The sequence below is a fragment of the Manis pentadactyla genome, chromosome 2, assembly GCF_030020395.1.
Source record: "Manis pentadactyla isolate mManPen7 chromosome 2, mManPen7.hap1, whole genome shotgun sequence".
Lineage (NCBI taxonomy): Eukaryota > Metazoa > Chordata > Mammalia > Pholidota > Manidae > Manis > Manis pentadactyla.
This window is the reverse complement of record NC_080020.1, coordinates 49,326,356-49,398,444: the sequence shown is the minus strand read 5'-3', so window position 1 is coordinate 49,398,444 and position 72,089 is coordinate 49,326,356. Positions and strand designations below refer to the sequence as shown.

Below are 72,089 nucleotides of genomic sequence, written 5' to 3'. Positions count from 1 at the left end.
AAAAAAAAAAAAAGAGTATGGCATTAAATACTAGGAAAAAGTAAGAATGACAAGTATTCTTTAAGGAGGGAGATAAAATGGAAATAGGGGCTAGAAGACTCCTTTATTTCTGATTTAGCTTTCTAGTATTAACTTGTTTGAATATGTACATGATTTACTCAAATAAAATAATTGATTTAAAAAAAAAAATAGTGAACCTATAATTATACCCTCAAGGTGGGGTACAGGGGGAGGAGATTAAACGTGACCACTTGATAAGAGGAATATAAAAAGGTATGTGGACTTTAGAACCACCACAAGACCAAATCATCTTATTTATTTGTCATCTGAATCTTTTTTTAGGTTTGGGGAATACCTAGGAAATGGGGGCATACCCCCATTTTATGTGACAGAGTTCAACTCTCATGAAGGAAGCTGAAAATACTAGGTCCCTTAGTTTCTCTTTCAGCTAAAGCCCAGCTTCTGCCAATTCATGGTGAAGGGCCCCCACCCATAAGATGGCAAACCTCCTGCTTCTCTTCCGAGTCCTCGGTTCCCGCCGGCGCCACCTGAAGCCCAATCACCTCTCTCCCCCTCCCAATCCCAGCACCTGGCCAATAGCCACCAGCCCCGTAGAAGTGACACCACAATCACCCCATGCCCCTTCCTATATAACCCAGCACCTTTCCCTAATAAAGCGGAATTCTCCGGTGAATTGCTGCTGTGTGTCGCTCCTTTCCTTTCATTGGTGCTGAAACCCGGGAGACGGGACACCCCAACTGGGCCCCGTCTTCCCCCCAACACCAGCAGCAGCTTGCCCTCGTCCTCTTTTTCCGGCGCTGGCTCCTCACACTCACCACTCCTCTCTGGCCTTTGGGTAAGTTTTCCCCCAGAGTGGGCCACTCTTCCCTGACGAGGAGGGAACTCTCCCCGCCTTAGGCCTTCACGGCTGCGGCGGACCCTCAGGCCCCTCCTCCGACAGCCATAAACGAGGTGACTCCTTTGCGGATGAGAACGCTCCCTTTTTTCCCCCCACCTCCTCCTTCCGTTCCTTCTGCCGAAAATTCCTAGTACTAGGTTCCTCGTGACTCCGGCACTCTGCCTTCTTAGAGAAGTCTGGGTGACCACCCACACTTCCTAAGAAATTCCGACTCGTATACGAGTTCCCGCAGACCCCCAAGGATCATCGGGGACGCCCTTTGTCTCCTTGCCGTCTGCTCCCAGTCCGAGGATCTCCGTTCGTCTTCCCCTGTTTGTCTCCTTCTCTGTCCTTTAGCCATGGGAGCCTCCTCATCCCTCCCTGGAAGCTCACCTCTTGAATGCCTGCTCAGGTATCTAGCCACCCTCTCCCTGACGCCTGATATAAAACCAAAACTTCTCCGCAAATACTGCTCCCAAGATTGGCCGACATACCCCCTAGACAATCACAACCAATGGCCCGCAGGGGGAACTCTTGATCCTGACATCACTCGCGATCTCTTTAACTTCTGCCAGCGCCTGAAAAAATGGAAGGAGATTTCCTATATCGAAGCTTTTCGCCTCCTAGCCCAAAATCCCAGCCTCTGTACAACCTGTTCCCAACCCCAAGTTCTCCTAGCTTGCAAGCCGTCTCCCTCCCCTCCACACACTCCCAGTCCCTCCTCGATTACCTTTGACCCGGCCGACGAACCTCCGCCATACAGGCTTCCCCCTTCAGCCCCTCCCCCTCCTACAATCCCTCCGCCCTCTTCCGCCGTCGACGCTGCCTCCACCTCCTCTCCTACAACAGCCCCTCCCCCTTCCTCCCCCACCATCTCCTCCCCCACCTCACCCCCCTTGCAGTTCAAGCCTGAGCCTTTCAGCCCCCCTCTAACTAAGTTCCAGGAGCCTCTTCTGTCTTTGCCCCCATTACCTGTTTCTCCCCCACAGACTGAGCCAGAACCCTTCAGTCCTCCTCAGACTCGGTCCCGAGGGCCTCCCAAAATTATCGCCCCCCTCCGGGAGGTAGCAGGATCCGAAGGCATCGTGTGCGTTCACGTCCCTTTCTCCTTAGGAGATTTAGCCCAACTGGAGAAACGCCTAGGTTCCTTTTCCACTGATCCCATGACATATATCAAGGAGTTTCAATGGACCCTCCAGTCATACAGCCTCACACATCATGACATTTTCATGCTCCTGGCCAATACCCCTCCTTCCTGAAGAGCATAGATGAGTTTGGGACTTCGCCCAAACGCACGCCACCGAAACCCACAGGACTGACCCCACCTATCCCCCTGGCCCCACCGCTGTCCCCAAACAAGACCCACACTGGGATTATAACACCGCCATGGGTCTCCGCTCTCGAGATATTTCGCCTCCTGCTTAATAGCAGGTCTGAAAAAGGCAGCTCGTAAAGTAGTCAATTTTCAAAAGCTCCAAGACATAATTCAAAGGAGGGATGAGACTCCCTCTGAGTTCTTAGACTCACTCAAGCCCTATTACAGTTACCAGCCTGGACCCAGAAACGCCTGACGGGAGACATGTCCTTATGACATACTTCCTAGCTCAAAGCTACCCCGACATTAAAGCTAAACTCAAAAAGTTAGAACAGGGACCTGCTACCCCACAGACTGAGATCCTAACAGTGGCCTTTAAAGTCTTCCATGACCAGGAGGAGGAGAAAGAACGCCGTAAACAAAAGGCTGATCAGGCCAATTTCCAAATGTTGGCCCAGCTGATAAAACCACAACCTGGGCGCCCTTCTACAAACAAGCCCCCACCCAGGAGCTTGTTTCAAGTGCGGACAAGAAGGACATTGGTCAAGGGCGTGCCCCTCCCCTAGATCTCCTAACACCCCATGCCCCAGATGCCACAAAAAGGGCCACTGGGGGTCTGACTGCCCAGCCACCCGAAGGGGAGGCTGGACTAACAACCCCCATCCTAAGCCCGCCGTAGTGGGGCTGGCAGAAGAAGATTGACGGGGCCCGGGGGCTTCTCGCCCGACCATTTCCATCACCAAACAGGAGCCCAGGGTTACTTTAATAGTAGACGGTCTCCCCATCTCCTTCCTCCTAGATACAGGAGCCACCTTCTCAGTCTTGCGAGAATACCGGGGCCCTACCACGCCTGCCATTACTCCTAAAGTCGGGGTAGGAGGTAAACAGATTTTCCCATTAAACCCCCCACCCTTTTATGCACAATCCAGGACAATCCCATACCTTTCTCCCACTCCTTCCTGGTTATGCCCCAGTGTCCCATCCCTTTACTAGGACGGGACATCCTTTCTCTCCTCCATGTTTCCATAACTATATCCACTCCCACAGCCCCCAGTACTCCCTTTCTGATGGCCCTCATAGCCAACGACCCCCCTCTACCCAATGAAAGCTCCAGTTCCGCCCTCATACACCCTGTAAATCCCAAAGTTTGGGACATTACAAGCCCCTCTGTGGCTCTATGTCCTCCTGCCTCTATCAAATTACGTGACCCCTCTCAGTATATCTGTCAGGCCCAATACCCCCTAACCACTTCGGCCCTCATAGGCCTCCAACCCATCATTCAAGATCTTTTAAACAAAAATTACCTCAGACCCACTCACTCCCATATTAGCTGTTAAATACCCCCATATTAGCTGTTAAAAAAACCAACGGATCTTTCCGCCTCGTCCAAGACCTTCGCCTCATTAACATGGCCATCGTCCCTATCCATCCCTTAGTCCCAAATCCATACACCCTTTTATCACAGATCCCTGCCTCGGCCTCCCACTTCTCAGTCCTAGATCTCAAGGACGCATTTTTTTCTATCCCTCTGGACCCCTACTCCCAAGATTTTTTCGCCTTTACCTGGACGGACCCGTACACAAGACATTCTGAACAACTCACTTGGACAGTTTTGCCACAAGACTTCCGAGATAGTCCCCATATTTTTGGACAGGTCCTAGCTCAGGACCTCAAACAGTTTCATCATGATCACTCTGAGTCCACCTTATTACAATACGTGGACGATCTTCTACTCTGCAGTCCCTCGTGGGAACAGTCTCAACTTGACACTGCCTCTCTACTTAACCTTCTAGCTTCCAGAGGTTACCAGGTATCCCCTATCAAAGCTCAAATCTCTTCCCCTTCTGTCACTTACCTCGGATTTCTTCTATCTCAACAAAGAAAGTCCATTACCTTAGACAAAAAACGGCTCCTCTCTGACCTGCCCGTTCCCAAAACCAAGACAGAAATCCTTTCCTTTCTAGGCCTGGCTGGGTATTTTAGAGCGTGGATCCCTAACTTCTCCCTGTTGGCAAGACCCCTATACGACCTCAGCAAGGGTCCCCCTGAAGAACCATTATCCTCCTCACCCCGACACTCCTTCATTAAGCTCCGTCGAGCCCTTGTGGAAGCCCCAGCTCTCCATCTTCCTGATTTGTCGAAGCCCTTCTCATTATACATTCATGAGAGGTCCAGTCAAGCTCTAGGAGTCCTAGGCCAATATTATGGCCCATCCTTTGCCCCAGTAGCTTATCTTTCCAAGCAATTAGACCCTACAGTTTGGGGATGGGCCCCCTGCCTACGGACATTAGCCACTGGACAGCTCTTGCAGAAGGAAGCTCATAAACTGACATTCGGGGTGCCCCTTACAATTCTGCCCCCACATCACCTAAAGGATCTCTTAACCTACAAAAGTTTACAGACTCTCCCTCCCTCCAGACTCCTGACCTTACTGTCCTCTTTCCTCCAAAATCCCATTCACCCCCTTTGCCATCCATACCCGAATCATGACTTTTTCCTCCTTTACTGCTCCCTCGCTCTTTCTTGCTTTTTTTCCTCATTCCTATTGTCTTCCCCGCCACCCCAGCCTCCTTTGTATGGCGATTCAAAGTCAGACAGACTTACACACAGCATCAAACAAAAATTACTGCCCTCATTGCCACATCAGACTGCCCTCTGAAAGGCTGCTCCGAGCCTTTATACCTCCACTTTCCTCCCTCCACCGAAGTGTTCACTAGCAGCTACCTTTATTCTCCCTACCTCTGCTTCCTCTATGACCAAAAACAAGCCTGTTGCAGGCGATGGCCAGACACCTACGGGGGATGTCCCTACTGGTCTTGCGCCATTCACTACATGGGTAACTCCCGGTACCCACAGTATTACTCCTCCAACCCATTCTCTTCAATACTAACAAACCCCTTCCTTACCTGGCTTTGACCCATTGTAGGCCCTATAATAATCATTCTCCTCGCCTGTCTCTTCTTGCCTTGTAAAGTTTATCAAATCCCAAGTTAGTAAAATCTCTAATCAAACTTTCAACCAGCTTTTACTCAGGAAACACCAGCTTTTAGCCACAGAAGATCCCTCACCCTCACGTGACCTCACCATATGCTGAGATGGACCCCTCTCTCCGCTGGAAACTGTTCCTGGAAACAATGGCCGCAGACGCCTGGCTTCTGGCACCCGTATCCTCTTGGCACCATTGGAATCATCAAGTCCTCGACCTATGGTTACAGGGAACCTTCATTGATTTCCAACCTGAAGAAGTCCACATCTACTCGTCCTTACTGTGGGGAGTCCTATCAACCCTTTCCTCCCAGTCCTCAAGCCCTCACTCCCTTCTCCGCCCCCGTTCAGCAGGAAGCAGTCAGAGAGAAAGCAACGTCCACAACCCCATAGAGGAGAAGGGGGGAATGAAGGGCCCCCACCCATAAGATGGCGAAACTCCTGCTTCTCTTCCGAGTCCTCAGTTCCCGCTGGCACCACCTGAAGCCCAATCACCTCTCTCCCCACTCCCAATCCCAGCACCTAGCCAATAGCCACCAGCCCCGTAGAAGTAACACCACAATCACCCCATGCCCCTTCCTATATAACCCAGCACCTTTCCCTAATAGAGCGGAATTCTCCGGTGAATTGCTGCTGTGTGTCCCTCCTTTCCTTTCACATGGTGTCTCCTCCAGAGAACCAGTGATGCCCAGGAGTGGGGCCTGGGAGGCCCAGGAAGAGTGTTCCCTGGTGGGGGCTGTGGAAAGAGGACTGAGTTCCTGGGCCGGCAGCAGTGCAATCATGTCCAGGGTCCAGGCTGGCTGGCAAGTGACAAAGTCAGCAGTGTTTAGTGCTTAATGTTGGTGGAGCAGTGGTGACCTTCCTGCCCTTCATGTGATACAGGCAGAATGCTTGTCATGTAATATCTTTCGTGTGCTTGGTAGTTCCATGACCTTAAACTAGGTGAACTTTATTTCTGTTGCTTTCTGATTAAAATTTTGATATGCCCTGAGGGACCTGGCTCCTGGGAGTTACTCTCCTCATATGGTGACACACTCTTCTCCTTCAAGGTGACAAACAGCATCTTGCCCCAGGGCCTGGGCACTGGTGCTGTTCACCTCGCCTTGAACATTCCTGTCACCCACAGGCTAATTCCTATTTAGCCTTCAAGTCTCAGCTTGAACGTCACTTCCTCCAGAGACCTTCTTGTCCTACCCCGGCCTAGGCTCAGTCCTATTTCATGTTCTGGCTGCACTGGCATTTTCCTTTGCAGCATTTCATTGCAATTGTTATGAGTCATTTGCACCCATGAGATCCTCTAGGACAGAGACTGTATCTCATCCCATGGTCCTGACATACAGTAGGGGTGGAGGAAAATAAATTCATTTTCTCACACTAGGGGCCTCTATTCTATTCTATCAGCTTTCTGCCAGAACTGCTCAGCCCCTGTCAAACTTCCTGATTCTCAGGGAACATTTTCATTTAGGTGCAAGTAACAGATATTCCAACTTGAATGGGCTTAAGCAAAATATTGAATTTATTAGTTTATGTAAATTTAAAGTCCAGGGGTAGATCAGGCTTTAAGAATAGCTGGATCTACCAAAGAAGACATACAGATGGCCAAGAGATACATGAAAAGATGCTTCACGTCACGAATCATCAGGGAAATGCAAACCAAAACCACAATGAGATATCACCTCATATCAGTCAGAGTGGCTAATATGGACAAGATAAGAAATGACAAATGTTGGAGAGGATGTAGAGGAAAGGGAACCCTCCTACACTGCTGGTGGGATTGTAAATGGTGCAGCCACTATGGAAAGCAGTATGGAGGTTTCTCAAAGAAATAAAAATAGAAATACCATGACCTAGCAATTCCACTTCTGGTAATTTACCTGAAGAAATAAAATCACCAGTTCAAAAAGATATACTCATTTCTATGTTTATCACAGCATTATTTACAATAGCCAAGATATAGAAGCAAATTAAGTATCCATCAATAGGTGAATGGATAAGGAAGATGTGGTACATATACACAATGGAATGTTACTCAGCCATAAAAAAAGAATGAGATCCTGCCATTTGTGACAACATGGATGGACCTAAGAGGGTATTATGCTAAGTGAAATTAAGTCAAACAGAAAGACAAATACTATATGGTTTCACTTATATGTGGAATCTGGAATCTAAAAAAAGAAAAAAACAAGTAATAGAAATAATAAAAATAGAATAGAAAAAGAAATAGACTCAGACACAAAGAACAGACTGGTGGTTGCCATAGGGGAAAACAGTGGGAGTATGAGTGAGATTGGTGAAAGGGGAAAATCAGTGAGACTGTTTGATGTTTTGATCTGGGTGATGGTTACATGAGTGTATATAAATATGTCATAACTCATTGAGCTATACACTAAGATTTGTGCATTTTATTGTGTATACCTCAATAAAAATAAATAAATAAATACAAGTAGTGAAATAAAATAGTAATAATTAAAAAAAATTCCATAAAAATAAAGTCCAGGGGTGGGTCAAGCTTCAGGAATAGCTGGATCAAGACTCACTTTCTCTTCTACTTTCTTCCCTATGGCTTCATTCTTGGCAGATGCTCTCCAAGAGGTAACAAAGAAGGTTACCAACAGCTGTATGCTGAAGACCTTCCCATTTAGCAATTTTTTCCCAATCATTCTAGCAAAAGCCAAGAAGGTGGTGGTTATCCCCACCCAGAGCACATAGCTGAGGGTGGGGTTCCTCAAGGAAAATTCTATTATAGGAAGAAGGTAAATAGATACCAGGAGGCCAAAATAAGATATAATTACTATACTTGGTGATTCTGTGAGCCTTTACTACATAAGACACCATCCCCAAATGTAGTGACTTAAAACAATTTATTATTCCTCATGATTCTGTGGATTAGCTAGGCTCACCTTGGCAGCTCTTCTTCTGGTCTTGCTTAAGATTGCTTATGCTGGTGGCTCTGCTGTGTGAAGGTCTAAGGTGGCCTCCTTCACATGTGTGGAGCTGGCTGCTGGCCTCTCTCCACATGGTCTCTCATCTCCACACAGTAGCCCAGACTACTTTTCACAGTGACCGGAGTAGAAGCTTCAAGGTCTCAGTCCTAGCCTTGGAAGTTCCACAATGTCACATCATTGCATTCTCTGATCAAAGCAAGTCTCAAGGCCAGCCAAGATTCAAGGGGTTGGGAAGTGGACTCCCCATCTTTATGGTCGGAGTGACAAAGCTACATTGCAAAAGGGCATGGACACAGAGGGAAGGCAAACATTCATGAGACGCCACTATTGAAATACCTATTATACCCCACACCCTCTGCTAGGTCCTTTCACTAACTCTCCTCCCACCCCAGCAACCTGATTCTCTTGGTCTTGATAACCACTAGAGGCTCAGCTACCTCAAAAAAGTCTCTCTGTGACATCTCAGCAATGGTCCCAAACCTACTTTTATTCATTATCCATGGATTTACTCAATCATCAAGCAGTTATTAAAACAATCATAGTCTTATGATGGGCTCCAGGGACCCTGTATGATAAATAAGTTCCAGTTCCTGCCCTCAAATAGTTTCAAATTTAAAAGAGGAGAAGGGGAATTAAACAGATCATAACATAGTACATTAAGGGCAATGCTAGAGGGGGCACAGAGCATATGGGAGCACAGAAGGGAAGCTAATCAGCCTTGGGGATCAATGATCTTAGGATTAGTGGAGGTCTCCAGGTTGACAGGGGAGCTGGAACATGTATTAGGCAACACTGTTGGTTGTAACAGAGACTTGACTTAAACTGACCTAAAGAAAAAGGGAATTTATTGATACATAATTAAAAAGTCTTTAGAGTATTAGATTCAGGTGTGGTTGGATCCAGGTGTTCATCAGAAATCAGTCTCTTCTTATCTCTAAGCTCTGTTTTCCTCTGGTGGTGTTGGCTTAATTCTCAGACGGATTGTCCTTCTGAGTGGCAAAGATAGCTACTAACAGCTACAGACTTAGGATTCTGATTTCCCAGGCCTGGGTCACCCTCAACCCAGGGAGTGGGGCCAGTCTCTCAGAACCACAGGGTCTAAGAGTGGAGCCAGAGATGTCCAAGGGAAAAGTGAAAAAGAAAGGCTGATGAGCAGGCCAGACATCAGGTATTCTCCCAGGAAGGTGACTGAATTACAAGCCTCAAACAGGGATGTCCTCCCTCCCAAGAGAAATGACCTGAGGGAAAGGCAAGGCGGCCTTAGTAAGTAGAAAGAGCTGGCTGCTAACAAAGGCTTGGCAGCACGGAGGCAGGGTGGAGGGGGCATCAAATCTCTTTGTAGCTACTGCTTGGATTCATTCAACAGACTGCAAAACTTTGCTTCTGAGTTTCTTTCAGAAATTGAGTCTTTTCAAGTTGTCTTGAGGACTGTATGAAATATCAAATAAAGGGGCTCAAGAAAAGACATTCTATTCTCTTAGGCATTCAAACAATAAGGTTCTTGGGCTGGTCTACTTTGCTGAGCAGAAATGGAGGGGCCTAGTGGCCATTGGGGTCATTGCCCTGTAGCACAGACCCATTTACAGAGCCATACGTTTCTTCTGCATATTGGAACTCCTGGACAGGTGAAGCAGCATTTATGGACAGTGAGACTGGGATTGCCAAAACAGGACCATGTCTGCCCTTTCTGTAATGCAGGCTTGGCACAGGGCACAGTAGGGGAGGTTGTTAGGTGGACAGTTGGTCAAAGGGAGGAATTGTTTTTCCTACTGTATTGACACTAGTGATCACTCATCAGAAGGTCTGGTTAGGCAATGTGAACAGTTCATCTGGCGGAGGCTGCTGTGAGGGAAGGGCTTTCTTCCTTAACCTACTGAGAACCCCTAACTGCCCATTAATTATTACCTCTTCAGGACTTGGGCCAGGAACTGTGATTTCTTTCAACCTTCACAGGATTACTTCACAGAAAACTGCAAAGCCTTGGGTCACATGAAGATGACGGTAAAGCTCAGACCAAGACCAGGGACTCTGAATACCAGACCAGTGTCTCCCATGACATGGCCTCATGGTTGCTGTACAGTTACATACACAGCTTTGTGTCTGCACTAAGGGATTGTTACATCCCAACACTTACTTTGCATCTAGCTCTGGGCTAAGAGCTTTACAAGCATGAGTCCATTTTGTCTTCATCTGAGCTGTCATTGGCTGTAGAGCCTGGGGTACTTGGGATAAGCTGAAGTTCCCTATTAGTGGAAGGTGACTTATTGCTGGAACTCAGGGAGGAATCACCTCTGGCTAGCATACTGCCTGCACCCTGTCACCCAGCCCCATCAGTCTGAACTAGCTTTCTGGCATTTCATAAATCACTGAGTCTTTAATACAGGGGGCTTTGCCACACCCATCTGCCCATGGTCTCATCTCACCAGGGAGACCCTGAGCTTACTTCAGGTCAATAATAGAAACAGCAGCAGTCATCATTTACATAGCATCTATCATGTGCCAGGTACTATAATTGTTTTATATATATCTATTCTTTTAATTCCCACAATAACCTTACAAGGTAGGTACTAGTATTTCACTTTGAGGTACAAATCAACTAACCAAGATCACACAGTCCTGCTGTGGCAGAGCTGAGATCTGAACCCTGGTTGCCAATTCCAGAGCCCGAGTTCTTTGCTACATCACTAGACTGCCACTCCAGGTCTGATGCCTCTGCCACTGTGAGAGCTTCCCTGGCCCCCAGAGCCATGGGCAGGAGCTCCCTCTGGTGTTTACCTTCTGGATTGTGTATTGTGGGTCCTGAGCATTGACATTAGAGATCTTTCTAGGCTAGAGAGATTCAAACCCGATCTCAGGGGTGCTGAGAGTAAAAGGGGCCCTGATATGAAGTCAGGACTTGGGTTCAAATTCCTGGGTGCCACAGAAACAGCCAAAATTAGAAAGACTGACATTACCAAGTGCTGACAAGTTGGTAGAACCACTTTGGAAAATCATTTGGCACTATCTAGACAAGTTATACACCTACCCTGTAATGCAGTAATTCCACTTGTGTGCATACACATACAAAAAATGATAGCTTTATTTATGATAGTTCAAACCTAGAAACAACCCAACTGTCTATCAATAGAATGGCTAACTTGTGGTGTATTCATATAATGGACTACTACACAGCATGGGAAAAAAACTTCTGACACCATAACATGGTTGAGTCTCACAGACATAATACCGAGCTAAAGAGGATGTGATTCTATTTTTATAAAATTCAAGAGCAAGCAAAAGAATCTATGGTGATAGAGGTCAAAATAGTGCTTATTTCTGGGGGATACTGACTAGGAAGGGTAACAAGGGAACTTTCTGGGGAGCTGGCAATTTCTGTATCTTGATCTGGAGGGTGACTGCTCTCCCAGATGTTTAAGTACTTTAAAAATTGGTGCACTATACTAAGCGTATGCTGTAAGTCAAAAAGGGAAAAAATGGTTAATGTGTTTCTAGGTATGGCTGACAACAGTTATTTTTGTCCGCACACATCTGTTCTTCTCCCTTAATCTGGAAGGAGCCCCACACTTACTTTTAAGGATACATCTTTCAGTCAATGTATTTTAGGTGGAGCTCCCTCTTTCTCAGGCCCCAAATCAGAGTACCATTTTCCTTAACTGCAGTGATTGCTTTAGGGATGGGAATAGGACCAAATTGGCTAATGAGTCAATTCCAGAATTTTTTTGTTGAAACTAGTAGACAAAGATGTTCTTTCCACTGCAGTTGTCAATCTACTAGGATATGAACAGCCAGTGGCTATCCCGCCACCTTCTGAATAGAGTCTGTATGAGGCCATACACAGGAAAGCAGAGTGAGATTAAGTTCTTCCTGATGACACAGTCAGAACCCAATCTAGCCATCTCTGTATCAGGATTTTTAATTGAATGAATCAATTAATTTCCTTTTCTGGCTAGCCAGTTATAGGTAAGTTCCTTACAGTTATAACTAGTCTAATACAATGGGAATCTTGGGTAAAATTATGAGAGGTAAGGGGGGGCTTGGAATATAAATAACCATTGAGCCTTGTCTGGTGTCTTGCCATCCTACCCCGAGTGGCTCTCACTCTGAGACCATGGCCCTGCCGGGAGATGGGTCAGGCAGGCCCAGGGGGCATGTGGTGAGGACTCTGGTCCTTGTTGGAAAGAGTTCTGGATTAGGAAGCTGCAGAATCAAATTCTACAATCCATTTTGCTGCTTCTTAATGGCAAGACCTTGGGCAAATTGCTGCACCTCTTCAAGCCTTGTTCCTTTTCTATAAAATGGAATACCATCACTTAGCTCAAAAGGTTGTAATGCAGGTCAAATGCTAGTTTCCCAGCTTCTCCAGCTTTTTCAGTTAGTGCCTGAATCCTGGGCATTCCATTGTGCCTGTACAACCTCTAACCATGGCCATAATGATGTTTGTGTGTGAGTTCCCCAAGGGCAAGAAGTGTTCATCCCTGTGTCCCAATGCCAAAGGGCACACAGTTGGCGGGGACTTCTGAGTCCAGACTATGAGGTCTTGCAGGCCAAGTGCTCATGATATGGCAGCCCTCCCACCCTCTGTCCTTCAATTCCTTGCTAAGATGCGGTAAATGCAGTTGACTCTGACATCCAGGGTGGGGTAGGACTCTGGGGAAATTGATGAGGTAGCCTGGATTTTGGAAGCTGAGAACCCACCTTGAGGACCGGTAGGGCCTTTTCCAGCTGGCCAAGAGCAGGCGCCCAAGAAGTTTGCTGAGTGAAGAATGGGAACTGAGGCTGCCTGGGTATCTTCCTCAGAACTGGCTATATGGAACAAAGGTTGGACAAAGGGCTTCTGAGGCTGTCACACTCCTTTCCCAGATCATTTCTGAGTCATGGAAAAGGTTCTTTTAAGAATCACCAGGCCTACAATAGGTTTCATGGAACAACTCTATCACTATGTAGGAGCTGTGCAGGAAAAGGCCATCTCTCCCTATGCACCCTCACTCTTCATTCAACAAATAGTTCATGACACCCCACACTGTACATTAGGTAAGTAGTGATTAACAAAACTATGTCTCTGCCTTGAAGGGGAGAGCTGTATTGGACACAGCCTTTGTCTCCTTTCCCGTGTCCATTATTTTTTCATGTAGCAGCCAGAATGGTCCTCTCAAACAAAGTAGATTCCCAGCTTTAACCTTCTAAAGTACCTCCATGAGGCCATCTATGACAGGGGGAGGTGGATGAGTGGATGAGATTGTATTGAGTTTAGGGCTCCTAGGAAGACTTCCACATGGTTGCCAAGCAATTAGGATATCTGTCTTCGTCCCAACTCCTATTAGTATTTGGGCCCTGGGAATCTGAGTAGGGAGAAGGGTCAGGACACACATACTAGAACCAATGGCAGTATGGCCCCAAATCCCAGGTCTGTTAAGTTGCAGTCTGGCTCGTGGGAGAAATTCTTTATTTAGATGCTTCAGTGATCAAGAGACAAGAGCATAAGCACACGCACATATACCTACACACAATACGAAAAGGCATTTCACAGGCAAAGGGATAGGGAGTGGGGAGAAGAGGCCACAAGAGCAGCTAGGGGCTCCTTTGACCCAATGAAGAGGGGCCTCTGATAGTGACACTCCCTGGAATTCCTGCTCAAAAGCTTTGAGGAAAAGTACATTCCAAGCGAAGTTCTGTGCCACAGAACAGTAGAGTTGGAGAAATATAGGTTTGGGGCCTGAAATTTGTTTCCTCACTGCAGAAAACTGCACCCACTCTCTTTTCTTTCCTTGGGGGCCCCATCCTGTTGCCTGGTACCCAGGAATCTCCTGATGGATGATGGAGGAGGGCTAGCACCATAGCAACCTCGGCAGGTCATTGGATGCACAAGGAGTAGAGGACTAGTAGGGCTGAAGGGCAACAGTGAACCTCTGAGCTGGCTGGCACCAGATGGTTTGCCTTTAAGGATACAAAACCATCAGTGAAACTTGCATGTGGGGAGTTTTCCATGTGATCCTGGGTCAGAGCACCTCTGATGGAAGAGGGAAAGGCCCTCAGTGGAGCTTTCCACGACCCCACTGGGTACTGGGGCCTCCTCCAACTCTAGCTTGTCCCCTGCTGCAGATCCTTAGCACCATTCAGGAACTGAGGAGAAGGGGCAGGAGGAACAGCAATGCTCTGCCAGAACTGTGTCATTGTTCCAGGAGACTTCACAGTGGGCAAAAACCTGTATAACTGACCAGAATCTGGTCCAAGGCTCAGGAAAGCCTGCGCTCTTTGGGGGAAGGGGAGTATCACATTAGCTCCAAGCTTCCATGCAGCAGCCACTTCCATCTGTCCTTTCCATCTAGGCCAAGGTCTGGTATTAAAGCTCCAGGTTTCACTGGAGGTGCCTAGAACTCAGGGAAAGCTCAGTTCTTTAGCTGCAGGGACTGGTTCAAAACTTACCTGCAGAAGAAAGGCAGGCATGGGGCCTCATGATATATGGCCCTGGGGCTGCGGAAGGGGAAAGGCCATTCTCCCAAGTATCACCCTGTAAGACCCAAAGTCCTCTCAGTATCCCTGCTTCCCTTGTCCTGACCAACAGGGCCCATTCCAAAGGGGAGGAGTAGGAGTGGATTAGCCTGGACCAATCAGAGGCTGTCTGTGGCCTACTCCTGACTCAGGCCTAGGTATTCTCCAGGTGTAAGAAAGAAGGAAGAGGGAGCCAAGGGCGACCACAGTCATAGGAAGCTGGCTCATGGCTGGTTCAACCTGGGGTGCTAAACAGAAACACCTCTAGTCTTCCAAGGCAGCTGAGTCTTTCTGAACGGACTGCCTTTGCACTGGAATCTGGCCCAGGGGTGATGCCGTTGTTTTTGGTGACCTGTAATTTGGGAAGGAACGAAGGCACATGGTCAGTCTGTGGTGGTTGTGAAGATGTTCCAGGTAGTTTATTCTAATGATAGTATAGCTCTTCCATGGCATTGGAGTAGTAAGTAGGGAGTATTTCCTTTACTGAGGGCCACTGCGTGCAGGCACAATGCTGGGTGCTTTGTTTCCAGCATCTAATCTCATCCTCATGGCAATTCTGCAAGGGGGCAAATAGCACTCCCATTTTACATACAAGGAAACTAAAGTTCAGGAAGTTTAAGTGATCTGACCACAGTAAGTTTTTTAAAAGCGTGGTAGATTCAGGACTGCAGCCCGTGTCTTTCCACTGCACCAAATCATTTATTCTGCCTGTGGGGCCCTACATGACCCTGATGGTACAAAATGACCATTCCCTTCCCTTTACACCAAATCTAAGTGGCTCTCCTGTCACTCTATATCCCACACTCTGGGCACCTGGCACAGCCTGATGTTGTCTTGTTTGTTATGGATTTGTTTAGGGTCTGTTTCTTTGGATTAGGGTACAGCACTGGTCTGGGTTCCCATTGTAGCCCAGTGCCCAAAACAGGGTTGGCATGTGATAGGTGCTCAATAAACATTTGTTATATGAATGAAAGCTTCTATAATAGCTCCCCTTATTGGTCCTAGCACTTAACATATATTATCTCTAATTCTTACATCATCCTATTTGGAAGTAGCAGAACAAAATGAATAGACTTTGGAGTCAAAGAGGTTTGAGTCCTGGGTCTAACTCCAAGTAACTATGTGATTTTGAGTAAATCACTTAACCTGTTATTAGATTTCCTTGAGTTGTAAATTAAATGAGACTGAATTAGGAGTTAAACTGTAGCAATAATCTTTCAGAAGAAGAACTAGGCACAGAGAGGTTGACTGACTCAAGGTCAGTCACAGGGCTGGAAAGTGTAGAAGAAAACAGTAAGTAATGCTAGCATTTTAGGTCTGGGTAGCCCCAGGGCAGGGCCCTGGCTGGCTCCAGGGTGTCTGCTGAAACTGTCACCAGTCAAACTGCTAGGGAGGTATGCTGTATCTGCAGTGAGACTCTGGCTGGGCTGCTGGGCTTGTGGCAAGTCCTTGTCTAGAAGAAGCCTCAAGATTCTCCCAATTAAAGACATATCTACAAATAAAGAAGATGACCTACTGCAGTGTGGGAGAAGAGACTTCCAGCAGAGAAGAGGACCAAGGACATCTTCTACTCTATACCCTGTTTCCAACACCTTTATTTCATTCATCTCTCAGAGTAACACAGAATGAACCACCATAGTCTAAGCAAGCATTTCACCAGACTTGCCTGCCTGAAACTCAGTTTCCTCATCTATGAAAAAGGGATGATAATTCCTATCTCAGAAGGTAATGTGGCATACTGTCCATACTACACAGTTCCCTTTGGAGAGGAAGGGACAAAACTACACGGACCTTCCCCTGGTGAGGCCCCAGCTTTTTCATATCACATGGTGCTATAGCCTCCCAGTCAGTATGATACCCTGGAGGAGCATGCTGTGGGCCAGACAAGCCTGTTTGGATTATGGCTCTGACTCATAGTATCACTTTGAGAGGTGGTTGCCTGTATCTATGAATTCAGAATAATAACTCCTTCTTTGTAGGATATTGTTGGGATTACCCAAGAGAATATGTTTGGCAATGGCCTGAAAGAGAACAGGGCTCAAAAGATGTTAATCTTTTCAAGATGACTCTCTATTTACCTCTTCCCTACAGAGCACTTCTTGCAGTTTGTAACTACTGGTTATTTACTACTGGCTTATTCAGAATGTAAGGTCACGACAGTAGGGACTGGCTATCTCTCAGAGGGTATTCAGTAAGTATTTGATCAATGAATGAAAAGAACCTCCTCCTATTTGATAATGACCTGTAGAGGGAGCACTTGCCAAAAAATTGATGGTGGTGAACGATAGGGATTTCAGGCCAGTGGTGGAAAAAAAAAAAGAAAAGAAAAAAAAAGGGCTTCCCTAGTCAGATTGCTAAAGGCCAGGAAATTCAAGTACTTTCAGGAGATCTCCATGGAAATTGTCTATGTTTCTATACTAAAACTTTCAGCCCAGCAAGTCCAAAGACTGAGGAGAAGCTGGTGGGAGAGAAACTTACAGAGGAAACACTTCTTTTTCTTAAATCATTCATCTTTTGTTGACTGAAAAAAGGTTGCCAGGATTCCATTTAGCCAAGGAGTATCTGGCTTTGTTGTGATTTAGAAGTCCTGAGCTCCTGCTGCATGCCCTTGAATTTCAAAGGATGATTACTCACTGGTTCTTGTGTTTGAAGCCGCTGACATGAGCTTGGTACTGTTCTATGGAGTTCAGCACTATCTTACATGTCTTGCAGGGGTAGCCCTTCCCGGCTGAAACACATATAAAAAGTCAAGAAGCTTAGTTATCCAGTAAGAAGGGAACTGGGGGCTGCTGCTTTTGACAGTATGTGCAAATGCCCTTCTGAGGATGGATGGATGGGGTGAGGTTAGGTGGCTGGCTCTGATGAGAATCCCAGAGGCCTCAATGCTCAGGGGGCACGTGCTGTGTGCCTGTGTGTTCCCTGGGGTTGAGAATATCTTCATTCTCCTCTGTGCCCCCAGTCCCAGCATTGAGCCTGGTCAGAGTAGCTGTCTGTTGAGTAAATAAAAGACTGACAGAACAAAGAGGTGACATTTGGTATAACTGTCTTTCCACCTTGATGTGCTAAGTTGCCTCATTAAAGATGCCCTTCACTGAGAGATCTCTGGGAAGGTGTCACTCTCCTCCAGCTTGCGATAACAGTAATTAATGAGAACACCTATTATACATATCAATCTTTCTTTCTACCTTGGGGCTCACAGACACTCTGTCTCACTACCAGGACTACTCCAAAGACAAAGTGGCCTTTTTCCACATGGTCTAGCAGAGTGAGCATAGGTCAGATGCCAAGATAAGAGGCTATACTCCTGGCTCTGCCTTCATGTGACCTTGGCTAAATCCTTTCCCCTTTTCGATCCTCAGCTTTCCTCAACTATAAACCAATTATACAACTTATAACCATAGCACAGTAAAAAGCAGCTATTATTTACCAAATGCTTGATATAGGCCATGCACTTCACATAATTTTGTCTGGCCCTCACAGTGATCCTGAGGATCATTATTACCATTATTCTACAGATGAAGAAAGTAAGGCATAGTCACAAAGACAAGGACACAGAGTTAGTAGGTGGCAGATTCAGGTTTGGCTGACTACAACGCCTGTACTTACTCTAGCATGCCAGGTGCTAGCTGTATAAGAAAAGCAGCCATCACCTGACTTCAAAGTCTTCCTGGGCTGACATCTTTAGAATCATCTGCCATCCTAAAGTCTCACAGCTTTGGAGCTGAATCACCTAAGCTCAAATTCCAGCTCTATCATTTCTTACCTGTAGGACCACCGGCCAGGTACTTAACCTCTCTGAGATTTGGTTTCCTCATTTGTAAAAGTGGGGCTTCTCTGAGACTCAGGCTCCTTACCTATAAAATGAGGTTAATATTACTATCAACCTCATAAAATTATTATTGTAATGATTCAAATAAAAGCATTTGGTACATAATAAGTGCTCAACAAATGTGAGCTTTTATCACTATTATTATTTTACTCTTATGGATTCCATGTGCCATGCTGGCAAAGAGGTAGAGAGCAACTTTAACCAACCTTCCATGGCAGCTGCAGCTACTGAGAACAACAACAATCTCCTGTACTCCAATAAGCTAGCTAATGTTCCCAGCTATGTTTGTTTCCCTCGTATCTTTAGGTTTTTCTGGAAGACACAACCATTTAAAGCATTTAAGGGGATAATTATTGCTATCAGAATTCAGGTCCTACATTTAAGGCCAGATTATGTGGTTCAGCACTAAAATGGAAAGGAAGCATAATGGACTAGCAGAACCACCCTCCCCCCAAGGTCAAGAGTGGGACCTGGGCTGTGTGGGGGTGAAAACCACAAATGATTAAGTCATTGATGTCCAAATTACAAGAGCCCACTCTTATTATCTGTTAAGCACCAGGTACCATACCGAGATTTTGGATATTTATGTCCTTCACTTCTTACAACAATCCTGCAAGAGAGGTAGTTATCTCCATTTTTCAGAGCAGGAAACAGGCTCAGAGAGGTTAAGTGGTTGACCTGGGGTCAGACCTGGGATTGGCTCTGTGGTGCGTGAAGCCTTCATTCTTCCCTCTGTATCACAGGTCTCTGGACATGTCCCCTCTGTGGAACAAGATCTCAGCATACTATTTGCTGATCTGTAAGTCAGATTCAATTGTCATTTGGGGCACCTGTAGAATTCACTGGAGCTTCTAAAAGAACAGGTTTGTCCAGTACCCACACACATGAATTTTTATCTGTTTTTGTTTTACATGTTTGATATTCTCATCTACCCATGTGATTTTATGAAGCATAAGTCATTAGGGCTGATTTTCACACATCTGGCTTATTTGGAAGAAGACCTGAATCTCTTTTCACTGCCAAGCCTTTTGAAAAGCCTTACACAGGCTTCTCCATTTCCTTGCCTCTCAATTACTTTGCAACCTATCCCACTACACTACACACACACACACACACACAGACACACACACACACTCTCTGTCTCTCTCTCTTTCTGAGGCCATTAATGGCTTCCCTGTATCTAAATTTAATGGACAAAATGGATCCTTATGAGGTCTCATCATATTTGACCACTCAACAGCACCTGACGGAACTGGTGACTCTTCCCTCCTTCGGTCTTCCTGCCCTTGGCTTTCAGCAGGCCACACTCTTGAGTTTTCTCCTCTGGTGGCTCCTTCTCTATCTCTTTTGCTGTCTCCTATTTGGCCTCCACTGTTTAATACTGGAATTCCAGAGGCTCAATTTTTTTTTTTTTTACTTTCTTTTTCTTATTTTATTTTTAATTGTGGTCAAATACATATAACAGAAAATTTACCACCTAAACCATTTTAAGTATACATTTCAGTAATATCAAAGGAAAGATCTGGGTTAGAGAAACTGTGTTTCCATCATTTAAATATATTCACATTGTTGGGCAAACAATCTCCAGAAATTTTTTATCTTCTAAAACTGAAAATCTACACCCATTAAACAATTCCCCATTCCCCTCTTCCCATAACCCTTGGCAATCACCATTCTACTCTGTTTTTATGAGTTTGATTATTCTAGATCTCTCATTTGAGTGGAATCATACAAGATTTGTCTTTTGTGACTGGCTTAGTTCACTTAGCATAATTCAAGCTTCATTTATGCTGTAGTGTGTGACAGAATTTCTAGGAGGCTCAATTTCAGATCCTCAACTCTTCTCTCTCTTAACTCTGTAAGGGATCTCATTCACTTATCTGACTTCAATTACCACTTATTAGGTTAAAACATACGAAACTACCAATATGTAACAGTTTCTGACCTGCCAAAACGGCAATGTCTCTAACACAGACCTCTATTTTGAAATCTAGACCTATATATCTAACTGCCTCTTTAACATCTCTATTTGAGTATCTCATGGGCATCTTAAACTGTAGCTGACAAAATCTGGTTATCTACCTAATTGCTTAAAATTACATTTGGGTACCATCCTTGACTGTTCCCTTTCCTTCATCTCCCACATCTGATGGCCAAGTACTGATAATTCTACTTCCTACATACCTCTTGAATCCATTTACTTCTGTTTACCTGCTCCACTTCTATTTTAATCCAGGCTCCCATCTTCTCCAGCATGAATTACTATAATAGTCCCATTGCTAGCCTCTCTCCACAACCTTTCCTCCTGATTCCAAGCCATTCTTTATTTTGTCATCAGAATGATCTGATATGCTTCAGCTGTCAATAACTTACTAATGATCTTAGGAGAAAGGCCCAAATCCTTAACATGACCTACAATGCTGTGACTGGATGCTTTGCTTGTTCATCACCCCAGCATTATTTTGCCCCACACTATCCCCTTGCCTTTGGAAAGCCTTCCTTAATCCCTGCTCCTCCATCCTAAGTTATCTCCATAATATCTCACTTCCTTTCCTAAAGCTTGTAACACTTTTAGTTCTTTACTCAATACGTGTCTTTTCTGCTAGACTCTAAGCTCCATGAGAATGTGGATAATACTTTTTTTATTTACTATCATATCTACAATCCCTAGCATATATTAGGAAAGAAATCAACAAATATTTCTTGATTATATATGAATTCAACAAGATCTGAAAACCTACCCTATGTATAGGGGTTGAAGAAATTGGGGATCAATTGGGGCAGAGAAAGCAGACCTATCCTGCATAGGAGGAAAGTCCCTAAGTAGGGAGAGAACATGATAGGGTGAAGCAGAGGAGGATTCCGGTAACCTGAGGGGATGCTAAGTGCTCTGACGTCTGGAAGGATTTGGCTACCTGAATGATATGCAGGATTTAAGTTTGGCATTCTTGGATAAATAAGAGAAATGTGAGCCTGAAGTATAAAGAAGTAATGAGGGAATGACCAGGGCAGGGCTGAGTAAAGGATGGACATGCCAGCTGGAAGCTATGTTGTTTCTATTAGTCACAGGTCAAAATAGGAGGGCCTTCATGAGGCAGGATTGTGAGGAGCTTGGTTCTGAAATTTCTAGATTTCTTAGCATATGAAACTGATCCTGTTAAAGGGGAAGGCATTGCCTTCTAAAGGGATCTCCCCCTTGCTTCAAAGCCACTGCTTTGCATCCGTCCTATCTGTGTCAGTCTTGCCCAAGTACTGCTTGTGTTGTATGGCTGCTTTAGGGTTTGGGGGCTGTTGGAGAGGTATGATCCCTCCCCTTGTCCACATGTGGTCTGGAACATCTATGGCATCTGGGTTCACCTGCCTAGGATTGTGGAAAAAGCAGAGATAACTGAGCAGCAGGTTCCCTGAGGCCAAGTTGTTTACACCTGGATTCCACAGGGGCTTCAAATATTGACTGGTGCTACATATCCAGAGAATGGGGAGGAAGCCCTGAGGACCAACACCAATGCTCACATGGGGCCCATGAGATAGGAACTGTGTCAGTCTTGGTCACTACTACACCTTGATGAGGTACTTATTGGGGTATATATAGTATTTACTGACTGAAAGAGAAAATAATAATCTCCCCCTCTCCCACCATTATCACAGGCAATGAGTAACTTCTGTGATGGGAAGGGCTCCTAACTTTTTGTGACTCATGAGGTGCTGACTGGCATCTTGAGGTCAGGGAAGTACCTAATATTCGGAGTCAGAGCGGTCTCCTTCACTGTGCTCTCCCAGATACATAGGCAGGCCTCAGCTGCTGAGAGAGGAGGGGTCCTGAGGACACTCTAAAACCTGGCAGAGGCTGCTAAGGCCTTCATACAAGGAATGTGGATGATAGGCAGTTTAAATTGGAGGTTGCAAACTGGTGGCCCATAGCCCAAATGTGGCTTGTAAACATGGTTGACTCACACAAGGTTTAAAAATTTTTTAATTTACTTACAATTAAAAATTAGGGGAATTCTTATACAAATTCTGCTTTTCTTTTGAAAAACTGGAAGATATAGTAGCAACTACCTAGAGCTGCCTAGGTGAGGCATGCACTCTACAGCTGACCATATCCTCCCTGTTTTTCTTCCTGTCTGGCTTCTGCAGGCATTTGAGTTTGCAAAGCCTGTTTTAGAAGACAGAAGGAACAATAAGTATAACCTTGGTGGCCTGGGGAGCCCTAGTAATCCAGCCCTGACTCAGCTGTGAGCAGGCCCCCTTACCTGATGAGTCAGTGACAGCAGGGTCTGCAAGCCGGCCATAGTGTGCCATGAGTTTGAGCTTGGTCTCCTGTTTTCTGTGTTTCTTGCCCACATAATGCTGTTGAGCCATGGCAGGATCATTGAAAGTTGCATGGCAGATGCTGCAGAACTTGTCTGGGTCTATCATCTCTCTGTTCTGGTGCAAGGCTAAGGTGGAGGCCACAAGGAAAGGGTTTGTAAGGCGTTTCGACAGAGCTGCGGTGAGAAAGTTCAAACAGAAACAATGAAAAAACCCAGAAGGTGACAGGTTTTCAAGTATGCTGACTGGAAAGAAAGACTGGGTCACTAATCACACTTGCAGATATGGCACTACCTGTGAAAGCATTCTCTAGTTGGGAAAACTGGGAAGAGTTGGGGGATCCCAAAGACCTGATACTTTTTGCTCAGCAGCTTTAACATTAGGTACATGAATCCTGATTTTCTCACCTTCTGAGGAGGCTCTGTACTTCTGCTATCAAGTTGCCAAATTATTACAAACTAGAAATATACACGCTTGCAGTCTTTTTATCCCTCAGAATTCCCTGCAACTTTTCAACAAGTGGGACAAAAAGTTTGGGTGTTTTATTTCCACCCTCAAAGTATCCAGTTGCAGAGCTGGGAGCCAATGCACAGATGTAGAAATTGAGGGTCTGAGGACCTGGAGGGTCATTTAGAAAAGGCTACACTGCCTTCTAGGCTGAGTAAAGGAGAGAAGAGGACAACACTGACATTTTGTTATATGCGGGCCTCAGAGCTACCCCAATAGGTAGGTATTTTGTTACATTATAGAGAGAAACCGAGGCTCAGATGGGTGAAGTGACTTGTGCAAGATCACCCAGCTAGGGTCTGTGTGACCCTAAGCACCATGCCCTCTTTGCTATGCCAGGCTGCCAAAGTGTGACAAGGTGATTTGAAGGCTACAGCTCATGCTTTCACTTTCAGAAAATATCCCTGGCTCTGGGCAATGTACTGAGTTAATCAGAGTCTAGTATGGGCATATGTGTAAGCCTATGTGTAAAGAAATGTACTGATGCTGACTGCAGGCCACACAGCTGCCTTGTAAAGTGGATGACATAACTCACAAGTCCCTGTGGCTGCAATGGTGTTAACCTCATAACCACTGCATTAAAAAAGTGGCCCAGAACCCCCACAGATGGTGGAGGAGGGCAAGGCTCAGCAGCACTCAGACAGATGGCTCAGATGCTTTTTCATCCCTGCAGGACTTCAATGGGGGAAGTTTTGACAATTTTTAGCAAGCCAGAAGGAACTTACTGGCTTTCCTACAGTGGTTTTCCAGCATAGGAATCTTAATTTCCCTGGCCATTGTTTTATCAAGTTACCTGAAAAATAATGTACATATTGTAGAATGTTTAATAATATGAGAAAATATTCAGTATGTAGTTAAAAAAAAAAGCAGGTTATACAGCAGTCTGTTCCTCACGTCCTCAATTCTGCAAAACAAAAACATACTGGTGATGCATGGAAAAGAGACCAAAAACAGAATAAACGTGTGCTTTTCAGTATTTTCAACTCTTCTACAATGAAAGTAGATTTCTGACATCAGAAAGGAGATAATAATGGCCTTTAACATAAACGTTATCTTTAAAAGATACTGAAAAGAAGTATGAGAGGTGAATGGTTATGTAAAGTTGGAGGAACTGCTTAATGGACAGTTTCAATAACAATAACATCTATGGGAGCCTTCTCTCAGGAAACAGGTTGAAATAATATGGAAGGAGTATTCTACAGGGCTGTTCATTCTAGTGTTATTTATAAATACCAAAAAGGGGAGGAAAACTAGAATCATTAGAGGAATGGTTAAATGTGATTCAATAGGATAGTACACAGTTATTAAAAATGTTTATGAAAAAAAGGTTTTTAATAACATGGAGAAATACAAATCTGATATTAAATGAAAAGTACATAAAAGAAAAGTACACATACAAAACGATCACATCATTGTTAAAAATATATACACAATCTATATGTGTGTATTGGTATTTTGAAATGTCACCAATATAGTAACAGAGTTCCTCCCTTTGTGGGAGGACTTAGGTGATATTTTACTTTATTCTTTGTACCTTTTGCATTGTTTGAACTAAATTTATTCTTAATTTTATGCATTGCTTTTATAAAAACAATTAAGGTTAAAGTATTCTATGTTAATATGCACATACACATGAGTTTAATCTAGATATACAAAAAACAAATATACACACAGATATACATGCATGCACTGAACAACAGATTATAGGAGAAACAGTACTCCAAAATGTTAATAGTGGTTATCTCTGAATGGTAAAATTATGGGTACTTTATCTTTCCATTTATCTATATTTTCTATATTTTCTACAACATGCTTGGATTACTTTTACATTAGAAAAATGTTTAATTTCAGAAAGTTCTAAACTCATAATAACATGGAAATGTGCTTAAACTTCAAAATTAAACGTTAAAGTGTGATACAAATGGTACATGAGCTATGATTAAAACTATATAAAAACACATCTGCACATGGCAAGGATTTAAAGTGAATATGGAAAAAAACTTTTAAATATGGAACCGTTAGGACCTGGCATATTCCAGGGAGTTTTCTCACTTATGGAAAGGTTAAGTCCATAAAAAGATAAATGACCTTATAAAGCTCTGTTCTTAAGTTAGTTTCCCTTGGTCTAACATTTTTCCTTTTGGTATCATGAATGGTACCAACAATGACTTGAAACAGAAGCAGTTAGTACTAGTATAACTTAATTATCAAGAAACTATAAGCAAGGCCAATGACATGCTTCAGGTGGTAGATGCCTGACCAACTACTGAATTTTATAAGGGGATTCCACTCAATGGCTATAATAATAATACTAACAATAGCAGCAGAGATTGGTAATACTAACAATAGGTATTTACTGAGCATCTATTATGTCCTAGGTTTCTTATATACACTATTTCATCCTCACAATTTATAAAGTAGATAGTATTATCAACATTTTACAGGTGAGGAAGCTCAGGCATGAAGAAATCACATCATCTAGATGGTAAAGGCAGCACCAGGATTTAAACCTGGGCATCTGTGACTTCAAAGTCCATATTCTGTTGTTTTATAGCATTAATAACAAGATTTGGGTGTGTTAAAAGGGTATAATTATGAGTAATTATAATTATGATTTTTTACCCTATCTGCAAAGCCTTCTAAAACACAGTTTTTGTGTTCATAATACAGTAACATAAACAGGGATAAGTATTATATATAGTGTAGTCTACTTCTTGGTCCAAAATAAAGAGAGAAGGAAAAATTATCAAGAGAAAATGAAATAGAGATCAAAGAACTTCCATTCTTTCATTCTTGACAAGCCACAGTCAGCAGAGGTCAAAAATCTCAGACAGTCAGGAGTTAATGAGATGAAACTGAGGGCTGAGCAGCAGTGGTGACAAGATACAGGGGGCTATTTTAGAAGTCACTGCACTGGGAATGAGTTCATGGCATCTGCAAACACAGCTTGCTGGGTAGTAGTGGCAGCACTGCTGTATTCAGCTTTGAAAGGCAAGTCCCTTCTTGTGGAAAACAGGCAGCTTTGGGGATTAAAGGAAGCAGGGTATAACCTAAGCACATGAAAAAGGTGAGGATTTAGCTTTTAATTTGGAACACATCATAGTAAGTGCAGGTGGATGCTGGGAGGGAAAAATCTAAGTGGAAGAGGTTGTAGATAGAATGCTCTCAGTGTGCATGGCCTGGAGGACTTTGGCACTCTTAAGTCATAATTATTCATCAGAACAAAAGCTAGGGTTAAGAAGCTTCTATAGAGAGAAACTGATGTAACTAAAGAAAGGAAGGTTAGGTGAGTACTACTCTAAGGCTGCATTTCAATGAAGCTGGGTCTACTTTGGTATTTTTAAGGGCTCTCAAAATCAGTTCAACCTCTCCAAGTCTGCGGCCCCAGTGAGCATTTCTGGGAGCACCTGGCTTTGGTGCCCTGAGGACGGGAGGGTTCCCAATATAGCACTACTCAGGAAAACCAGTACCTTCCACCTTAGTGGATTGCTGCTTCAGCTTTAAGTTCTTTGCGTGGGTCTTCCCCAGGTAGTGCGACTGGGCCACGACAGGGGAGGAAAAGGTCATGTTACAGATGGGGCAGCACTGGTTCTTGTCTTTGCTTCTGCTGCTCTTCTGGTTGGGAGAAAGAACACAGGTCTGATCATACCACTGCCCAGCCAGAAAATCTTCAATGGTTCCCCACTGCCCATAGAATGGGTTTTCAAGGTCCCCTTTACACACTAACCCCAACCTACCTTTCTGGATTCTTCTCCTGTCCCAGGCTCTACTCAAAATTCCTCACTTTATTCTCTATTGCTTCCTTGCTTTACTTGGGCCCTTCCTGCTGCCTACAATGATCTTCCTTCCTTTCCTGCCTAAGATGTCTGCTTAGCTTTCAAGGACCAGTTTACATACCACCTCTTCTGGGAAATGTTTACTCAAGAAAATAATTCAGTGAGTAATTATCAAGGCACTTTGTGTGAGTATTCAGGAAAACTTAATCTTGTTCCTCCTCTGTACTCCTCCAATGCATTAAATAGATGTCTATCATACCACTTGTCACCCTAAACTGACAGTGTTATAGCGAAGGAGGCTTTCCTGTGAACTAAAGTGCAACATTTGGTCATGGACTGTTGGACTCATCTTTGTTTCCTATTCTCTGCACTCTGCTGGAAGCTAGCACACAGCAGATGCTCAGGGTTTGTTGAATAAGCAGATCACTGGGTCTTATTTGTTGATTGCAATTAGCTAGAAAACAATGTATTTCAAGCCTATATTAAGGGCTCCCAGCCTTTCTATGAGGCCTGATCTATGAAATCTGAATAAAGTATTCATTCTAAGACAGCATTTTTCAACTTTGGCTCTATCAACATTTTTGGGCAGGAAAATCTTTGTTGTTGGTGGTGGTCGGGGGTGGGGAAGAGGGGCCTGTGATTTCATTTGAACTACTAGGCCAACCTGAGAGCTAAAGGAACAAAGATACAAAGAGGTGAAGTGACTTGCCCAGAGTCACAGCTGATCCTGTCTTTCTGGATTCTAAATCATAAGAAGAAGGGTGATCATAAGAAGTCTGGTGAATTTGGAGAAGGAATGAGTAAGCCCCTTCCAAACGTCTGACTAATACAATAGGAGACAGTTTGTAAATTCTTATTCATTGAGCATCTAGTAGGAATTGGAATTTTACTTCAAAATACCCTTAAGAGGTAGGAATTATCATCTCCATTTTATGGGTGAAATACAGAGAGGTTAAGTGATTTGCCCAAAGTCACCTAACCAGTAAGCTTCAGAGTTAGTATTGGACCCTGATCTGCTAACTTCTCATCCCATGACTTTTGATCAACCTCCCATGGAACAAAAATAATGGTACCCCTGATGGACTGAGATTGTTTCAGCACAATTTTCATGTATTTCTAAGCCAAAAAGCACATGCATTTACATCTTTATCAGAGCAGGCATTTGGAAAGGTGTTTGTTCCACTTGTTTATTCAAAACATTCAAGTGCTGAACTCAGCCCTTTTCACCAGATTTCAAGAAATCAAGCAATCTGGCCTCCTTCCACTTTCTCTCCTTGAGTAGCAAATGAAGGACTTCTTGTTTGGCTCCAACAAACCACCGATGGGTGGTAATGCATAACAATGGTTCTATTTCCTGAGCCCCTACTAGATGCCAGGTTCTGTGTTGGGTGCTTTTTTATAAACCTTCTCTTTTTAGCTCGGAAAAATCCTAAAAGGTAGTTGGTATTTGCATGTTCATTTACTTATGGAAGAAGAAATCAAGGCTCAGAGAAGTAGTAAGACTTGCTGAGGTAGAAAACAGGGCCTGGATTTGAAGGCAAGTCAGTCTGACTCAAAGCCCACACCCTTTCCACCACACCAACCTGCCTGCTGGCTTCATCAGGAAGCGAGCGGTCTCAGTGTGGCAGCTGGATTACCTGATCTGAGTCTAGCTTCTTCGTTTCCCCCTTTAATGTCTCCATTCCATGGATTGCTAGGTATCTCTTCACTTTGTTGGCATGTTTTTTGCTCTGCAAGAACCCAGGAAAAAGATCAAAGATAGCCAAATGCCATTTCATATCTAAGGCACTAAAAAACACTAGATTTTCATCTGATTCATCCTCACAGAAACTTCTGAGGAGGAAGGGTGCGAGAAGAAACCTATTTTACTGAATTCCTACTTTGTTCAAGGCACTTTGCATGCTGTCAAATCTAGACTTTACAACAATTTATGGGAAAATTATTATCATCTTTATCTTCTAGATGAGGAAACTGAGGCTGAAGATGGTGAAGTTTCTTGCCCAAGATGAGTAGCAGAGTTGTTTTTTTTGAACTCAGGTCTTTTTAAAGCTAAAGTGCATACTTTCTCCTATCCTAAAATGCAAGGGAAGATATCATGATCCTGATTTGGATGGGAAAGATGAAACTCAGAAAAACTAAGTCAATCTTCAAGTCACAGTCAACACACATGGAGGAACGTTTAGGTGCTAGGAAGAAATTACACTTTACTGTGCAAGCCAGGGAGAAGTGGTGGCTTGGCACTAAGTCTGGAAAGTAAAGCAGTTCTAAAGGTACAATGGCATACCTGGTAGTGTGCCAGCTTCTGGGATTCAGAAATGAGCAAGGCGCAGCAAACCTTACACTGGGTATTGGTAAAGAGACACTGGTTCTTCTGGATCATGTGTTCCACTATAGAAAGGAAAATAAAAAATATCTGAGTTAAAAACCTGCCTTAGCAGCACTGTCTCTGAACCCTTATAGTGGGCATAGACTAGTGGCCATACTATTATATCTTGGCAAACCTCTGTCACTCCTCCCCCTATGACTTCCATGACTCACACTATATCCTCACCCTACCTATACTATTACTTACTTTATAATTTTATGTAAGCCAACTTTATTATGGTAAGTAAAATCTTTTTTTCTGAGATATAATTGACATTTAACATTATATTACTTTCAGGTGTACAACACGATGATTTGATATTTGTGTAAATTGTGAAATGATCACCACAAGAAGTCTAGTTAACATCCTTCGCCACAGTTGCAAATATTTTTTATTGTGGTGAGAACTTTTCAGATTTACTCTCTTAGCAACTTCCAAATATACAATATAACATTATTAACTACAGCCATCACGCTGTACAAGTACATTCTATTAAAAAGGAATCTTTAGACCATAAACTTAAGCAGATACCAAAAAAAATAAATATAATAAAAATGAAACAATTCTCGCTGGACACTTGTGCCAGAAGCTTAGAGCTCTCCCTTAAAAGAACAATAAGAGAGCAGCAACTGCGGAGACCAGTGTTAACACATGGTAGCATCCAAATGAGACTTCTTCCCATATAGAATCAGAAGGATTGAAAGACTTTAAAAAGGAATCTGTTTTTTACTTTTTGTTTGTAATAATAAATTCTGTATCTTTTTATTATTTGTGCAACATTTTCTGCGGAATTAAAAATAACTTCCAAATTTACTCCACTAAAAGATCAATGGCACTTTCTAATTATTTAAATTTATACTGGTATAACTATATACACAGAATTGGCTAGAAAATTCTATTTGGGTTTAGTTATTAAAAGACTAGAACAGTCTTTTTGTATGGAAAGAATGTGAACTTCTGTTTATTAAGGGAACCCTGAAAATTGGTTTTCTTTTGAATGAGAAGATTTGAAAATTTGGAGGATAAGTATCAATTAGACAATTTGAAGACGCTGCTAGATGATCTTTTATTTTCATGAAGAAAGGTAAATGAATCATATCCTTATACAATAAACATAAATTATCTATTACCAGTTAAACGTGTGGTACCATTCATGGTTAGAAACTTGGATTTAAGTCCTGCTGCTGTTACTAGCTGTGTGATTTTACAGAAATTACTTAACCTCCATCCTGCAGTTTTCCTTTGTATAAAATGTGGGCACACCAGTCCCCCACTTATCTATGGTTTTGTTTTCTGCAGTTTCAGTTACCTGCAGTCAACTGTGTCTGAAAGCAGATGATCTTCCTTCTGACAATATGTCAGAAGGTAAATAGTAACCTGATGTTACATCACAGTGCCTGTATCATTCACCTCACTTTATCTCATCACCAAGGTGATTTATCACCTCATATCATCACAAGAAGGGTGAGTACAGTAAATATATTTTAAGAAAGATCATATTCACATACCCTTTGTTACAGTACATTGTTATAATTGTTCCATATTATTATTGTTGTTAATCTCTTACTATGCCTGATTTATAAATTAAATTTTATCATAGTTATGTATGTATAGGAAAAAAGAGTATATTTAGGGTTTGGTACTATCCATCATTTTGGGCATTCACTGGGGGTCTTGGAACGTATTCCCCACAGATAAGGAAGGACTACTGTACTGGTAACATATACTCACAGAATGGATTCTCCTTGTGGTCTTCCACATAAAGTAACTTAGCACAGTGCCTGGCCTAGTACATGCTTAATCACAATGTCATACATCAAATTTTTTTCTGGGCCCTGTGGTTCTGAGCAAATTAATTATTTTCTGTATTTTACCTATGGCGCTATTTCTTATTATAGAACTTGGTAACTGTTAAATTTCCTCTCCCTGTCCTTGATCTGACTCTGAAACATCTAAAATCACATAACACAATCAAGTTCCACATTGTAGGAAACCATGGTATTGACCTGTTCTTAATTACTGGACCCAGAGAACAAAACCTTATCATTGGGGAAGGAGTAAAATCTTACCACAGCATGAGTTCTATAATGACACCAGTAATCTGAGGCAGGTCTAGAGTCCAGAAAACTGTGAGGGAATGGCAAGCCCATGTTTTTTATCTTGTACTCTGGACCAATAAGTGGTCAAGATTCCTTGGAGGAAGGTTCTTGGTGGGGAACTTTTAAGGTGCTTCTCTCTACTCCACAACATCCAAAGTTTATCTATGCCAGCCACTTGGGGCCGAGGCTATCTGGCTACATGTTTGCCCCTTAGGGTCTCTTTTATTTCCCTATTTTTCTCCTACAGTGCTTGGTAAATTTTTGTGAAAGCCCTTGTCTGCCTCAGCTGTGCTCAGAGAAACCAAGGGTAGGGGTCTATGAACACATTTGAGCCAGAGCTATTTAAAGGGAGAATGAGAGGCTCCTCAGAAGGAGAAACCCACAAGGGGAAGATGGTACCCAGGTGTCAGAGTCTGGCCATTTTCTCCACACCCAGAGGTGCTAGATTTTGTATTATTAAAGGAGATGGAGTTCCTTTTCAAGGATATTCAGAATCTGACTCCCAAAGACCAAGCAGGGCAGGGACCATGTTATTTATGCCTTTGCATCCCAACTATCTAGTACAATACCTGACCCACAGCTGGGGGTTGGTAAATACCTGCTGAATGAATGAAATACACCTCTCTTACCTCAGAGAGTACACTCACACAGTTCATAAACATAAACATATATTCAGAATGCCTTCTATGTGCCAGCACTGGGCTTAGTGCTAGGGCCATATCAACAAGTAAGACAGAATAAGAAGTAAATAAAAAAGTAGGATAGTGACAGGGAGTGAGAAATGCTATGAAAACAAAGTAAGTGGCAGGGAATGATGGGAGCATTACAGTCAGTGAAGACCATCTTAGGAGGCATCAACCATAAGAAGGTCTGTGGGAGAGTATTCCAGCCTTAAGACAGTGCCAAGTCTCTGAGGCAGGGATGAGTTTGACATGTTCAAGGAATGAAGGGAAGGCCAGTATGGCTAAGAGTACGGTGAATGAGGGCAATGTGGTAGGGCAAAGTTGGAGAGATAGCATGAGGCCCACCAGATCATGTTGAATGAATATAAGGCCTCATAAGCCATGATATGGCTATGGATTTTATTCTTAGTGCAATGAGAGGCAACAAGAACTGGCGTATGTTTTGAAAAGATTACCCTGATCATTGTGTCAGCAGACTCTATGGGGATAGAATGAAAGTAGGGAGAATAGGGAGGAGGCTGTTGAAGTCTTCTAGGCAACAGATGATGCCTAAGCATCATCTTTGGATTAGGCAGGTGGCAATGTAGGCAAAGAAAAGTGGATGAGGTTGGAATTATATTTTGGAAGTAGATCTGACATTCAGTTTCTTAGACTGGATGTGGGGGAGTGAAGGAAATATTCTAGGATAACTCCTAGGTTTTGAACTTGAGCAACTCAACAGATGAGATGAGAACTGGAGGAAGACAGCCTTGGAGAATTTAAGACTTTTCTTTTGGCTACATTAAATGTGAGTGGTCTATCAGACATATGTTTAAAGATGGCAAGTATAGCAGTCAAAGATTCAGGTCTGGAGCTCAAGGGAGAGGTCACAGCTGGAATTATAAATTGGGAATCATCAGTGTATATCAATCATACTTAAAGCTGTGGATGGAAAGAGAATGCCTAGTGTAGATGGAAAAGGAAAGAAGTCCCGTGAATAAGTCTTAGGACCCTCCAAATTCCGAAGTGAAGTTGAATATAAAACAAGGTGAACACAGGATGGAAGTTCTAACTCTGACAGAGTGAGGAGATTCTCTGCCCAAAAAGCAATGATAAAACTGGACAAAACTGACAACAACTCAGCACTCTGGAAATAGACCAAAGGCACTTAACATTCTGGATAGTATTTGTATTTGCGCACCTACTTTACTCTGGGTAAGAACAGTGGGAACCTGGGGCTGCTCTCATCCCTTCCCACATTCAGTGTACAGGTTCTGCTAGGAAGTGTAGCATGTAAGGACTGACAGCTTCCCTTTGGAAGGGGAAATGGTGGCCCACTTAATTTGGAGTGGTGGGCAAAGCCCATACTTAGTGATATTATTAGTGGAAGTGATGAATCTTAGAGGCAGGTAAGCAGGAAGGGCCAAAGGGTTTTCTAGCCTGAGGATGTAGTCATGGTTGGGGAAAGACATACCTGGCTGAGACCATGTGGCAGTGGAGACCTGAGAGGGCCCAAGTTAGCGACATACTCCTAGCTACCTCTGAGGCTGTGCACATGTGCAGAAGAGATGCAAAAGTACCCTAAAGAAAGTAAAAGCTGGGGTAGACTTTAAACTGGCCTGAACTTTGAATGTACTTCCCTACCTACACACAGATCTGCAAGCAGAGGACTGAGGCCTTACTGGCTCCAGGTATTTGAGAACAAGCTCTGTTGAATCACTGGCTAACCACTAAGCAACCTAGATAGATAAATGGAAATAGAAGTTATAAAAAAGAACAACATTGGGAATATATTTGCTCTTAAAGTCTTCAGCACCCAGGTAAGTAGTTTTCATCCAAACTATGAGGGAGCTCAAACTATTCCATGCATGAAACCACATGGAGAGACCCTCAAACCAATTGAAAAGAGAGATGCCTGGCTAGCTCACAGAAGCTCCATCCCACTGCCCCTTTAGTTCTAGTCACCATCTGACTACAATTATATAGAACTGGGCAGCCAAGCCTTTCCTGAATTCCTGCTACAAAAACTGAGAGAGGTTCATGAAGTTGGAGGAAGATACGGTCCACAGAGGGTAAAAGAACATACATGAATTATCAGAATTTTGAGAATGTGGCCTAAATGTAAATCTCTATTGCCCTGACATTCACATATAACTCTAACCCAACTACTAACTATCTCTCTAGAGTGGGACACCTAATAAGAAATTAGTTACTTAGAAAATAATTGGAAAGGTTGGTGTCATTAAGCCTGTATCTCAACTTATGAAGCTGGAAAATGGATGCTAAAACACTAATGTAGGAAGGTCTCATAGTTCCATGGCCTTTCTTGACAGTAACAATTAGTCAAAAACCATAGGAATATGGTCTTCACTGCATTTCTACCTTCCAAATCTAATGAGAAGACATCTGATTGGCAGATTTAATTTGTATCCAAATTGTAGCCAACCAGAAGATATATGGAGAAAAGGCTGAGAGATCAAGATTATGAAGCACAGGGCTGATATTCACAGGTCAATGAAGTAAAGACAGAGAGAGCTAGTGTGGAAAAACAAGATAATTCATAAATTAAAGTAATTTACAGGTAGTATCTGGGAGACAAAATGTTCATAACACTTCAATCCACGTTAAAACCATCTTTGGGTGAATAACGTGACTCAAGTTTTCTTAGGATGACTTAGAGCCAGGATGGCTGGTCACAGAATGACTAAACCACCTCCTATGTTCAACTAATGGTGAATACTGGTATCTATAATAATTTGATATTCCTTGGGCCTAGATATGTTATTAGAATATTCAACTCAGTTCTATAAAAATTCATCAGTTGACTAGAGTTGGTCTTAGAAAGATATGAAACTTATTTATTACCCTGCTTATTATGACTTATTAGGAGGCAGTGAGTTTCTAGTTATAGCTATAGTTAAAAAGATCCTAGGAAAGGGAGGTTGGCTATAATCTGCCAGTGGATCAACTGGTTAGACAGTGTAGCCTAACAGGCAGGGTGGCCTATGAGAATGAACTGGACAGTTAGCATCTTTAAGATCATTAGCCTCAGTATCTCTATTTCATGAACTCATTATTGTTTATGGTCTACAGAAGCTCAACTTTTTATCATATGAAAGAGGCATGAAGAAAGCAAATAATAATAAGGTGCCCAAAAGTTTAATACTTAAAATATGTATAAAACAGAATTACACTGAAAGTACAATAAATGCAACAAGAAATTTACTAGAGGAAATCAATATCATATTCTAAATAGCACAAAGAATCAGTGTGAAGACAGATCATAGACATTCAATCTGAAGAACAGAGAAAAAGAAAATAGAAGAATAATGAACACAGCCTTAGAGACCTGTGGGATACATCAAGCATACCAACATATATATAAGGGGAATCTAAGGAGAGAAGAGGGAGAAAAGGACAGAAAAAATATTTAAAGAAATAATGTCTGAAAACTCCCTACATTTGATCAAAGAAAACATTAACCTTGCTTTCCAAAATTTCAAGACACCCAGGCTTAAACAAGATGGTGGCCTGAGAAGTGAGGCAGATACCTCCTCCCCAAACCACATATAACATGAAAATACAACAAATACAATTAATCCTGAAAGAGTGACCGGAAAGAAGACTGCAACAGACAGCCTACATCTGGGGAAAAGAGAAGATCTCGTGGAAAAGGGTAGAGCAGCAAAACCATGATCCAGTGGGACACAGCCCTCTGCCCACCACAGCTCACTGGAGGAATTGAAATGGAGTGGGGAGGGAATAGAAGCCCAGGACTGCTAAACACCCATCCCTGGAGATATGCTCTGGGAGCATGAACCCACATTAAATAGTGCTCTGGAGATTAGAGGGGTTAGAAAGCAAAGACAGGCAGAATACTCAGAGAGACTGAGATTCCAGCCACTTGTGCAGAACAGGTAGGTACCCACAACTGGCCACTCTGGAACAAAAGAAAGGTGGGCACTTTGAAAGACTTCCCAACAGTGAGAGGGCTGCTAAAGGGGCAAAGATTACACACCACTTGCTGCTCAGGAGAAAGGACAGGTAGACAAAATTGTCCCAGCACATTCAGCCCAGCAGGTTGGAAACTTAAAGGAGCTTCACATGCTCCATACCCCTGGCTAGTAATGCAGCATTGGGCACCCTCCTATGATACCCAGCCTGCTGCTCCATCCTCCTGGTAGGCACCAGGTCTGCACACCTGCTGTCCCTGCCATTATGCCAGGCCAGATGGAGGGCAGACCTGCATATGGCAGCTACAGGGGTGTAGCATAGAAGCTCCTTCCTGCATGCTTGGCCCACTGGGCCTGGCAGTGGAGGCAGGTACTGTAGCTGGGAAGTTGGAAAGAGCTCTTTCCTCCTGGCAGGAACTGGGCTGTATGCCTGCAACCCCCACCATTGCTCCAGGGGCTGGGCAGCTCCAGGGAGTACTGTTTCTGAGCACTGGAGGGTGTGGCCTACACAAATATTTCATATAAATCATTAGAAATATGGAACAGCAAAAGAATCTGGTACAAACCAAAATTCCTCAAATACCAGAAAGAGGACTAAGGGAAACTGAAATCACCAATCCTCTTGATAAAGATTTCAAAATAAAAATCATAAACATGCTCACAGAGCTACAGAAAAATATTCAAGACCTCAGAGAGGAATTCAAGAAAGAGACATAAATTTTGAAAAATACAGTATCTGAAATGAAATATGCAATGGAGGGATATAAAAGTGGATTTGATGAGGTAGAGGAGGTGGTTAGTGAAAGAGAAATTAGAGAATAAGAATAAAAAGAAGCTGAGGCACAAAGAGGAAAAAGGATCTCTGTGAATGAAAGAATAGTAAGAGAATTATGTGACCAATACAAATGGAAAAATACTCATGATTTAGGGTATCAGAAGGAGAAGAGAAAGAAAAAGGGATAGAAAGTCTCTTTGAGGAAATAATTGCTGAAAACTTCCCCAATCTGAGAAAGGAAATAGTCTCTCAGGCCATTGAAGGGTACAGATCTCCCATCACAAGGAGCCCAAGAGAGACAACACCAAGACATATGATAATTAAAATGGCAAAGATCAAGGTCAAGGAAAGAGTATTAAAGACAGCCAGAGAAAAAAGATCACATACAAGGGAAAACCCCTCAGGCTATCATCAGACTTCTCAACAGAAATGTTACAGGACAGAAAGGAGTGTGGCATGATATATTTAATGCAATGAATAGAACCAAGAAAACTCTACCTGGCAAAATTATCATTTAAATTTAAGGCAGGGATTAAACAATTTCCAGGTAAGCAAGAGTTGAGATAATTTACCTCCCACAAACCATCTCTACAGTGTATTTTGGAGGGATTGCTATAGATGGAAGTGTTCTTAAGAATAAATAGCTGTCACCTGAGAAAATAAACCATTGTAAAGGAAGTAGATCAATTAATTACTAAGCAGATTAGTAAAGGGGTACAAGAAGAGTAGAGAATATGACACCTAATATATAAAGAGTGGAAGAGGAAGAAAAAAATAGAACCTTTAGATTGTGTTTGAAATAGCACAATAAGTGAATTAAGTTAGACTGCTGGATAGTAAAGAAGCTGCTCTTGAACCTTTGGTATTCATGAATCTAAAGACAGCAATGGCAGTAAGTACATATCTATTGATAATCAACCTAAATATAAATGGAATTAATGCACCTATCAAAAGACAAAGGTCCAGAATGGAAAAAATAAAAAGACCCATTATATGCTGCCTACAAGAGATTCACTTCAAACCCAAGATGTACACAGACTAAAAGTGAAGGGATGGAAAAAGATATTTCATGCAAATAATAGGGAGAAAAAGCAGGAGTTGTAGTACTTGTATCAGACAAAATAGACTTCAAAACAAAGAAAGTCACAAGAGACAAAGAAGGACATTACATAATGATAAAGGGATCAGTCCAACAAGAGGATACAACAATTATACATATCTATGCACCCAACATAGGAGCACCCAAGTATGTGAAACAAATACTAACAGAATCAAAGGGGAAAACAGAATGCAATGCATTCATTCTAGACAACTTCAACACAACACTCACTCCAAAGGACAGATCAACCAGACAGAAAATAAGTAAACAGAAAGAAGCAATGAACAATGCATTAGAATAGATGAACCTAACAGCATCAACAGAACTCCACCCAAAAGCATCAGGATACACATTCTTCTCAAGTGCACGTAGAACATTTTCAAGAATAGATCATAACTTGGCCACAAAAAGTGCCTCAGTAAATTAAAAAAGATTGAAGTTTTGCTAACCAGCTTCCCAGACCACAAAGGTATGAAACTAGAAATAAGTTATGCAAAGAAAACACAAAAGCTCACAAGCACACGGATGCTTAACAACATGCTCCTAAATTATTAATGGACCAATTACCTAATTAAAACAGAGATAAAGCTATACATGGAGACAAATGAAAACAACAACTCAATACCCCAAAATTTGTGGGATGCAGCAAAGGCAGTTCTAAGAGGAAAGTATATAGCAATACAGGCTTACCTCAAGAAAGAAGAACAATCCCAAATGAACAGTCTAAACACACAATTAATGAAACCAGAAAAAGAACAACAAATGAGGCCCAAAGTCAGTAGAAGGAGGGACATAATAAAGATCAGAACAGAAATAAATAAGATTAAGAAGAATAAAGCAATAGAAAGAATCAATGAAACCAAGAGCTGGTTCTTTGAAAAAATAAACAAAACAGATAAACCCCTACGCAGACTTATCAAGAAAAAAAAGAGATTCTACACACATAAACAAAATCAGAAGTGAGAAAGAAAAAAACACTATGGACACCACAGAAATACAAAGAATTATTAGAGAATACTATGAAAAATTATATGCTAACAAATTGGATAACCTAGAAGAAATGGACAACTTTCTAGAGAACTACAACCTTCCAAGGTTGACCCAGGAAGAAACAGAAAATCTGAATAGACAATTACCAGCAATGAAATTGAATTGGTAATCAAAAAGCTAGTTAAGTACCAAAGCTCTGGACCAGATGGCTTCACTGCTGAGTTTTAGCAAAGATTTAGTTTAGAGCTAATACCCATCCTCCTTAAAGTTTTCCAAAATGTAGAAGAGAAGGGACTACTTCCAAACTCATTCTATGAGGCCAGCATCACTCTAATACCAAAACCAGGCAAAGACACCACAAAAAAAGAAAATTACAGACTAGTATCCCTGATGAACATACATGCAAAAATACTCAACAAAATATTAGGAAACCAAATTACATATCAAAAAGATCATTCATCACAATCAAGTGGGATTTATTCCAGGTATGAAAGGATGGTACAATATCCATCCAACAACATGAGGCACCAGATCAACAAAAACAAGGACAAAAATCACATGATCATCTCAATAGATGCTGAAAAAGCATTTGACAAAATTCAACATCCATACATAATAAAAACTCTCAACAAAATGGATATAGAGGTCAAGTACCTCAACATAATACAGGACATATACATGACAAACCCACAGCCAACATCATACTTAACAGCAAAAAGCTGAAAGCTTTTCCTCTAAGATTGGGAACGAGACAAGGATGCCCACTCTCCCAACTTTTATTCAACATAGTACTGGAGGTCCTAGCCAGGGCAATTAGACAACACAAAGAAATAAAAGGCATCCAGAATGGCAAGAAGGGAGTTAAACTGTCACTGTTTGTAGATGACATGATATTGTACATAAAAAACTCTAAAGGAAAATAGAAATACCATTTGACCCAGGAATTCCACTTTTAGGAATTTACCCTAAGAATGCAGCACTCCAGTTTGAAAAAGACAGATGCACCCCTATGTTTATCGCAGCACTATTTACAATAGCCAAGAAATGGAAGCAACCTAAGTGTCCATCGGTAGATGAATGGATAAAGAAGATGTGGTACATATACACAATGGACTATTATTCAGCCATAAGAAGAAAACAAATACTACCATTTGCAACAACATGGATGGAGCTAGAGGGTATTATGCTCAGTGAAATAAGCCAGGCAGAGAAAGACAAGTACCAAATGATTTCACTCACATGTGGAGTATAAGAACAAAGAAAAACTGAAGGAACAAAACAGCAGCAGAATCACAGAACCCAAGAATGGACTAACAGTTACCAAAGGGAAAGGGACTGAGGAGGATGGGTGGAAAGGGAGGGATAAGGGCGGGGAAAAAGAAAGGGGACATTACGATTAGCATGTGTAATGTGGTGGTGGGGTGCACGGGGAGGGCTGTGCAACACAGAGAAGACAAGTAGTGATTCTACAGCATCTTACTACACTGATGGACAGTGACTGTAATGGGGTTTGTGGGGAGGACTTGCTGAAGGGGGGACCCTAGTAAACATAATGTTCTTCATGTAATTGTAGATTAATGATAACAACAACAAAAACCCTAAAGGATCCACCCCAAAACTACTAGAACTAAAAACTCAATTCAGCAAAGTTGTAGGATATAAAATTAATACACAGAAACCTGTTGCATTCCTATATATTAATGATGAAGTAGCAGAAAGAGAAATCAGGAAAATAATTCCACTCACAATTACATCAAAAAGAATAAAATACCTAGGAATAAACCTAACGAAGGAAGTGAAAGACCTGTACCTTGAAAACTATAAGACATTCATGAGAAAAATTAAAGAAGACACTAATAAATGGAAATCTATCCTGTGCTCATGGATATGAAGAATTAATATTGTCAAAATGGCTATTCTGCCTAAAGCAATCTATAGAGTCAATGCAATCCTCAGCATTCTTCAACAAACTGGAACAAATAGTTCTAAAATTCATATAGAACCACAAAAGACTGTGAATAGCCAAAGCAATCCTGTGAAGGAAGAATAAAGCTGGGAGGATCACGCTCCCCAACTTCAAGCTCTACTACAAAGCCACAGTAATCAAGACAATTTGGTACTGGCACAAGAACAGACCAATAGATCAACAGAGAAGAATGGGGAGCCCAAATATAAATTCAAGCATATATGGTCAATTAATATACAATAAAGGAGCCTTGGATATACAATGGGGAAATGGCAGCCTCTTCAACTGGTGTTGGAGAAGCTGGACAGCTACATGCAAGAGAATGAAACTGGATTACTATCTAACTCCACACACAAAAGTAAACTTAAAATGAATCAAAGACCTGAACATAAATCACAAAACCATAAAACTCTTAGAAGAAAACTAAGGCAAAAATCTCTTGAATATAAACTTTTTCCTGAACACATCTCCTCTGGTAAGGGAAACAAAAGCAAAAATGAACAAATGGGACTACATAAAACTAGAAAGCTTCTGTACAGCAAAGGATACCATCAATAGAACAAAAAGGCATCCTACAGTATGGGAGAATATATTTGTAAATGATATATCCAATAAGGGGTTGATGTCCAAAATATATCAAGAACTCACACACTTCAACAGCCAAAAAACAAATAACCTGATTAAAAAATGGGTGGAGAATCTGAACAGACAGTTCTCCAAAGAAGAAATTCAGATGGTCAACAGGCACATGAAAAGATGTCCCACATCGCTAATTAGCAGGGAAATGCAAATTAAAACCACAATGAGATATCCCCTGACACTAGTTAGGATGGCCAACATCCAAAAGACAAGGAACAACAAATGCTGGCGAGGATGCAGAGAAAGGGGAACCCTCCAACACTTCTGGTGGGAATGTAAACTAGTTCAACCCTTGTGGAAAGCAATATGGAAGTTCCTCAAAAAACTAAAAATAGAAATAACATTTGACCCAGGAATTCCACTTCTAGTAATTTACCCAAAGAAAACAACTTCTCAGATTCAAAAAGACATATGCTCCCCTTGAAGCACTATTTACAATAGCCAAGATATGGAAGCAACCTAAGTGTCCATCAGTAGATGAATGGATAAAGAAGATGGGGTACATATACACAATGGAATATTATTCAGCCATAAGAAGGAAACAAATCCTACCATTTCAACAACATGGATGGAGCTGGAGGACATTATGCCCAGTGAAATAAGCCAGGCAGAGAAAGACAAATGCCAAATTATGTCCCTCATTTGTGGAGTATAACAATGAAGCAAAACTGAAGGAACAAAATGGCAGCAGACTCAGAGACTCCAAGAAGGAAGTAGTGGTTTCCAAAGGGGAGGGGTGTGGGAGGGCGGGTGGTGAGGGAGGGAGAAGGGGATTGAGCGGTATTGTGTTTAGTACACAGGTGTGGGGGATCACAGGGAGAACAGTGTAGCACACAGAAGGTACATAGTGAATTTGTGGCATCTTGCTACACTGATGGACAGTGACTGCATTGGGGTATGGGTGGGGACTTGATAATATCAGTAAATGTAGTAACTACATTGTTTTTTCATGTGAAACCTTCATAAGAGTGTATATCAATCATACCTTAATAAAAAAAAGATATGGAAGCAACCTAAGTGTCCTTCAGTAGATGAATGGATAAAGAATATGTGGTACATATACACAATGGAATATTATTCGGCCATAAGAAGAAAATAAATCCTACCATTTGCAACAAAGTGGATGGAGCTAGAGGGTATTATGTTCAGTGAAATAAGCCAGGTGGAGAAAGACAAGTTCCAAATGATTTCACTCATTTGTGGAGTATAACAAAGCAAAACTGAAGGAACAAAACAGCAGCAGACTCAGACTCCAAGAATGGACTAGTGGTTACCAAAGGGAAGGGGTAGGGGAGGGTTGTTAGGGAGGGAGAAGCAAATTATGGGGCAGTATGATTAGCACATAATGTAGGAGGGCCACGGGGAAGGCAGTACAGCACAGAGAAGACCAGTAGTGGCTCTACAGCATCTTACTATACTGTTGGACTGTGACTGCAATGGTGTGTGTGTGGGGGACCTGATAATGTAGGTGAATTTAATAACCACAATGTTGCTCATGCGGAACCTTCATAAGATTGTATATCAATGATACCTTAATAAAAAAAAATTTCAAGACACCCAAAGTAGGACAAATGCCAAGAAATCTTCAGGTAGACATATCACAATGAAAGTACTGAAAGATAAAGACAGGAAATCTTGAAAGCAGCATGAGAAGAATGACTCCTCACGTACAATGGAATAGTTCAGTTAATGACTCAACTTCTCGTCTGAAGCAATAAAGGCTGGAGGGCAGTGGAATGACTTTTCAAAAGAGTGAAAAAGAACAAAACTGTTTACCAATAACTCGATGTCCATTAAAACTATCCTTCAAATATTATGCTGGTTAATTAGAAGAAGGTAGTATAACAAAAGGCCACATATTATACAATTCCATTTATATGAAACGTTCAGAAAAGGCAGATCCATCGAAACAGAGAGGTGATAAAAATATTGCTCAATTCTGTATTGATGGTTGTATAACTCTGTGACTATATTAAAAACCACTTGAGAGGGGTGGAAGATGGCGGTGTGAGTAGAGCAGCGGAAATCTCCTCCCAAAACCACATATATCTATGAAAATATAACAAAGACAACCCTTCATAGAATAAAGACTAGAGGACACAGGACAATATCCAGAACACATCCGCACCTGACAGAACCCAGTGCCTTGCGAAGGGGGTAAGATACAAGCCCCGGCCTGGCGGGAGCCGAGCGCCCATCCCAACTCCCAGCGGGAGAAGAATAGGCAGAGCGGGAGGGAGACGGAGCACAGGACTGCTAAACACCCAGCCCCAGCCATCCGGGCCATAGTGCAGGGCCCTGGATACTAGGAAAACAGGGCAGCAAGAACAGTGAGCGGGCACCGGAGGCAGGGCGCCGGAGGACATAAGAAAAGCCAGCGACCAATTTTTTTTTTTTTCTGTTTTGTTTTGGCGAGCGCTTTGTGGAAGTCTTAAAGGGATAGGGCCCCCAATACTAGGGAAACAGGGCAGCAAGAACAGTGAGCAGGCACCGGTCACAGTGAGCCGGAGGACACCAGAAAAGCGAGCGACCATTTTTTTTTTTTTTTTGCTGTTTTGTTTTGGCGAGTGCTTTTTGGAAGTCTTAAAGGGATAGGGACCCCAATACTAGGGAAACAGGGCAGCAAGACCGGTGAGCAGATGCCTGAGGCTGGCGCCGGAGAATAAAGAAATACAAGCGGCCACTTTTTTTTTTTTAAGTAAAAAAAATTTTTTTTTTTTTTTGGGGTCGTTTTGTTTTGGCAGGTGCTTTTTGGAAGTCTTAAAGGGGCAGGGCGGGACACTTAATCCAGAGGTAGGGAATCCGGGGATCTCTGGGCACCCTAACCCCTGGGCTGCAGGGAGCAGGGAGGCCCCTTACGGAGATAAATAGCCTCCAGGCCACTCCCCCTCCAACGCAACTCCACCACTTTGGAGCAGAGGCCTGAACCAGGCCACGCCCACAGCAACAGCGGAGATAAACTCCATAGCAGCCGGGCAGGAAGCAGAAACCCTGTCTGTGCGCAGCTGCCCAGCACAAGCCACTAGAGGTCGCTGTTCTCCCAGGAGAGGAGGGCCACAAACCAACAAGAAAGGAAGTCCTTCCAGCCGTCACTCGTCCCAGTTCTGCAGACTATTCCTATCACCATGAACAGGCAAAGCTGCAGGCAGACAAAGATCACAGAGACAACACCAGAGAAGGAGACAGACCTAACCAGTCTTCCTGACAAAGAATTCAAAATAAGAATCATAAACATGCTGACAGAGATGCAGAGAAATACACAAGAGAAATGGGAAGAAGTCCGCAGGGAGATCACAGATGACAGAAAGGAGACTGCAGAAATGAAACAAACTCTGGAAGGGTTTATAAGCAGAATGGATAGGATGCAAGAGGCCAGTGATGGAATTGAAACCAGAGAACAGGAACGCATAGAAGCTGACATAGAGAGAGATAAAAGGATCTCCAGGAATGAAACAATGTTAAGAGAACTCTGTGACCAATCCAAAAGGAACAATATCCGTATTATAGGGGTTCCAGAAGAAGAAGAGAGAGGAAAAGAGATGGAAAGTATCTTAGAACAAATAATTGCTGAAAACTTCCCCAAGCTGGGGGAGGAAATAATCGAACAGACCACGGAAATACACAGAACCCCCAACAGAAAGGATCCAAGGAGGACAACACCAAGACACATAATAATTAAAATGGCAAAGATCAAGGACAAGGAAAGAGTTTTAAAGGCAGCTAGAGAGAAAAAGGTCACCTATAAAGGAAAACCCATCAGGCTAACATCAGACTTCTCGACAGAAACCCTACAGGCCAGAAGAGAATGGCATGATATATTTAATACAATGAAACAGAAGGGCCTTGAACCAAGGATACTGTATCCAGCACGACTATCATTCAAATATGATGGTGGGATTAAACAATTCCCAGACAAACAAAAGCTGAGGGAGTTTGCTTCCCACACACCACCTCTACAAAAGATCTTACAGGGACTGCTCTAGATGGGAGCACTCCTAGAAAGAGCACAGCACAAAACACCCAACATATGAAGAATCGAGGAGGAGGAATAAGAAGGGAGAGAAGAAAAGAATCTCCAGACAGTGTTTATAACAGCTCCATAAGCGAGCTAAGTTAGGCAGTAAGATACTAAAGAGGCTAACCTTGAACCTTTGGTAACCACGAATTTAAAACCTGCAATGGCAATAAGTACATATCTTTCAATAGTCACCCTAAATGTTAATGGGCTGAATGCACCAATCAAAAGAAACAGAGTAATAGAATGGATAAAAAAGCAAGACCCATCTATATGCTGCTTACAAGAAACTCACCTCAAACCCAAAGACATGCACAGACTAAAAGTCAAGGGATGGAAAAACATATTTCAGGCAAACAACAGTGAGAAGAAAGCAGGGATTGCAGTACTAATATCAGACAAAATAGACTTCAAAACAAAGAAAGTAACAAGAGATAATAAAGAAGGACACTACATAATGATAAAGGGCTCAGTCCAACAAGAGGATATAACCATTCTAAATATATATGCACCCAACACAGGAGCACCAGCATATGTGAAACAAATACTAACAGAACTAAAGAGGGAAATAGACTGCAATGCATTCATTCTAGGAGACTTCAACACACCACTCACCCCAAAGGATAGATCCACTGGGAAGAAAATAAGTAAGGACACGGAAGCACTGAACAACACAGTAGAGCAGATGGACCTAATAGACATCTATAGAACTCTACATCCAAAAGCAACAGGATATACATTCTTCTCAAGTGCACATGGAACATTCTCCAGAATAGACCACATACTAGGCCACAAAAAGAGCCTCAGTGAATTCCAAAACATTGAAATCCTACCAACCAACTTTTCAGACCACAAAGGCATGAAACTAGAAATAAACTGTACAAAGAAAGCAAAGAGGCTCACAAACACATGGAGGCTTAACAACACGCTACTAAATAATCAATGGACCAATGACCAAATCAAAATGGAGATCCAGCAATATATGGAAACAAATGACAACAACAACACTAAGCCTCAACTTCTGTGGGAAGCAGCAAAAGCAGTCTTAAGAGGAAAGTATATAGCAATCCAAGAATATTTAAAAAAGGAAGAACAATCCCAAATGAATGGTCTAATGTCACAATTATCGAAATTGGAAAAAGAAGAACAGATGAGGCCTAAGGTCAGCAGAAGGAGGGACATAATAAAGATCAGAGAAGAAATAAATAAAATTGAGAAGAATAAAACAATAGCAAAAATCAATGAAACCAAGAGCTGGTTCTTCGAGAAAATAAACAAAATAGATAAGCCTCTAGCCAGACTTATTAAGAAGAAAAGAGAGTCAACACAAATCAACAGTATCAGAAACGAGAAAGGAAAAATCACGACGGACCCCACAGAAATACAAAGAATTATTAGAGAATACTATGAAAACCTATATGCTAACAAGCTGGGAAACCTAGGAGAAATGGACAACTTCCTAGAAAAATACAACCTTCCATGATTAACCCAGAAAGAAACAGAAAATCTAAACAGACCAATTACCAGCAACGAAATTGAAGCGGTAATCAAAAAACCACCAAAGAACAAAACCCCCGGGCCAGATGGATTTACCTCGGAATTTTATCAGACATACAGGGAAGACATAATACCCATTCTCCTTAGTGTTTTCCAAAAAATAGAGGAGGAGGGGATACTCCCAAACTCATTCTATGAAGCTAACATCACCCTAATACCAAAACCAGGCAAAGACCCCACCAAAAAAGAAAACTACAGACCAATATCCCTGATGAACGTAGATGCAAAAATACTCAACAAAATATTAGCAAACCGAATTCAAAAATACATCAAAAGGATCATACACCATGACCAACTGGGATTCATCCCAGGGATGCAAGGATGGTACAACATTCAAAAGTCCATCAACATCATCCACCACATCAACAAAAAGAAAGAGAAAAACCACATGATCATCTCCATAGATGCTGAAAAAGCATTTGACAAAGTTCAACATCCATTCATGATAAAAACTCTCAGAAAAATGGGAATAGAGGGCAAGTACCTCAACATAATAAAGGCCATCTATGATAAACCCACAGCCAACATTATATTGAACAGCGAGAAGCTGAAAGCATTTCCTCTGAGATCGGGAACTAGACAGGGATGCCCACTCTCCCCACTGTTATTTAACATAGTACTGGAGGTCCTAGCCACGGAAATCAGACAAAACAAAGAAATACAAGGAATCTAGATTGGTAAAGAAGAAGTTAAACTGTCACTATTTGCAGATGACATGATACTGTACATAAAAAACCCTAACGACTCCACCCCAAAACTACTAGAACTGATATCGGAATACAGCAAAGTTGCAGGATACAAAATCAACACACAGAAATCTGTGGCTTTCCTATACACTAACAATGAACCAACAGAAAGAGAAATCAGGAAAACAACTCCATTCACAATTGCATCAAAAAAATAAAATACCTAGGAATAAACCTAACCAAGGAAGTGAAAGACATACTCTGAAAACTACAAGTCACTCTTAAGAGAAATTAAAGGGGACACTAATAGATGGAAACTCATCCCATGCTCATGGCTAGGAAGAATTAATATCGTCAAAATGGCCATCCTGCCCAAAGCAATATACAGATTTGATGCAATCCCTATGAAACTACCAGCAACATTCTTCAATGAATTGCAACAAATAATTCAAAAATTCATATGGAAACACCAAAGACCCCAAATAGCCAAAGCAATCCTGAGAAAGAAGAATAAAGTAGGGGGGATCTCACTCCCCAACTTCAAGCTCTACTATAAAGCCATAGTAATCAAGACAATTTGGTACTGGCACAAGAGCAGAGTCACAGACCAATGGAACAGACTAGAGAATCCAGACATTAACCCAGACATATATGGTCAATTAATATTTGATAAAGGAGCCATGGACATACAATGGCGAAATGACAGTCTCTTCAACAGATGGTGCTGGCAAAACTGGACAGCTACATGTAGGAGAATGAAACTGGACCATTGTCTAACCCTATACACAAAAGTAAACTCAAAATGGATCAAAGACCTGAATGTAAGTCATGAAACCATTAAACTCTTGGAAGAAAACATAGGCAAAAACCTCTTAGACATAAACATGAGTGACCTCTTCTTGAACATATCTCCCCGGGCAAGGAAAACAACAGCAAAAATGAATAAGTGGGACTATATTAAGCTGAAAAGCTTCTGTACAGCAGAAGACACCATCAATAGAACAAAAAGGAACCCTATAGTATGGGAGAATATATTTGAAAATGACACATCCGATAAAGGCTCGACGTCCAGAATATATAAAGAGCTCACATGCTTCAACAAACAAAAAACAAATAACTCTATTAAAAAATGGGCACAGGAACTGAACAGACAGTTCTCCAAAAAAGAAATACAGATGGCCAACAGACACATGAAAAGATGCTCCACATCGCTAATTATCAGAGAAATGCAAATTAAAACTACAATGAGGTATCACCTCACACCAGTAAGGATGGCTGCCATCCAAAAGACAAACAACAACAAATGTTGGCAAGGCTGTGGAGAAAGGGAAACCCTCCTCCACTGCTGGTGGGAATGTAAGTTAGTTCAACCATTGTGGAAAGCAGTATGGAGGTACATCAAAATGCTCAAAACAGACTTACCATTTGACCCAGGAATTGCACTCCTAGGAATTTACCCTAAGAATGCAGCAATCAAGTATGAGAAAGATCAGTGCACCCCTATGTTTATCGCAGCACTATTTACAATAGCCAAGAATTGGAAGCAAGCTAAATGTCCATCGATAGATGAATGGATAAAGAAGATGTGGTACATATAGACAATGGAATACTACTCAGCCATAAGAAAAGGGCAAATCCTACCATTTGCAGCAACATGGATGGAGCTGGAGGGTATTATGCTCAGTGAAACAAGCCAAGCGGAGAAAGAGAAATACCAAATGATTTCACTTATCTGTGGAATCGAAGAACAAAGGAAAAACTGAAGGAACAAAACAGCAGCAGAATCACAGAACTCAAGAATGGACTAACAGGTACCAAAGGGAAAGGGACTGGGGAGGATGGGTGGGTAGGGAGGGATGGGGGGGAGAAGTATGGGGTATTAAGATTAGCGTGCATGGGGGGGTAGGAGAAAAGGGAGGGCTGTACAACACAGAGAAGGCAAGTAGTGATTCTACAACATTTTGCTATGCTGATGGACAGTGACTGTAAAGGGGTTTATAGGGGGGACCTGGTATAGGGGAGAGCCTAGTAAACATAATATTCATCATGTAAGCGTAGATTAGTGATACCAAAAAAAAAAAAGGCAGTTCCTGTGTGGTAACCTGCAATGAGGTCTACACAAGGGTATAAAGGGCATATAAAAGTGTAGGCAAAGGGTCTGTTTGTGTTTATACAGAGGATCAAAGCCTAATTGGGCTACCCCGAAAATGAACTAAGATACGATATGAAAAAGAACTTCCAACATCAGCACTGTCTGGAAGACTCATGCCAGAAGATGATCATCAAAAAACCCCAACAAAGATCCACGCACTGCTACAGCTGTAGATGCACTCATCCCACCAGTTCCTGTACTTGCCATGGGAATGAAGAAGGAGATATCTAAGCTGGCCTGTGCATACAGTAAAACAACAAATTTGACTGGATCTATACTGTTGGAACTCAACCAAGAATTAGGAGAAGTGCAAATAGTAGTGCTCCAAAGTCTTACAACTACAGACTATTTACTGTTAAAAGAACATATGGCATGTGAACATTCCCCAGGAATGGGTTGTTTTAATTTGTCTGATTTCTCTCAGACTGTTCAAGTTCAGTTGGACAATATCCACCATATCATAGATAAGTTTTCACAAATGCCTAAGGTGCCTAACTGGTTTTCTTGGTTTCACTGGACATGGCTGGTAATTATAGGTATGCTTTGGTTATGTAACTATACTCCTATTATGTTAATGTGTGTGCACAATTTAAGTAGTAGCTTAAAACCTATACATGTTGAAGTTACTCTACAAGAAGATATGTCAAAGAAATAATCAATCTTCCCATGTTTTCTTCCGCCTGCTACTTCTATAGCTTTTCTTCTTCCTTCCTAATTGCAACCCTTAAATAGAATTCGTGCCTCATATAGAATTTACCGAGTATCATAATTCTTCCAAATGGTAAAGATATCTCAAGACAAATGCTGGGCATAGAAGCTACAGGGCATAAATATGCAAAGAAAAAAAAAGCTAACTATTTCAAACAATAAAGCTTCTCTCTCACTTACCAACTTTACATTTCCCTGTATGGCCCCGGAAGATAACTGGTTAGCCAGACACGGGTAAGATTTCTCAAGGGAGGAACAACCTAAGACAGGCACAGTCGCAGGGGGGTCATCAGGTGAGAAATTGGGGATCAACAGAGGTGAGGCTTAGAACCTCACCCCCCGTGTTCTGAGAGAAATCTTCTGCGTACGTGGATGTTTTATTGCCGTTGTGTAGCTTGGATTAACACATAGTCTACAGGCACACACCTGATCATCTACATTTGCTCTCTTACAACACTAAACTATGTTTTCTACCTTTATCTTGTATCTACCTACCACTTCAGCATTTTATTAAAAATAGTAATAATAAAGAGAGAAATGTGGTATCCACATATAAATCAAGTATAAAAATCAAATGAGTATTCATATTTGAACTGATTGTTTATAGTTCATAATGCATGAGCAAAACCGAAGGTTTCTGTGATGGCTGCCCTTGTACTGTTCACCATGTAAGAACTTATTCACTATGTAAGAATTTGTTCTCCATGTAAGAACTTGTTTGTTATGCCTCAGAAGATTGGAGACTGACGAAAATTAGGCTTGGGGTGGATTAATGATTGTGCATTGAGCATTGACTCCCCTATACAGAATTTTATTGTGGTTAACAACCATTTGATCAATAAATATGAGAGATGCCCTCACAAAAAAAAAAAAAAAAAAGTACACACTTCCAATAGTAAAATAATAAGTAACCGGGATGTAATGAATATAGTCAAGATATTGTAACAGCTTGGTATGGTGATAGCTGGTACCTAGAATTATAATGTATATAAATGTTGAATCACTGTGTTGTACACCTGAAAGTAATGTAATGTAATACTGTGTGTCAACTACCCTTCAATAAAAAATAATTATCTGCAAAAAAAAAAAAGCAAAAACAAACAAACAAACAAAAAAAACCCCCTTAACTGTGTATTATTTTAAAAGGGTGAATTTTATGGTATATGAATTATGTATCAATAAAGCTGTTACTAAAACAACCACAGCTATCCTTTAAGAATGAAGGTAAAATAAAGGTATTCCCAGAGAGAGACCAAGAGAATTCACTGATAGCAGGTCTGCCTTGCAAGAAATACTAAAGGAAGCCCTTCAAGCTGAAAAGGAAGTGATACCATATAGTAATCCGAATCCAGAGGAAGAAAAAGACAATACCAGAAACAGTAAATATGTGTGTTAATATAAAAGATGTTAATTTGTTTTTCTAATTTCTTCTCTTAACTTCTTTAAAAGATATATATTGTATAAAGCAGTCATTATGACACTGTATAATTAGGTTTATATGTAGATGTGTTATATATATATATAACACATAACATAAATATGACAATAACAGCACACAGGAGGGGAAGGAATGGAGCTATATTAGAGGAATTATTTTTTGCCAGAATTAAGTTAATATTAATTTGAAGTAGACTGTGATGAGTTAAGGTGTATCTGTAGTCCCTAGAGAACCATTAAGAAAATAATTCAAGAAGAAAAAAAAAATCAGCAGAGAAACTTCTATGGTCCACTAAAAATCCTTAACATATAAGAAGCCATTAAAGGAGGAAGAAAAGAATGAAAAAAAGAGATAAATAGCAGAATGGAGAATGTAAGCCATATCAAAAATTAAATGTGAATAGTGTAAACAGCCCACTCAAAAGGCAGAGGCTGTCAGGATAAAAAAGCATACAACTGAATTCTATTTAGCACTAAAAAGGAATGAAATGCTAATATGAAATGACATATTATAACTTGGCTGAAACTCAAAAACATGCTAAGTGACAAAAGCCAAATACAAGACTACATATTGTATGACTCCATTTATATGAAATGTTCTAGAAAGGCAAATTTAGAAAGAGAGTGGTTGCCTAGGACAGGAGGTGGGAGTAGGGATTTAATGTAAAGGAACATAAAGGAACTAACTGGAATGATGGAAATATTCTAAAACTGGATTGTGGTTATACAACTCTGTATTTTTACTTAAAAAAATCATTGAATTGTCCAGTTACAATTGGTGAATTTTATGGTACATAAATCAAAACCCAATGACGCACTTGGAGGAAAAAAGAAAAACACAAAGTGAGTTAACTTCTTGTTAAATCAATTTACCTAGACTTCATATAAATATTGGAGAAATGAGGAGTAGGGAAATGAACTGGGTCATAAGTGACACTATACATTTATACACACATAACCAGTTCACTTTTTAGAGCACAACGGCAGTGTTTTCTGCTTCAAGGTCCAGGGCATGTCTTCCCTGTCACTTGAGGACAAAGGTTACTTCCTCTTCGTGCACCTCCAATTCTTAGACAGTCCTCTTCACTGCACCCAGCACATTATAGTGAAATAGTTTCTGCTTCTTGGACTAGATTACAAGAAATGGTGTCTGCTTCTTGGACTAGATTACAAAATCCTTCAGAGCAAGGACAGTATCTTTCTCATTTCTGTAGCTCTGATGCCTAGCCTGGGACTAGAGCAGGCTTCGGGGAATGTTTGTCAAATTAATGAAAGGGAAATTGGGTGTGAAGAGGCAAATTTGGATCAAACTCATCTGAAAGTATAAGGGACACAGGGGGCCCATGTTAACTCAGGAGTCAGATGAATTTTTAAATTAAAAAAGTATGCCTTGTGATATAGGTCTGTGCACTACCTGAAAATTTAATTTATCTTCCTTGAATGTGGTCAAAAGTTCCATTTTATGGCAGGGCAATGAGTTCACAAGCAATGTAACAAACTTTCCAAGATTAGCGTGCTCACCAAGCAAACAAACCATTAGAGAAACCTGATTTCCCTGCAGATGGCCTGACAGGATTAGGACAGAAGCCCAGACAGTTCGTGTACTTCTGGGTGAGTTTAGCAGCTAGCTCGGCTAAGAACTGTGAAGGGGATCACAAAACCAAGTCAGGCCAGCTCTTTCCATCCTTCTCTATCTCCGTCTTATTAGCCAGCGCGAGGTCAAATGCCAAGCAGGTTGGAAAACTTCAGCCCAGAAGTGCCTTCCCCTCCTCCCCGAGGTGGCTTTGTGTATCCCATACTTCACAACTTGGGGGCGGGGCCGGCCAAGCATGTAATACAAAGAAGCTGGAGTCAAAACACACCCTGGCCAGTTTCTCAGGATCCTGGCTCATCTCAAAAAAGGGATCCATCTAGTAAACACCAGGCACCTAGAAATGGGTAAACCAGGGCTCAATTACCAAGCCCGGGGCATCATGGGGTAAGGAGTAGGCCTTCTAGAGCTGCAAGTCTGGGGAGAGGAAATCCTGGGGCAAAATACCTCTAAAAACTGAAATCAGTCAAAGGGAGAAATAAAGTTTAAAACCCGTTTATTGCTTACAAACTGCAGTCCAGCACCGTCTCTCCCCCCCTGCTCCGGAAGAAGCAAGCAAGCAGGCAAGCCCCTCCTCTTAACCTCTCAGGTTCAGAAACGCCCTCAGTAGCCCAGGTAATTACCCATTGACATGGAGATAAACTTTCCACCCCTGAGGATATGCAAATGCACCAAAGCCAGGCGAGATATTCTGGAAATACTACAATTTTACCTACAAGAGCCCTTGTAAGTAAGTGTGGGGCATGAGAGAAGGGAGGCAAGAGACTTTAGGGGTGAGGGAACCTGGAGGCTGGGATAATACAGAGTCTGGGAGAAATGGTGAGGGGGTTATGGGTCCGACTGGTAAGGTTCTGGGAACCTCCCAAGAAGGCGTGGATGGGGATTACAGTCCTCTAGTTTTGGAAAAGCTGCGCTCTGCTGAGTGAGGACGGCGGGAGGAAAAAAACTCTGCGGCCTGAGCGTGAGAAAGCCCTACATCTTTTGCGCTCGGGACCCTGATTCTTGGAGGGCCGGGGCTTTAATTTTCTGGATAGCTGGCTCACGTTTCCTGGGCCTTAACAGGGTGCGTGAGCTAGTAAGTCCCTGGGAGCTTGAGGCAAGGGGGCGGGACGGGCGCCAGGGGGGTGTGACCGTGGGTCCGGGGGCTGGTCTGCGTTCCTGCCCCGCGCTTCTGTCACTCCCAGCGAAACCACGGTTTACTGCTTTTTGAGGCCCCCCAGACTCACCTTCCTCCCTCCCCACTGGTTGGGCCCCGGACACTGCTTCCCACAGGCGGCTCGCCCTCTCGCGGTCGAAGCGCAGCCCGTCCGGTTCCCGCTCCTTCCGCTCCTCAGAGCAGTTGTACGACCGTGTCCCTCCGCTGTCCGCGGCTTCCACGGTGCCCAATGCGGGATACTCCATCCTCCCCGCAAGCCCTAACCCGCCGAGAGTCGTTTGTGAACCTTGGTCTCGCGAGATGTGGGTGGTAGAGTGACTTTTCCCGGCCAACAACTCTCGCGAGGTTTGGGCGCCCTCAGACGGCGCTGCAGTGTCGTCTCTGCGTCTCCACTTGCCTAGCTGCTGCCGGGACTTTGAAGATTGTGCTGTGGGTCACAGAGTCGATCTCGGGTTCCACGTCATACCTCTCTCTCCGGTCCGGGCTCGTGCCGTCCTTGGCTCAGGGTTCTCACCTTGCTCACGGTCAGCCTTTAACACTTCTCATTTCTTTCTGATGAAGGCCCTGTTATGAGGGATTATTTTCACCATATTACTGGTAGGGAAAGTGAGGCCCAGAACCCAGAAAAAATGGTTTACTTTAAGAGTTTACTACTAGTAAGGTTGAGCCAGGAGTCCATCTCCATTATTCAGTTACTGCTTAAAATAAATACCATTTGATTTCCAAGTGCCATTCCCTAGCCCAGACCTCCCCGTAAATTATTCTGCAATGTAACTGTCAAGCCTGACGTGTTATCTTCGAAGTCCACATCTGCTCCTTCAGTCTTTTGGAGCCACAGTTTGTTGCCAAGGTTATTGTAGTAGCATCCTCACTGATCCCTTTCCCTTCTCCTTCAGGTATTGTCAGCACAGCAGTCCAGCCATCCTTTTTATAACAAGCTGTAACATGCTACCCCGATGTTCATATTCTCCGACACCTTCCCACCTCACTCTGTAAAAAGCCAAAGCCTTTAGTTTAAACAACAGGGCCCTATACAATCTGACTTCCCTTAACACCCCTACCCTCATCTCCTATTGTGTTCACCTCCAACCCCTTCATTCCTGCCCCATTTACCCTGGCCTCCTCACATTTCCCCCATATATCCTCATGGCTCAGTCTAATTTCCTTATTGGCTACCCTATCTAAAATTTTACCCATCCACACAACACTTCATATCCTCCTTTCCTGCTTAATTTTTTACCTCAATACTTACCGTCATCAGACATAGTATGTATTTACTTTTTCTTTTTTTTTTTTTTTGCATTTTTTACCTCCCTGACCATTCTTCCGTGACCATTACTTTTTTTTTTTTTTTGAGAGGGCATCTCTCATATTTATTGATCAAATGGTTGTTAACAACAATAAAATTCTGTATAGGGGACTCAATGCACAGTCATTAATCAACCCCAAGCCTATATCTCAACAGTCTCCAATCTTCTGAAGCATAACAAACAAGTTCTTACATGGTGAACAAGGTCTTACATAGTGAATAAGTTCTTAAATGGTGAACAGTGCAAGGGCAGTCATATCACAGAAACTTTCGGTTTTGATCATGCATCATGAACTATAAACAATCAAGTCAGATATGATTATTTGTTTGATTTTTATACTTGATTTATATGTGAATCCCACATTTCTCCCTTATTATTATTATTATTATTTTTTAATAAAATGCTGAAGTGGTAGGTAGATGCAAGATAAAGGTAGAAAACATAATTTAGTGCTGTAAGAGGGCAAATGTAGATGATCAGGTCTGTGCCTATAGACTATTAATCCAAGCTAGACAAGGGCAACAAAACATCCATGGATGCAGAAGATTTCTCTCAAAACGGGGGGTGAGGTTCTAAGCCTCCCCTCTGTTGGTCCCCAATTTCTCTCCTGATGGCCTCCCTGCGACTGTGCCTGTCTTAGGTTGTTCCTCCCTTGAGGAATCTTACCCGTCTCTGGCTAACCAGTCATCTTCTGGGGCCATACAGGGAAATGTAAAGTTGGTAAGTGAGAGAGAAGCAATATTCTTTGAAAAGGTTGGCTTTTTACTTCTTTGCAGATTTATGCCCTGTGGCTTCTATGCCCAGCATTTGTCTTGAGGTATCTTTACCACTTGGAAGAATTATGATACTCGGTTATTTCGATATGAGGCACAAATTCTACTAAAGGGTTGTGATTAGGAAGGAAGAAGAAAGCTATAAAAGTAGCAGATGGAAGAAAACATGGGAAGATTGATTATTTCTTTGACATATCTTCTTGTAGAGTAACATAAGCATGTATAGGTTTTAAACTACTAATTAAATTGCACACATACATTAACATAATAGGAATACAGCTACATAACAAAAGCAGACCTACAATTACCAGCCATATCCAGTGTAACCAAGAAAACCGGTTAGGTACCCTAGGTATATTTACTTTTTATCTCCTTTGTTGTTTCTCCAGTATAAGGCAAGCCCTAAGAAAGCAGGCATTTTTGTCTGCTTTGTTCTCAGTTGAATCCTTAGCATCTTGAAATAGAGCCTGGATGCTCATAGATACATGCAAAATATCTGTTGAATGAATGAAACTTGGTTTAATTACCTTATTTCAAACTCATTTATTCAAATGGTTATTGAGGTTTACTATGAACTAGATGTTGTTTTCGGCATTGGAATACAGTGATGAACAAGACAGACAGGGAAGCTCTCACAGGGTATTTATTCTAGTGGAGGAGAGTGTAATAAGCAAATCAACAGCTAGTAATAAGTGTGCTAAGGAGAAAATAAAACAGGAGTATATATTGGGTAAATAGTGTGGAAGGAACATTAGTCAGAGTGATTGGAGAAAGTCCCTGAAGAAATGACACTTGACCTGAGACCTGATTGATGAGAAGGGGAAGGTCATGCAAAGAGCTGGGAAGAGTGTTCCAGGCAGAGGAAATAGCAGATGCAAATGTTCTGAGGCAGGAGTGAGCTTGCTGTGTTGGAGAAACAGGAAAAGGACCCTGTGGCTGGAGTGAATGAGCCAGAAAGTGGTATCAGAGGAGGCCAAAGAGAAAGATTTTTCTTGTCTGAGATCACATTTTTTCTTGCCTAAGATCACACAGCTCATCAGTGGGATTTACTCATTTATACTGTAAATACACCAGTTCTGTGTCAGGTCTATGTGAGGTTCTGGAGCTTCCAGTGCAATAGATGACTGATGTTTGTGCAGTTTTTTACTGTTTATGAAGCACCTTTACCATATAACATTTAATCCTCAGAGAGGTTCTCCTATAAAGGATTCTTTCTTTTTTTTTGAGCTGAAATACTTTTTTTTCCTTTTTTTTTCTTTTGGTATCATTAATCTACAATTACAGAAAGAACATTATGTTCACTAGGTTCCCCCCCACATACCCCTTCTCAGTCCCTGTCCATCTGCATAGTAAGATGCTGTAAAATCACTACTTGTCTTCTCTGTGTTGCACAGCCCACCCCGTGCCCCCCACGCACTATACATGCTAATCGTAATGCCCCCTCTTTCTTTTTCCCTGCCCTTATCCCTCCCTTCCCACCCATAGTCCCCAGTCCCTTTCCCTTGGGTAACTTTTAGTTCATTCTTGGGTTCTGTGATTCTGCTGCTGTTTTGTTCCTTCAGTTTTCCTTTGTTCTTATACTCCACATATGACTGAAATCATTTGGTACTTGTCCTTCTCCGCTTGGCTTATTTCACTGAGCATAATACCCTCTAGCTCCATCCATGTTGTTGCGAATGGTAGGATCTGTTTTTTTCTTACAGCTGCGTAATATTCCATTGTGTATATGTACCACGTCTTCTTTATCCATTCATCTACTGATGGACATTTAGGTTGCTTCCATATCTTGGCTATTGTAAACAGTGCAGCGATAAACATATGGGTGCATTTGTCTTTTTCAAACTGGAGTGCTGCATTCTTAGGGTAAATTCCTAGAAGTGGAATTCCTGGGTCCAATGGTATTTCTATTTTGAGCATTTGAGGAACCTCCACACTGCTTTACACAATGGTTGAGCTAGTTTACATTCCCACCAGCAGTATAGGAGGGTTCCCCTTTCTCCACATCCTTGCCAACATTTGTTGTTGTTTGTCTTTTCGATGATGGCGATCCTTACTGGTGTGAGGTGATATCTCATTGTGGTTTTAATTTGCATTTTTCTGATGATTAGTGATGTGGAGCATCTTTTCATGTGCCTGTTGGCCATCTGGATTTCTTCTTTAGAGAACTGTCTATTCAGCTCCTCTGCCCATTTTTTAATTGGATTACTTGCTTTTTGTTTGTTGAGGCATGTGAGCTCTTTATGTATTTTGGATGTCAGTCCTTTATCGGATCTGTCATTTATGAATATGTTCTCCCATACTGTAGGATACCTTTTTGTTCTATTGATGGTGTCCTTTGCTGTACAGAAGCTTTTTAGCTTGATATAATCCCACTTGTTCATTTTTGCCTTTGTGTTTCCCTTGCCCGGGGAGATATGTTCATGAAGAAGTCACTCATGTTTATGTCCATGAGTGTCCCGTCCAGCGGGACCAAGTTATTTGTGGGGACGAAGGGGATCTGACCTGGAAGAAAATGGGGGCGAGAGAAGAGCGAAGGCAAGACAGTATTCTGATCAAGCCTTCAAATTTTATTGTAAAACGGGGGTAGATATACACCAGTGTTCAGGGGCAGAGTGGGCCATAGGATACTTGTAAGCAGGGGATTGGCTGCATAGCAGGGATGGCGCAGCGAGTTACATTCTGATTGGTATATGATAATGGGGAAGGAGGGGGAGAAGAGTATCTTTTGGCGCGCGCGGGCTTTCTTGTTGGCGCGCGCGGGCTCGCAGCTAATCTCCAGGAAGTGAAGCAGGAACCTCATGAACTGTGGTCGTCTTGTTGTTTCAGTGGCCATCTTGTTGCCTTTGTGTGGCTCCCAACATCTCCTCCCTTTCTATTTATTTCAGAAAGGTGGGCCTTAATCGAGTGAGGGAATAGAGGCCTGGCTCCTCCAGTAAGGTAACATCTTGCGAATGTCTACCTATATGCTCTCGGTATCTTTTAGGGAGGAGAGGCAGAGCTGAAAGCCAAATTGCTAGCTGATATTAAGGCTTTATGTACATATGGATACCAACCTCTATGCAAACCAGGCATATTCTCAGGGAGGACCAGAGAGGTTCTAGGAAGAACCCTCCCTTGCGGTACTTTGTCTCGCACTCATCTCGATGCCCATACCCTCACAGTTAGGGGTATGCTTGGTTCTGGCCGACCAGCATATGGGCCACATTAATTACGGTGTCAGAATCGATGGTACCATGGTTGAGGCGTTTGTAAAGTAGAGAACTGGAGACCGGGAGCGTTGGTTGGCTCGGTATCAGACTCTTCATCACAGGCTGTAAGTCTGTGATAATGAACAGCAACTGCTGGCTTGACGAGCTGGTCAACCTGCTCTCGAATAAAGGCTGTTAGTTTTCTTAAGGCCCAAGGGCCAAAAGACACTAAAAGGAGGAGTCCTGCTAAGGGTCCAAGGATGGTGGGGATTAGAGCTGTGAGCCATGGGGACTTAGTGAACCAGGACTCAAAGGGACCTTGGCTAGCTTCTCGCTCTCTCTTTCTCTGGTCTAGCCTTTCTCTAAGCTTGGACATTGAATCTCTTATTATTCCGGAGTGGTCTGCATAAAAACAGCATTCTTCTCTTAAAGCTGCACACAGTCCTCCATCTTTTAGGAGCAGTAGATCTAGCCCCCGTCTATTCTGCAAGACGACCTCAGAAAGGGAAGTCAGAGATTCTTCAAGTTTGGTAATAGATTGTTCTATGGTTTTTAGATCGTCGTCAATGGCGGTTCTCAGCCCTTCATAGTTTTGGTTCCCCTGGATGATGGCAGCTGTCCCTGTTCCTACTCCTGCTGCAATTCCTACTCCCACTAATGTGGCTAGGGTCAACGAGACTAATTCTCTCTTGTACCTATTTTTAGGGTCGAACTCAGTGACAAATGAGGGATTATCATGATATATAAGTCTCGGCACTAGTTGAACCATAACACAGAAATCATGGGAGAAATTGAAAACAGAGGTGGAAACACACGGTGTTAGTCCAGTGTTACAAGCCCACCATCCTTGACGGGGAGGGACTAGATATCTGTTTTCACCTGAGGAAACTATGGGTATGGTGTGATTACACAGACTCTTATGGGTTGAGGGAATTGTTCCTAAACATGTAGCTTTTCCAGTTACCTCAGTCAGGGTTAACTTTTGCATACCCCAGCTACAGGCTTCGTGGCTGGTCGTATTGTTAAAATTGCCCAACAATCCTAGTCCTTCATAGTAAGGAGGTGAAGAGGAAAAGCATAGCCAACAGGATTTGGTAGTATTTGGGTTGGTGGTATTTAGAACTCGGAAAGCTCCTTCAAGGAGGTTGAGAAGGCGCTGTCCGGTGCTAGGAAGGAAGGTGGGTCGGTTAAGAGTGGAGGCGAAGGAAGGGGTGGCAGCGTCTGCAGGTGGGGCTAGGGTCGGCGCGGGCGGGGCTGGGAGACGCGGCTGGTCTCGCAAGACAGCGTTGGGTCCTACTGGGACAGCCGGAAGAGGCTCTACTTTGAGCTTGATCGTAAGCAAGACTCCATCGTCATAACGTTCTTTGTACAGTCTTAGTCCCCATGAGGCCCCTGTTGTCCAAAGGGTACTCTTTTTCCCATGATCGGTGAACTCGACACGCAACGGGTGACACCATGTTTTGCACGTGTCATCGTTGCCCCAATTTGGGTTCCCTTGGCTCCGTGTTTTTGGGTGGGTGTAATTAGCGGTGACCTTAATAAGGTCCCATGAGGAGGAGGGCTGCCAGTAGGTGTCACCTGAGGTCTCACAACCCCAGCTTTTACAAAAAAAGTCCGCTCTTCCTCCACACTTAGGGTTAAGGGCTGGGCTGCGATGGAAGCCAGGGCAAACGTAGAAGGTGAGGGTCTTTAACCTGCTCCTCCTGCCAAGCTCTCCGCATCCTCCCCAAGGGTCTAATCCTAGTCTCCCAGGGGGTGAGGGGGAGTCGGGGGGTTTTTGGAAGTCTGTGTGCCCTTCTAAATCCCAATCGGCTGGAGCACCTATTGCTAATTTGCACAGGTCGGGGTACAGGTCTGGCCACCAGGAATAGGGGTGTGCTATTTTTGACACACTCCAAACTACGTCCCCTGCCCCACTACTCACTATCCAGGTCAAGTTGTGAGGCTGATGTGGGCTGGAACCTCTGCCTGGGGGAAGGGAACACAGTACTAGTACAATGGCGCACAATTCGAAGGTGATCATCTTAGGGGCGTTCTGCTGATCTTAAGCCGGAGAGGATTCTTGGTAGATTAGGCTCTCTACGCGGGATGGTCGTCAGTCGTTTCGGTTGAGACAACAGGTTTCACATGAGATGCGTGGATCCACTTCCTGCCTCCTGAAATTAAACAGAAAGGAAAGGCTTCTCAGGGTTTAATATGCCCTGGACTAGAATTATTGTTTTTGCTTTTATTTGTGTCTAGGAGTTTAATGAGCCTATCTGGGAGCCATCGGGCATTTTGTGCCTTAGCATCATATATGCAAGCATGTCCTTTCCCCCATATGAGTACAGGGTCAGGCCCGTGCCATGTGTTGGTCATCGGATCTCTCCACATAGCCTGTGCATAATTATCTGCCGTGGAGGGATGCCAAAGGCGATCAGCAGCGGTTTTACCCGCGGAGTCATAAGTAAGAAAATTAAGAACAAACAATGCATGATTTAGGAGTGTCTTTGCATTACCTGTTTTCGGATAGAGTACTTCTCCCCCCGACTGAAGTTTGAATAACATGTTTTTAAGGGTTAAGTGGGCTCTTTCAACAATGCCTTGGCCTTGGGGATTATAGGGGATTCCTGTTATGTGCTTAATACTTAACTGCGCACAGAACTGTTTAAAGCTAGAGCTAGCGTATCCAGGCCCATTGTCAGTTTTTAAGATTTTAGGTTGTGGTAGATATGCCAGGCATGAGAGAACATGGGTAATGACATTTTTAGTTGCCTCTCCCGTTTGCAAGGATGCACATAGGAAACCACTACATGTGTCAATAGACACATGGATATATTTTAATTTACCAAAGGGAGGGTAATGAGTGACATCCATTTGCCATATCTCTCCTGGAACCAACCCCCGGGGGTTGATTCCATTATGAGGCTCTGGGAGGAGAGTTAGACATCCTTGACATTGCCGAACTATTTGGCGGGCCTGTTCTCGGGTGATTGAAAATTTGAGTCTAAGAGTATGAGCATTGAGATGATGTAGTTCATGAGCCCGTTGGGCTGCAGCCAAGGGTGAGTCTGACGTGACAGAGGCTACTAATTGAGTCGCCAGATCAACTCTGTCATTGCCTTTGGCAAGCGGCCCTGGAAGGCCAGTGTGAGCGCGTATGTGCCCGATGAAAAAAGGGGCATCGCGGTTTAGAATTAATTTTTGCAATTTTGCGAATAGGGGGGAAGCATTTGTAGAGGGACGTATGTAAGGCACTGTCTCTAATAGGGGAACAGAGGTTGCTACATAGGCACTGTCAGTGTAAAGGTTAAAGGGGGCATCTATTAAAAGCTCAAAAACTTTGATTATTGCAGTTAGTTCAACAAGTTGTGCAGAAGAGAGGTCTGTCTGTATTCGAGTAACTTGCCCATTAATACTGAAAGCGGCTATACCGGAGGAGGACCCATCAGAGAACACCATTACGGCCCCAGCAATTGGCGTGGTTTTAGTCCTCTTGGGAAAGACAACCGGGGTCTTTTGAAGGAACTGGACTAATCTGTCTGCAGGGTAATGATTGTCTATTGTCCCCTGGAAGGAGGTGCAGCTAATTGCCCAATCATCATCATGTTGAATAAGCCATTGTAATTGAGATGTATTGTATGGGAGGGTTATAACTTCAGGGTCTCTCCCAAACAACTTGAGAGCTGCCTCTCGGCCTAAACGTAAGAGGGCAGCAACTAATTGAGGATAGGTAGCTAAGACTCTAGGGGGGGAGGCTGGCAAATGAACCCAAAATAGTGGATGGTTTTGCCAAAGGACTCCTGTAGGGGAGAAGGGGGTAGGGAAAATGAGCAGCCACAAACTTAGATGTGGGGAGAAGTAGCTAATGGTTTGTTCAGAAATAGCCCGCTCTACAATGGTTAATGCCCTTTGTGCTTCTGATGAAAGCGAGCGGGGGGAGGAAGGATCAGGGTCTCCACGTAAGACATCAAACAAGGGCTTTAACTCTCCGGTGGTCAGCTTTAAATAAGGCCTGAGCCAGTTGATGTCTCCTAGCAGACGCTGAAAATCATTAAGAGTGTTTAAGGAGCTTCTCTTTAACTGAATTTTTTGAGTGAGGATTTTATTAGAAAATAATTCAAAGCCTAAAAAAAGTTGGGGGGGGTGGACCTGGACTTTTTCTGGGGAAATTTGTAGTCCTCGATCTCGGAGGGCAGTGACTAGCTGTTGACTGGCCGCATAGAGCTGTTGCTGGTCAGGACCGGCAAGAAGAATATCATCCATATAATGGATAATATACAAAGTGGGGAAGAGCAACCTAAAGGGGTCTATAGTCTGGGCTACAAACTTTTGGCAAAGAGTAGGACTGTTGGCCATTCCTTGTGGGAGAACTCTCCACTGAAACCGGGGAGAAGGCCCTACACAATTGGTAATGGGTATACTAAAGGCAAAACGTTTGCAATCATCAGGATGCAAAGGTATGGAGAAAAAGCAGTCTTTTAGATCAATTACTAATTTGACATACCCTTTAGGGATGGCTATTGGAGAGGGAATTCCCGGTTGTAATGCGCCCATAGAGACCATAGTCTTATTAACCGCCCTGAGGTCCTGTAGGAGCCTCCACTTGCCTGATTTCTTTTGGATTACAAAGATTGGGGTATTCCAAGGGGATGTAGAGGGTTCAATATGTCCAGCAGCCAGCTGTTCCTGCACTAACTCTATGGCTGCATTTAATTTTGTAGTGGTAAGGGGCCATTGATCGATCCAGACAGGAACATCACTTTTCCAAGTAATCTTGTCTGCCTGGAGTGCAGGAGGAGCAACGGCCCTTACGAAAAATGTTTTTCAAACCCTAAACCTGAGCGGTCTATCTTAGGCGTGGCCAGTATCGGGTTGGGATCTCCCTGTTTTAGTTTGCCCAACCCCTGACCAGGGAGGTAACCCTGTGAAAGCATCTGCTGTGTTACAACTTCATTAGGGCTACACATGATGACTTTCATTTGAGAAAGGATATCTCTTCCCCAAAGATTTACCGGCAACCCAGGAACTACGAAGGGTTGAATGAATCCGGTATTTCCTTCTTCATCTTCCCAGTTTAATAACTGTGAGCTCTGTAAGGTGTTTCTTGACTGCCCAATTCCTTGTAGATGGGTCAAGGAAGCGTGTAAGGGCCAGCTGGAGGGCCATGAAGCCTGAGATATGACCGTAGAGTCGGCCCCCGAATCTAAAATTCCTTCAAATACTTTTCCTTGGATTTTAAGTTTAAGAGTGGGGCGTTCTTTAGTAATAGCTTGGATCCAATATAAGTCTGAAGAACCTGGGGTAGAGGAGCCTCGCTGCTTATGAATAGCAGGGTGAGATGTACTTAAAGGGAGGGGGAGCGCCTGCGCAAGGCGCTGACCTTTCATAATGCTGACAGGGCACTGGGGGGCACTAGCAAGAATTTTTATTTCTCCAGTATAGTCATTGTCAACTAAGGAAGGGTGGACAATAAGGCCGTTTATTGTGGTGGAAGCTCGCCCTAAAATTAGAAAATAAGTATCTTTGGGAGGTGGGCCATAAATTCCTGTGGAAATAATTGTAATTCCCTCTTCAGGCGTTAATATTGTTGAGGAGGAGGCACAGAGGTCAAGTCCTGCACTCCCGGGTGTGGCCCGATAGAGGGCGGGAGTGCTACAGCTAGGCTGTTCCCCGAGGCCGGCTGAAATGGAATTGGCTGGGGGGCCCGGGGCTGGCCCCTCAGCCCGTTTCCCTGAAAAGGGGGGGTGAAAGGATTTGTGGTACTGTAAAAAGGATTTGTTGGATTGTTACGGCACTCTTTGGCCCAGTGCCGCCCCTTATGGCAGCGAGGGCAAATACCGGGGACTGACCCAACTCTAGGAGGAGGAGCTGTGGTAGGGCATTGGCGAGCGAAATGGCCTGGCTGTCCACATTTAAAGCAGTTACGCATAGGCGGTGCGCCCCTGGGGAAGGAAGGAGGATAAGAAACCGGGGGAGTTTGAACAGCGGCACCTACAGCTAAAAGGGCTTGGACTTTGGATGTAAAAGGATCGACATCTCTACACATTCTCAGCATTTCATCAAGAGTTTTGTCTCGAGTCTTACCGCGGAGGACGGCTCGACATGCCGAATTGGCGTTTTCATAGGCTAGCTGTTTTACAATCTTATCATTGGCAGCCGCGGAACCAAGGGTCCTTTCGGCGGCCTCTAACAGTCTGCTAACAAATTCGCTATAGTCTTCTTGCGAGCTTTGAGTGATCTTAGTTAGAGGAGTGTTAGCAGTCCCGGAAGCAGGGAGTGATATCCAAGCGCCCAAAGCGGCATCTTTCACTTGAGATAGAAGACCAAGGGGAAGGCGCTGCTGCCTGGTTTCAGAGATATATCTGCCCTGTCCCGTAAGCTTATCAAAAGTCCAGGACGCTGTTGGGGAATGAGGGTCTTTTACATTGGCAGCAGCGATGGTCTGACAACGGTCAGCAAAATCTGCCTTCCAAGTTAAAAACTGACCACGGGTAAGCACAGCCTGGACTATACGCAGCCATTCACCTGGGAGTAAATGTCCTCCTCGAGACAGCGAATCAAGAACAGAAAGGGTAAAAGGGGCATTGGGGCCATAAGCTTTAACGGCCGCGTTCAGCTCTTTTAAGCTTTTGAAATGGATTTTGTGAAATTCTCTAGGGCCATCAGCAGGCTCGGCCGGCTCTGGCTCAGCCTGCTCCTCTCCCTCACTTTCTATTTCCTGAACAGCAGGGGCGTCTTCGCCGTCGCTTTCAAGATCGCCCTCCTCCGGGCTATGTGTTGTGGAGGTGGGGCCAGAGCGGGCGGAGGCCCGGGTAAGAACAGGAAAGAGCAGTTCTTTAGGTTGTTTTTTAGGTTTTGTGGCTGTAAGCGGTTTCTTAGAGAGGCCCTTTTGCGAATATAATGCGGGACGAACTGGTTGGGAGACAACTAATTTTTGGAGATGGCAAGTTATTCTTTGTTCTACTATCTGTGCTATTAGGTCTTCAGTGCTGGTAGGGGGGCTAACAGGACCGGGAGCCGGAGGGGGTAGCGGAGGGGCCGACGGGGGCAAAAAGGCCGGGGCGCAAACATTGGGAGGCTGAATAGAGGGAGTGTAAGAGGCTCTTTTCAAAACTGGGGGTGTGTAAGAAGGGGGGTTAAGCGACGGGGCGGCAAGGGGCCAATCTGGGTTGTGATACTTGGCCGCCTCGTCTTCTAGTTCAGCCGCGTCTCCCGGATCTAAAGGCTCGCCATTTTGGCTCTTAGTCACGACTGGAAAAACCTTTTGTGTATCGACAAAGTCCGAATCTCGAGGGAGGGGCGGATAAATGCGACATTTGGGAGGGGTATCATGGAGGGCACTGAGCAAAGATGGTGTCGGACTAGGGGAGGGGGACTTAGCTGATTTTGGGGCAGGGGGATCACTCGAAAGGGACGATTTTGAGGCCGCCCGAGATAGGGGGCGGAGGCAATATTCTGCTACTGACAAGAGTTGACGTTTATCAGGGTCAGTATTTTCAACAATATCTCTGATAAGACCCCAATAGGAAAATACTGAAACAGGAACAGAGTCAGGGCCGTTTTTGATAAGGTAATCATTTAAATCTCTACCTACTTTCTGCCATTTTTTAGGATGAATTTCGGGGCCATTAATGATAAACCACGGACAGACTTCATCAACAAAAATAAAAAACTTTACTAAGTCTTTCTTTTTAACTCGAACTCCTCTCTCCCTAAGTGAACTTTTTAGGTCTCTTATGAAGACCGCTTCTTTACTTAATTTAGTTCCCATTTTCTTGTAAGGCGGCCGGTACTCACCAGGGACGACGGCTTCCGTGAGCGGCGAAAGGCGTCTCCTATTATTTCATTAGTAAGGGGTCTGCAGACGATCTCTTTCTCGGGGGTCCGCCTGCGAAAGATCCGCACTTCGAGCCCCACGTTGGGCGCCACTTGTCCCGTCCAGCGGGACCAAGTTATTTGTGGGGACGAAGGGGATCTGACCTGGAAGAAAATGGGGGCGAGAGAAGAGCGAAGGCAAGACAGTATTCTGATCAAGCCTTCAAATTTTATTGTAAAACGGGGGTAGATATACACCAGTGTTCAGGGGCAGAGTGGGCCATAGGATACTTGTAAGCAGGGGATTGGCTGCATAGCAGGGATGGCGCAGCGAGTTACATTCTGATTGGTATATGATAATGGGGAAGGAGGGGGAGAAGAGTATCTTTTGGCGCGCGCGGGCTTTCTTGTTGGCGCGCGCGGGCTCGCAGCTAATCTCCAGGAAGTGAAGCAGGAACCTCATGAACTGTGGTCGTCTTGTTGTTTCAGTGGCCATCTTGTTGCCTTTGTGTGGCTCCCAACACATGAGATTTTTGCCTATGTTTTTTTCTAAGAGTTTTATGGTTTCATAACTTACATTCTGGTCTTTGATCCATTTGGAGTTAATTTTTGTGTATGGGGTTAGACAGTGATCCAGTGTCATTCTCTTACATGTAGCTGTCCAGTTTTGCCAGCACCATCTGTTGAAGAGACTGTCATTTCCCCATTGTATGTCCATGGCTCCTTTATCGTATATTTATTGGCCATATATGTTTGGGTTAATGTTTGGAGTCTCTGTTCTGTTCCACTGGTCTGTGGGTCTGTTCTTGTGCCAGTACCAAATTGTCTTGATTACTGTGGCTTTGTAGTAGAGCTTGAAGTTGGGGAGCGAGATCCCCCCCACTTTATTCTTCCTTCTCAGGATTGCTTTGGCTATTCAGGGTCTATGGTGGTTCCATATGAATTTTTGAACTGTTTGTTCCAGTTCATTGAATTTGATAAGGATTGCATTGAATCTGTATATTGCTTTGGGCAGGATGGCCATTCTGACAATATTAATTCTTCCTAGCCAGGATCATGGGATGAGTTTCCATTTGTTAGTGTCCTCTTTAATTTCTCTTAAGAGTGTCTTGTAGTTTTCAGGGTATAGGTCTTTCACTTCCTTGGTTAGGTTTATTCCTAGGTATTTTATTCTTTTTGATGCTATTGTGAATGGAATTGTTTTCCTGAGTTCTCCTTCTATTAGTTCATTGTTAGTGTATAGGAAAGCCACAGATTTCTGTGTGTTAAATTTGTATCCTGCAACTTTGCTGAATTCCGATATTAGTTCTAGTAGTTTTGCAGTGGAGTCTTTAGGGTTTTTTATGTACAATATCATGTCATCTGCAAATAGTGACAGTTTGACTTCTTTACCAATCTGGATTCCTTGTATTTCTTTGTTTTGTCTAATTGCCCTGGTTAGGACCTCCAGTACTATGTTGAATAACAGTGGGGAGAGTGGGCATCCCTGTCTTGTTCCTGATCTCAGAGGAAAAGCTTTCAGCCTCTTGCTGTTCAGTATGATGTTGGCTGTGGGTTTAACATATATGGCCTTTATTATGTTGAGGTCCTTGCCCTCTGTGCCCATTTTGTTAAGAGTTTTTATCATGAATGTATGTTGAATTTCGTCGAATGCTTTTTCGGCATCTATGGAGATGATCATGTGGTTTTTGTCCTTCTTTTTGTTGATGTGGTGGATGATGTTGATGGATTTTTGAATGTTGTACCATCCTTGCATCCCTGGGATGAATCCCAGTTGGTCATGGTGTATGATCCTTTTGATGTATTTTTGAATTCGGTTTGCTAATATTTTGTTGAGTATTTTTGCATCTATGTGCATCAGGGATATTGGTGTGTAGTTTTCTTTTTTGGTGGTGTCTTAGCCTGGTTTTGGTATTAGGGTGATGTTGGCTTCATAGAATGAGTTTGGGAGTATTCCCTCCTCTTCTATTTTTTGGAAAACTTTAAGGAGAATGGTTATTATGTCTTCTCTGTATGTCTGATAAAATTCCGAGGTAAATCCATCTGGCCCGGGGATTTTGTTCTTGGGTAGTTCTTTGATTACCGCTTCAATTTCGTTGCTGGTAATTGGTCTGTTTAGATTTTCTGTTTCTTTCTGGGTCAGTCTTGGAAGGTTGTATTTTTGTAGGAACTTGTCCGTTTCTCCTAGGTTTTCCAGCTTGTTAGCATGTAGGTTTTCATAGTATTCTCTAATAATTCCTTGTATTTCTGTGGGGTCCGTCGTGATTTTTCCTTTCTCGTTTCTGATTCTGTTGATGTGTCTTGACTCTCTTTTTCTCTTAATAAGTCCGGCTAGAGGCTTATCTATTTTGTTTATTTTCTCGAAGAACCAGCTCTTGTTTTCATTGATTTTTTTCTATCGTTTTATTCTTCTCAATTTTGTTTTTTTTTTCTCTGATCTTTATTATGTCCCTCCTTCTGCTGACCTTAGGCCTCATTTGTTCTTTTTCCAATTTCGATAATTGTGACATTAGACTATTCATTTGAGATTGTTCTTCCTTCTTTAAGTATGCCTGGATTGCTATATACTTTCCTCTTAAGACTGCTTTTGCTGCATCCCACAGAAGTTGTGGCTTTGTGTTGTTGTTGTCATTTGTTTCCATATATTGCTGGATCTCCATTTGAATTTAGTCATTGATCCACTCATTATTTAGGAGCATGTTGTTAAGCCTCCATGTGTTTGTGAGCCTTTTTGCTTTCTTTGTACAATTTATTTCTAGTTTTATACCTTTGTGGTCTGAAAAGTTGGTTGGTAGGATTTCAGTCTTTTGGAATTCACTGAGGCTCTTTTTGTGGCCTAGTATGTGGTCTGTTCTGGAGAATGTTCCATGTGCACTTGAGAAGAATGTGTATCCTGTTGCTTTTGGATGTAGAGTTCTATAGATGTCTATTAGGTCCATCTGTTCGAGTGTGTTGTTCAGTGCCTCTGTGTCCTTACTTATTTTCTTTCTGGTGGATCTGTACTTTGGAGTGAGTGGTGTGTTAAAATCTCCCAAAATGAATGCATTGCATTCTATTTCTTCCTTTAATTCTGTTAGTATTTGTTTCACATATATTGGTGCTCCTGTATTGGGTGCATATATGTTTAGAATGGTTATATCCTCTTGTTGGACTGAGCCCTTTATGATTATGTAATGTCCTTCTTTTTCTCTTGTGACTTTCTTTTTTTTGAAGTCTATTTTGTCTGATACTAGTATTGCAACACCTGCTTTTTTCTCCCTGTTGTTTGCATGAAGTATCTATTTCCATCCCTTGACTTTTAATCTGTGCATGTCTTTGGGTTTGAAGTGAGTCTCTTGTAAGCAGCATATAGATGGGTCTTGCTTTTTTATCCATTCTATTACTCTGTGTCTTTTGATTGGTGCATTCAGTCCATTTACATTTAGGGTGATTATTGAAAGATATGTACTTACTGCCATTGCAGGCTTTAGATTTGTGATTACCAAGGGTTCAAGATTAGCTTCTTTACTACCTCACTGTCTAAAATAACTTGCTTATTGAGCTATAATAAACACAGCCTGATGATTATTTCTCTCCCTTCTTATTCCTCCTCCTCCATTCTTCATATGTTGGATGTTTTTTTCTTTGCTCTTTTTAGGAGTGCTCCCATCTGGAGCAGTCCCTCTAAAATACCCTGTAGAGGTGGTTTGTGGGAGGCAAATTCCCTCAACTTTTGCTTGTCTGGGAATTGTTTAATCCCTCCTTCATATTTAAATGATAATCGTGCTGGATACAGTATCCTTGGTTCAAGGCCCTTCTGTTTCATTGCATTAAATATATCATGCCATTCTCTTCTGGCCTGTAAGGTTTCTGTTGAGAAGTCTGATGGTAGCCTGATGGGTTTTCCTTTGTAGGTGACCTTTTTTCTCTCTCTGGCTGCCTTTAATACTCTGTCCCTGTCCTTGATCTTTGCCATTTTAATTATTATGTGTCTTGGTGTTGTCTTCTTTGGGTCCCTTCTCTCGGGAGTTCTGTGTGCTTCCGTAGTCTGAGCAACTATTTCCTCCCCCAGTTTGGGGAAGTTCTCAGCAGTTATTTCTTCAAAGACACTTTCTTTCCCTTTTTCTCTCTCTTCTT

General features: G+C 42.8%; 1 protein-coding gene across 7 annotated transcripts; it reads right to left on the bottom strand.

Annotated features, from left to right (window-relative positions):
• Positions 1-13,569: 13,569 nt before the first annotated feature.
• ZNF346 (zinc finger protein 346) lies at positions 13,570-55,210 on the bottom strand. Of its 7 annotated transcripts, none has more exons than XM_036886919.2 (7): positions 54,976-55,207; positions 29,340-29,443; positions 28,693-28,785; positions 26,750-26,894; positions 22,715-22,948; positions 17,267-17,360; positions 13,570-14,984 (listed from the first exon to the last, which is right to left on the bottom strand). In XM_036886919.2, the coding sequence occupies exons 1-7, from the start codon at positions 55,148-55,150 to the stop codon at positions 14,897-14,899; spliced, it is 933 nt and encodes a 310-aa protein (XP_036742814.1). In that variant the 5' UTR covers positions 55,151-55,207; the 3' UTR covers positions 13,570-14,896. The 7 variants fall into 7 exon arrangements, with proteins under 7 accessions (XP_036742814.1, XP_036742815.1, XP_036742816.1 ...); XM_036886920.2 differs by having other exon boundaries at positions 22,715-22,900; XM_036886921.2 differs by lacking the exon at positions 17,267-17,360 and having other exon boundaries at positions 54,976-55,209.
• Between the last annotated feature and the right edge of the window lie 16,879 nt (positions 55,211-72,089).

What these genes read in the sequence shown, in the direction of transcription:
- ZNF346 (XM_036886919.2), bottom strand. Translation starts at nt 55,150, where the DNA reads ATGGAGTATCCCGCATTGGGCACCGTGGAAGCCGCGGACAGCGGAGGG. An exon ending in TGCTGTCACTGACTCATCAG is followed by an intron (nt 17,361 to 22,714) that starts GTAAGGGGGCCT and finishes TATGTGTTTCAG; the next exon opens with CCGGGAAGGGCTACCCCTGC. An exon ending in GGCTTCAAACACAAGAACCA is followed by an intron (nt 14,985 to 17,266) that starts GTGAGTAATCAT and finishes CCCAAATTACAG; the next exon opens with GTCACCAAAAACAACGGCAT.